At 37.5% G+C, this 72,089-nt stretch overlaps 1 protein-coding gene and 1 long non-coding RNA gene across 2 annotated transcripts; both read left to right on the forward strand.

The window, feature by feature from the left end:
- The first annotated feature begins 12,336 nt into the window (after positions 1–12,336).
- Positions 12,337–24,244, forward strand: nt5dc2 (5'-nucleotidase domain containing 2). Its single transcript, XM_038282683.1, has 14 exons — positions 12,337–12,793; positions 15,322–15,506; positions 15,659–15,733; positions 16,168–16,223; positions 16,365–16,458; positions 17,162–17,290; positions 18,218–18,278; positions 18,370–18,472; positions 18,581–18,682; positions 18,985–19,066; positions 19,168–19,254; positions 20,936–21,076; positions 22,528–22,592; positions 23,147–24,244. Exons 1-14 carry the CDS (start codon positions 12,421–12,423, stop codon positions 23,406–23,408), a joined length of 1,815 nt encoding a protein of 604 aa, XP_038138611.1. The 5' UTR covers positions 12,337–12,420; the 3' UTR covers positions 23,409–24,244.
- Positions 24,245–43,402: 19,158 nt separating this feature from the next.
- On the forward strand, positions 43,403–63,185 carry LOC119782049. The gene is made up of 2 exons (XR_005280627.1): positions 43,403–43,577; positions 63,149–63,185. It is a non-coding gene; the product is annotated as an uncharacterized LOC119782049 (long non-coding RNA).
- The last annotated feature ends 8,904 nt before the right edge of the window (positions 63,186–72,089 follow it).

Below are 72,089 nucleotides of genomic sequence, written 5' to 3' on the forward strand. Positions count from 1 at the left end.
TTTTACGTCTCCGTCTTTACGGCAAACGTTTTGGAAAATATCAGCGTTTCGTGTTCGTTTTGACTTCGTGTGGACGGGGCCTTACTTTACCAACTATGCAGACCAAGCTAGAACAGTGCCTGATTGCTGCTGCTGTTAACATGGAGGTGGATCCATCCAATCGGGACTTTTGGTTTAACACTGGCTGGCTGCAGTTTCGCTCTGAAAACCATTCACCACGATAAACCATTAGAGGAGGGAGAGACTTCTTTAAGAATCAAACTTCAGACAGAAATGTCCCAATAAATCGTAATATCACCAAAAAGTGATGATGATTGTTGCTTAAGGCTAATAGAAAGCTTCGACAAATTCAGGATTGTTTTCCTGGTGACATAGTGAAGGTTAATGTTACCTGAGGCGGTCAATGAGGAGCTTCGACTGATCAGCAAACCATAAGGCTAAAATAAAAGAAATAAATTTTGACATCTTTTATTAGGACATTTAAACTTCACAAAGAGAAACAAAGAATATATACACACATAGTTTTAAATGGAATAGGCAGAAGTGAAAGCTTATTTTGCCTTATTTTCTACATCAAGTCAGTGAATTTGTTTCAAAGCAATGAAGACAAATCAACGTTAAAGCCCAACTTTCCACAGACGCAGGAAGAAGGAGGGACAGGTAACACGACATTTAAATCTGCTTCATCTCTTTCTGCTCTTTATCATAGCTAATCAACGTTCGTTTTATGCATTTCAAGTTATTTATGAGTTTTAGTTGTAATCCCTCACAACAAAAAGATGGAATTCAATTCAGTTTATTTATATAGCGCCCATTCATAACAAATGTCATCACAAGGCACTTTAAAATTCAGCCAGATCGTACAGTCAAATTGATTCAGAGTTTTCTTTTCTAAGGAAAATCATTTGATTGCATCAACTTGAAGGCAATCCTTCACACTAAGCATGCTTGTAGCGACAGTGGAGAGGAAAAACTCCCTTTTAACAGGAAGAAACCTCCGGCTGAACCAGGCTCAGAGTGAGCGACCATCTGCCGATTTTTCTTGCTGCTGTTCTCCCTCAGTGTTCGTAAAGCTGGTGCTCATAAAAAGATTCCCCTAAGATACCAAAAACCTTTGAATCTTTTAATATGTTATAAAACGGCTAAGTTAGCTCTTCTGAGGGCTCTAAAGGTTGAACAAAAATAAACATACATGATTCTATTCTAAAGGAAGTTTATTTATTAGGGTGTACCTGATGTCCTGATTCATTAGCAGCATCTGAAATGGAAAATTAAAGCCCTGTGCATGTAGAATATTTAGACGCAGTAATTTGGATATCTAATGTAGAAAACATTTTTCTCTAACATCATCTTACTTTTCATTTGCTTTTCTTGCAAGCCACACCCTGCAGTTTCTTTTTCTCCTTCTGGTGCCTTGGTTTTGGTCTTCTCCAAGATTTTTTCAAATGGCAGTAATTGTTTAGACACTGTAGTTTTTATTTCATTTTTTTTAAGCAAGCTCTTAACTTGGATTTAAGCACTGGTATCCAATTTTGGTCAAATCTTTTCACCTTTTAGTCTATTTGCCTTGTATAACTTTATGGAAATGAACTAGACCTGCACCCCAGCATGCCCTGAAATGTTATCTGCTGTAATTAACTTTGATTATTACTACTGTATGAAAATCATGAGAAATGAAGAAGTTTAACTGTACGCTGCTGTAAAGTTTTGACCTGCCAGAGGGCCTTGATTGAGATATTTTGGTTACTAAAAAGTGAAAATGCTTTAACATAATGTGACGTGGCATTGAAGGCTGTAAAATTGATCTCCTAATCTATTTAATTGACACTGTGTATAAATTATTGACCATTGCTGTATAATATTTTAACTGTATTTAAGTGGTTTGCATTTTCTGTAAATCTCGATGTCGATAATTTTTGTCCGGCGGTCCTCAACCTTTTATGTGTTTTATGCAAGTTGACCTTTTTTGACCTCCTGAAGAATAAAAAAAACCTACACTGTTAAACTTTGTGGAGTTTGGTTATCATGCAAAATGACTTAAATTGTCATATTCTTAAAAAAAAAAAAACTGATACAGGAGTGTAGAATAACTTCAGACAAGGACAGAGCAGACTCTTTGAAAAACTACAGTAGATCTAAGCTAGTTTAAAATCACTACCTATTAAAAGTTTGATAACGAGGCGTTTTCTTCATGCACAGAACTTTCTAAGAGGCCAATAGTTGGTCACAGCCTGCAGATGGCCTTCAATTTAGTATCTGATCACATCAATCTCACTGTAGTCATTAAAGATGGACAAACCTGTAAGGAAGTGATAATTTTTCAATGAAAAAACAGAAGCATTCTTATACAATTAAACAAAATTCATAGCTGACCAGAGTTTCCAACCACCCAGTACTTAAGGACTTTGTGTTTTTCGGGAGTATAAGTATGATGCAACACAGAATACTTTGTCTCTTTACCCAAGGCAGGACTAGGGGCCATCTTCATCTTTCCACCATGGACAGAAACGAGTAAGTTAAAGAAGAGTACTAGAAGAGAAAAAAAAGTGTCATCATGGGTTAAATTATATAAGGTAACTATTAGACACATTATCATTCCTGGAAAAAGTGTGTTATCTGAATGGATGAGCGGGTAGTGAGGAGTTCTTTAAGGTGTTGCTTTGTCAACACTAGAGGGTGTGGAAGTCCATAGAGATGAGGAGGAATGTGTTCTGTTCTGCAAACTTCAATTAGCACAGTTCTAGATATATTTGCAGAACTCATGGTGAAAAGGGTTTAAAGGAGACAAAGATATGGATTAATTGTTTAGAATTTGGAGAGTTTGGAGATATGCTGAGTGTCCAGCCTCCTGTTGTTGAGGAGGAGATGACTTGACCAGAGCATACAGTAGCTGCCTGTTAAAATATGACTAAGGGGGTTTGTAAGAAATTACAGCAGGAAAACCAACAGTCGTGCTGCACGTATTTCTGCTGAAAGACACATCCCACAATTAGAATTTTCCCCATTTAATAAATCTACTCACAATAGATTATTCTGTATATTGCAGAATCTCCATTAATTAGATTCTGATATTGTTAAAAAGTATTAAGGATTTTTTTTTTTTTAGAAGGGTTTTTTCTTTTTGCAGAGGTACTTATAAATGTGTCATATATAAACAAAAGCCAAAGCCTCTCCATAGATCCAGTGTTTGGTGTGTCCTTTCTGGGATACTGTAGAAACATAACTGTGAAACGAGATCTTTCTTTACGAAGAGCAGCTTTACTCTGCGGTTATCCCTCTCATACCTAATTCAGTAACTCACAAATGGATTTTCCATCCACCAACCTGTAAACGGAGTAGTTACCATCTACACCATCTAAAAAAAACCTGTATGTTTTGAGTTGCATATACCTGAAGTCTTTCGAAATCAAATATTTGATAAAACGTTATACCTTAATCTAAGAAGTTTGTATGTTTTTGCTATATATATGAATCATCCCATGTTATTAAGTTTAAATAACAAATTTGACCAAAAGTGATACAAAGATCTAGCCAAATACGATGAATAAACATGAGCAAACATATTATGTAAAAATTATGCAATAAAAACTAACACTGACAAAAAATACTGACAAACACTGAGGTCCCACTCAACATCTTATCCTGACCAGAGGGCCGGGGGGTGTTTTAAAGAAGAAAAAAAAAAAAAAAAGAAGAAGTAAAGAACGAGAGTCAGTCTAACATGCGTTTTGCACATCTGATTACAATTCCTCCTTATCACATTCCTGTGAGGGCAACACACAACAAATGGGTGCCGCAGAACAGAATGTAAAGAATGAATCAGACAAAAAAATGTAAAAGCTCTATATTTGTAAAATATGTTCTCACTTGTTTTTAGCAGTAAACCAGACTAAGTTCAACTTTTTTTATCATCCCATCCCTTTTAATCATGTAAAGCACTTTGCATTGTCTTTGTACTGAATTGTGCTATACAAATAAATTTGCCTTGCCTTGCCTAGTTTTAAGAGAGAAGTGTAGCTAATTTCACCATGAAGCATATTCCAGTCTTCAAGGAAACAGTTTAATTTGTAAATTTTTGTTTATAGACAGAACTGCATATATTTTACCTCTGTACTTAGATGAAAATCAACTTTCAAGGTAGGATTAATGTTTACATCTAATATGTAATTACAGTTTTTTAATGTAGGATGAAGAAGGAAAAATCAGCTAAAGCTGTGCTACTGTTGCTGCAAGGTTTAAACAGCTTGAATATATGTATAATTGTGCTATTTGTTAGCCAACAGCATATAAAGGTAAATAAAAAAGAAATCAAAATCAGCAACAATTACTTAGGAAGAATGGGAGAGGCTAAAAGGGGAGCCTTGTGGTACTCCCCAGGGGAGGGCAGCAAAGCTGTAGACAGAAAGCACGGATGCTAAGAGAAGCCCTTCTATCAGGAGTTACAAAGAAAACAAAATAGAGTTCAGGAATTGAACCTTGTTGTACATCTGAGAGGAAGGCCGCAGATAAAATCACTGATGTTGAAACAAAAACTGTAATCCGAGATGGACGCAAACCATTTAACAGCTGTTCAACATGTGTCACAGTTTTGCATTTAAAACTCCTTTTATTTAAAGGTACCTGTGTCTTGTTTTAGACCAGAAAGAGATATCACAGTTTGTTTGAGAATCTTAAAAACCACTGTTATGTCATGTATGTTACACCATTGTTTAATATGTTTTTTTTTTTTTCGGCATTTCAGAGTTCTAATAATTCCTTAGGGGGGAAAAAAGCCTATGTACATGGTTAGAAATCATATTTTGTAAACTTTTACAAGTCTGGAAAAAATGTTAAAATAAACCAAATGTTCTGTCATTCTGCTTCAGTATTTACAGAAGTAAAAATGAAAATTAAACAAGATGTTAGATTTTTCCGCTAGTTCTATGCCAACTTTTTGCTCAGCTGCTTTGCTACTATTACTACATCTGTGACATCTGCATCAAGCAGAAGATTTGCATAATATCCTGATGTAAAACATTCCATGTACAAATATTTTCTGTTGCCTGCAGCTATAGAAGTTATGTAATTGCTCATATATATATTTGCTCAAGTATAACTGATAACCTTTTTTAATGCAAATTTATAACATCGGTGAAAACAAAAGCAGAAGGGGCATAAAAAAACACCAAGGTCAAATATTTCTGAAGAAATAATCTCTGTTCTAAAAAGCCAAAAGTTCGAAACAAAAAAATTAAATTCCAGACACATACTTAAAGCTAAAGCTGCTTAATCTGATGTGGATTATTTATCTAAAATGTGAAGAGTTATCATTTCAGCAGAAATTCCAAGATTAGTTTTTGTTTGAGCTTGTTTCAAGCAGAGCAAGTCTGAGCAAATTCATATCAAAACAGGGAAATTTAAAATGGAACGGCAGCAATCTGAAGCAAACTATTTGGGATGTATTTTTGCTCATAGGCAAAAAAAAAAGAAAAAAGCTTGATATCATCATCATCTTGGAGATGAGAAAATAAATCTTGTAAAAGAGATAAAAAAATCCTGTGGATTTCTTTCAAGGTAAATTAATTTAAATAAATAGAATTAGATCTTTAATGGGGCTCTCTCTTAGCATTAATGTTCATTAGTTTGTTGCTTAACCTGCTGGCTGTTTAATGAATATTAGTTGGTAACTTAACCTGTAGGTTGAATAAACTAAAAGTTCTGACAGCCAGTTGATTTTAAAATGGGTGACAACAATCTTCTTTATAATTTAGTTTAACACTGAAAAACTACTTTATAAAATTTTCTGAAATAATTTTATTCTGAAATTGATTCAGAAGTCAGAGTTTTTTTCAGTGTTATTCTGTCTAGATAAGATGTGAATAACTTATTGTTAATGTTTTTTTTTACACAACGAGCCGCAATATAAGCTACAGAATGAGAAAAGTAAATCTATCAATGTAATGCTGTTAGCTGCCCCTAAACCCATTATTCAGCTGTTTCTTTAAAAAGACATCTAAATCAGATCACTTAGAAAGAGTTTCAAATGATGCATTTTGGAAACTCTGATGTATTTTTATTACTTTTAAAGGTTAGGATTATGGGTTTTACAAATGAAAACATACTTTCTGAAGGAATAAAAAAAGGGATCCTCTCTCTATTCATGAGCATGCTTTAAATGTTGGGCTTAATTTCGTGTAAATTAATTAGAAAAAGTTCCACATAAACAATCATCTTCACTCGTAACTGCAGCTCAACTGTTTTCATGATGTCTTGTTTTGCAACATTTTTAGAGATTTTTTTTCAGGTTAGATGAACCATAATGGGTTCATAGGAGTAAAATTTAACAAATCTAACAACAGTTTGTTAAATATTTAATTATATAAATAGAAAATTGATCTCGGATGTTATCTAAATGCATCTCTGTTTAGTGCAGCACTATTAATTTAATTTTTTACTGGTGTCCTTAAAAGCAATGAAAAAGCTCTTAATGTGAACAGCAATGGAAGCTTCCAATTTGGCACCAAACTAAGGGATATTTATCAAAAAGCATTTACAGATTTAGACTTAGACAACTTTTATTGTGATTTTATATACACAGAGCGTATACAAAATGAAATATTATTTTGTACAGCTTTATAACATTTCCATTTCTTAAAGTGCAACAGTGATCAAATGTAAACAGTGTGGGAGAAAAACATGGTGCAAAAAACACATTGATGTGGAAGTTCAGAAATGTAAATATATATAGTACAATTATGGTGTGTTTTGGTTTGGTGTTATCAGTGTGATGCAGAGTCTGTGACATGATTCAGAGTTTTCTCAACAGTTCTACTGTCTGATGGCGGTGGGGAAGAAGCTGTTTCGGAACACTGAAAAACCTTTTCCCAGGTGGCAGCAGGGAGAACAGTCCATGGTGTGAATGTAAGGGGACATTGATCATATTAAGGGCTTGGGAAATCCAGCGCCGGGATGAAATGTCTTTTATGGTGGGAAGAGGAGCCCTGATGATCTTCTCTGTTGTTCTACAGGCGAATTTTCTCATAGGTCCTCTGTTGTGCCATGGTGTGCCCACTCCACATTGAAAACAAAGCAGCTTTTTTGCCCCTGTGATTGCCTGTGTTGGGTTGGGAGCCACATCACTAACATCAGAAAATACTACTTGCTCTAGGTTGAGTATCTTGATTAAAAATAATTAAAAAATAAATAAAAGTTCCTTTTTGAAGTGCTGATTACTTGTTCCAAGTTAAACATGTTTTTTGTAAAGCATGTCTGATTTTATTTTACCCACTAATCAGAACAACTGTGAGTCCTTTGTGGTATAATATACACAGTATGAGACATGTGACTTGGCTGTTTCCTACAGCATATTGCGCTCTTTGTCTTATAAACCAACGGGGGTTAAAACAACATTAAAAAAAACACAGTTCATATAGAGTCGATGCACGTGATGATTTTCTTTTATCTGTTTTCATCCTTCCAGCTTGAACTCATTCTCTATTATATGTCTCTAACTTCACTCTCAAGCATGAGCCAGGGCTGAGTTCATAGTCTTTGGTTAGAACTAATGATCTGTTGCTCCCGTTTATTGTAACAAAAAACCACCACAGCTGTTTACAGCTTTGAGACCTGACACCAAGAGCCTTAATAGACTGCAGAAGTTTTATAAAGTTTATTTGCCTGAAGGGAGTGGTTAAAGGCAATCTGTTTTGTTTGGCTTGACTGGGCCCCTGAAGGCGTGGGGCTAGCGTTGCGACGGCAGGCTGCAGCCAATCAAACAGACTGTAGGCTGTTGCTGTGTGCAGGGACATTTAGGGAAAAGAAGAGAGAAAGGGTAAGCTTTCATGTGGGGGTGGGGATGAAAGTTTTAAAGTTTGTGCTAAAGTCCACAAAACAGAATTTCTATGTTGGTCAGAGAAAAAAAAACTTGTGCTGGTTGGCTTTTTTTTTTTTTTTTTTTTTTTTGACCTGTGAGCTTTGTTGTAAAACTGCAGGTCAGATTGGTCAGATTTTGAAGTCATGTGGTTCTTGAAGGAATGGGGGAAGGGGTGATAGAAGCGGCTTTGTTGCATGTGGCGTTTCTCCTATGAGTTTTTCAGAGGCCACAGGCCAGCTCAGAGAGAAGGCAGAGACAGAATGTCTGCTCCCGCTGCTTCTGTCTCTTGTCCTTCTCAACTATGGAGAAAGTTCTGGTGAAGGGGGATCAAGGTGAGATACAATTAAGTCCAGCAGCTCAGGAAAGAAAGGCAGGGGTCTTGGGAGGACTCATTGTTATTCACTCAACCCATTCATGTTGTTTGTCCTGGGTAAATTGTTAATGACAAGCTGATTTTGAAGGTTTTTAAGCAAGTGTTGCGTTTTAGAGCCTTCGGAACAGAAGCTCAGATTAATTTGCAGTGGTTGACACATCTTTCACTGCTTTGCTGAACCTGTAATTTCCTCCCCACTAATGAATACCTGAACACAGCCGTGTCACAGTTTACCTCCTTTCTCATGGATATTAGAAGATAGTCCTGGACTGAAGAGTTGGAAATGACAGCATCTGCACACATGTCAGCACAGTTAAGTCACACAAAGTGACCAAGCCCCATTGATATAATCAGGAGCAACAACGGCCAGTCGTTTTTCAAAGTAATTATTAAAAGTTGATTTTAAAAAAAGCATCTTGGTTCATCATGGTAATAAATAGTTCAAAGATAATAGCAGAATAAGTTGTGAATTTTACAAATAACATGTTTTTTTTTTTTTTAAGGCAAGAACAAAAACAACATCCAAAAATATTGGTTACAATTATCAGCTAAAAGGAAGATTATAATCAGATGGCTAAAATCTCTTTGCCTTATGGACCTCAGATATGAATGCCTCTTGCAAACAAATCTGCATCCCTCACTTGCTTTTACATTTCCTTATAAAACTTTTTATGTATATTTATGTTATAGGCCAATGCAAAGTAGCTCATACTTGTGAAATGGGAGCAACACATTATGTACTTTTCTAATCGTTTTTACTCATTCAAGATTAAGAACATTTTAACTCCAGTCCCTTTACTCTATTTACTCCTAAATAAAATCAAGGGCTACTGCTTTTAATGGCAAGATTATGGCACATGTTTAGACGCAGGTTTACCTTGTTCATTTATCTAAGCCGTCAGTTCAGGCAAGGAAAACATTAATCAAAGAAGCAGTCAGCAGCTGCATTGATTCACAGCACAGGCAGGAGAATCAGTCAACAGGAGAACTGTTAGTCGTACAATGACCAGATCTGTTGTTTATGGAAGGGAGAAAAACAAGTCTGCATTTACCGTAGTTGAAAGCAGTTCAGGAGACAGAATATTAATGGGAAGAGGTGCTTTGGTCAGATGACAGCCTGCATGCAAAACACACAAAAAAAAACAAAGATTCCAATTCACCCTGAATGCACCATCAGTGTAGAATTAAAATGCAACTACATTGTGCTTCTAAAGGGACGGGTCAGAATATTGAGAGAGGGAATCTAAACACAATTCTTGTTTAACCACCAGCCCCCCACCCCTAATATGGTAGGATGGCCTGTTTAAAAATCTAAATAACAATAAAAAATATCTTCGATACCTCCCATGTCAGATTGGGCCAAAGAATGGTGTTCAAAGTTTTTCTTATGTTAGGAAGAAAACATGGTGTCTTTTACTTTTTTTTTTGGAAAGGGCCCGTCTTATTTTCCATTCCCAACACTGCATTCGCAGGCTGTGTGACAAGTCTGCATTTAGCAGGAACAAGAGCTTTGCAGATTATATCTTTGTTTTAATAGGATGCTTTGGTTGTTTTAGTGAAACAAAACCAAAGTACATTTGGTACGCTCCCACGGAACTGCATGAGTGCAGAAAAGAAAAGTTGATGTGCAGAACTGGCCCTCCTACAGCACTGACCTGTCACCCACTAACACTGAGTGAATTAGAAAACAGAGATTGTTGCACATCTGAAATCCATGTGTTAAACAGGAAATGGAAAACTATTTGTTCGTCCCAAAGCCATTGTTCAAGGATCCCAGTCAGCTGCAGATGAGTGGGTGATGAAACAAACTGATAAACATGGCACTATCTTAACTTGTCACGTGAGGAACTGTCAACAGCTTCCTCAATGGACATATCTTTCATTGAGGAATGTAATCAGTTATCTCATCTATAGTTTCCAGTTCAACATAGGGCTTAAACCAGATAAGAACAGTGCATAATATCTCTAAATGGGTGCAGAATCTCTGACATTTTATGCTGCATGCTCTTTTCTGTAGCAGTTTCTTTACTCCACAGTAATCTGTGAGTCTCTCTCCTGACTTGCTTTGTTTCATTTCTGCACCCAGCCTTCAGCTTAGAGGAACACAGTGACCCTGTGCTTTGCTTTACTGGTGGCTCAGGAATCTGCTGTTTGGTGCCAATTTTCCACGTGTCTTACAGTTTTTGTGAAGAAATTATTTTGTAATTTTTGGATATCTTGAGTGCACTGTGAAAAAAGATTTAACAGAAAACAAATGCTTTGAAAAAGGTATTTACACCTTCTAAATTTAATCAGATTCTTCCACATTATGGCCACAAATGTTTTAACATACTTTATTTTTGGGGCGATATAAAGCTTTTATGTATATTTTCCATAACTGTGCAATGAAAAGCCTCTTGATACAAATTTAAATGATTTAGCATCCATTTGCATTCATGTAAATCTTTAGTGTTATTATATCCCAACTTTGCACACTAGAGATTTAAGTTTTTATTCCCTTCTTTTTTACAGAAAAAACAGCAAAAAAAAGAAAAAACTTAGATTGGATGGAGGGCATATGAAAAGGTTAGTTTTTGAGTCTTGTCAAAGATCCCTGAACAGATTTATTTCTGTGTTGCCTTGGACTAAAAATCGCCATTTTAAGAGACCAATTTACTTTGAACATAACACTTTTGATTATGGCTCTCTATGCTGTTGGTCCTTCGAAGACAAAACTCTTCTTAATCTAAACTCTTTTGTTGCCTGGTTTTGTTGCAGAACTACTCTGCATTTGTTTGGCATGTAGGCCAGAAAGTCTGAATCTGGTATCTTCTGGTCAGTTCACCTTCGTTCCTTTGTCTGCAGCCCACATATCCCCAACACTCCTGACATGGCTGGAGGCAGACTGTAAACTGGAGTGTTTGTCCTCTTCTTTTCACACTGGATTATTTTTCTTTCCCCTTTTGTGCAAAATTTGTTATTATGACTCTCACTTAAGCTGTAGGTCTCTGCAGCTTATCTGGAATTACTGTGTCCACTGTGGCTGCTTCCTTTTTTTAAGCTGTACTTCCCCAATGAGTGTCTTTATTCAGCTAATGATCACCTGCTGGCCAAATGGGAGGTTCAAACATTTAAAAAAGAATGTAAACATGTCAAAGAGATTAAAATGATATATTTATAAAAGAAAACAAACAACAAAGAAACAAAATCTAATATGACATCTAACTTAAGGCTTACTTTGTAAGTGTATACAAAATGAAATTTCGATGCATACAGCTTACAGCTGTGATCGAGAACGTAAACAGTTTAGGAGAAAAGGAAATCAGTTTAAAAGTAATGATGCAAAAGGCATTGATATGGAAAGATTCAATGCAGTGCAAAATGCAGTACAACACTGAGTTGCGTTCTATTTAAAGAGATTATAAAAAATCAGACATTGTTAGAGCAAATATGATGTAGTAAGTGTGATACAGAGTCCAGTTTAGTGTTTCAACAGTTCAATATTCAGACGGCAGCAGGGAAAAAGCTGTAGCAGAACCTGCTGGACCAGCAGCTGATGCAACAAAGCCTCTCCCCATAGGGCAGCAGGGGAAACACAACCATGAGACCTCCACATTTACCAAATGTTGATAAAGGACTATTCTATCGTGCACAATATCAATACAAAAAGTTCAGATTTATAAATACATCATTAATAGAGTCTAAAAATCGCATTCATATCTGGTTCATGTCAAATTTTTTTGTGTCTGTTTTTTTTTTTGTATAGAAATTGTTACACAGCTTGTTTAATATTAAAAAATATTATCTTTCTTCATCTCCTAATGCATTTAAGCTGTTGGTGTTTGTTGCAGTGAACAAAGGGTGTAGTGAACCTTCAGGGCCAGGCTGGGGCCCAACATTAGACTGAGGGTGAATATAAAGAAGAGCGCTAAAAGGCCTATCGAGACATTTCCTGAATATATTAAGGAACTATTAACAGGACTCTGTTTCCACATTTAAGTAAGTCAGAGATAAGAGTGGTAAACAGCAGCAAACGGTGTGTCAGTGCAGGCGATAGGAACAGCGATAGGGGGCCCTCCTCTTCCACGGGGAGGGGGTGAGTGGGCGTGGCCACAGAGAGCGAGGAGGTTTGTTTTCAAACTAGTTGGATCCTACAGTAGCAGAGGCAGCAGAAGCAGAAGTAGCTAGACGTGTTTACATATCTCCGTGCAAAAAAATGTCTATTAAGACCGTAGGCACCGTGCTGACACGGACACTGTGGGCCAGAGGTAACAGAACCCCACCTCTCGCCAAATCCCCACGCGTGAACAGGCTCTCTACATCGAGCAGAGTGCTCGGGAAGCATGTGGAGAAAAGCAAGGGGCAAAGCTGCAGCTCGGACTCGGACAGGCCGAGCGGCGCAGAGGCGCAGTCCTCCAGCGAGGCTCCGCTCAAAGGCGGCAGCGGAGACAAGAAGAGGCTGAAGGAGGCCGTGGGAGCTCCGGGAGTTAGCGGCGTGAGGAGGCGCTCCTTCACCTCCAACGCTGCGCCCATGGACCAGACGTCGTTTCTGTGGAGCCGCTACAATGACCTGAAGCGGCTGGTTCACGGTAAGCAAGAGACCCCCTTTGTCCACCCCCCCACCACCCACCCCGAAGGAAAGCAGGGCCCCCCTCAATCCACGTCATCAAGCAATAGAAAGATGTTTTTCTGCTGCCAGTGAGGACATTTTGTTCATGCTGGGCTTTTCTACTATCATCTTTTTGCATATTTCTTATTATTAATCGGGTTTGCACGCGTTTTGGGTGAAAGTTTGCTCTGCAGCAGGTTGTTTACAACGACTCAGCATTTCTGCTCCACCAGGCACCACAGCTCCACTAAAATGATCCCTTTATGTTTCATCCACATGATGATACAACATTAATACATTTATTCTGGTCCTGCATCCAAAGCATGGGCTGCAGCCTTCTATCTAAAAGCAGCTGCCAGGCTGATGCAATGGTTAAAATTGAATAAAAACTATAATAAAGGCTGGGTTGCTATGCATTTATCCATATATTTAAGATTAAAAGTGTTTGTTATACAGAAAGAAGCATGCCTGCACACAATGATACTCTTTGTTTGCTGTGCTGGGAGACACTGCCATGACTGCATGCATTGGATAATCTTGTAATCCCTAAATTTACCTCAATGATGCGGTACATGCTTTAAAGCTTTTTTTCTTCTCTTTTGTATGTTTTAAATATTTAAATAATAAAATTAGATATTAAGGTTAACATTGTTATTGCAGGAGAAGTTTAACCCTTTCCATAAATGTATGGCTGTAGATGATTGGAGTTGGAAAAGTTACAAGTCTGAGGCTGATCAAATGATTAATTGAGTGAATTTAGAGGCACAGGGAGTGTTGAGCAAGCTCTGCTATTTTTTTCTCCCCATGTGTTTGCTTAGCATTGCCAGCCAGCTGGCTGAAATCTGGCTCCTCCTTAGTCGGACACCTTTTGGAGATATTTTGGGTGACAAAAGTCATAAGTGTTTTTAAACCCTCGCCCTGAAGTCACACGTCCCTGCATGCTTGAAATGCTTACCTCTCCCAACACACCTGATGGTGATTGATGGCTGACTAACATGCTTTTTTTAATGAACTGCAACCATTTAACTCAACTGACTTTAAAGAAGACGAAGAAAAACCAGCAACAGAGGTCTTGAGTTTAACTAGGGACAGCTGCACACAGGACCAATGTCTTATTTGACATCATTTTTTTATTTTTTATTTTTATTTATTTATACAGTTTAGATATTGCACATCAAAACAGACAAAAAGGAAAACAGCTCTTTAACCTAAATTTTATATAGTCTGGCATTTATATAAAATAGATAAAAACAGATAAATCGGCAAGAAACTATTGTGCACAGGTTTTTTTTTGTTGTTGTTGATTTTGCTTTTAATACAGCTACATGTATAATTGTACCATGATGCAGCTAAGCTCCAGAATATGAGTCATTTAAAACCTTTAAAGTATACTTGCATTAAAGAGTTGTTTATGGTAGGGGTGCAGGGAGAAGTCCCATGCCACAACACTTTCAAATAAACAGAACAGCTCAATGGCTGGTTCAGAAATAAACCTTGCCTAGTTTTCCTTCATTCTGTTCAGTAACCAGATGATTAGTCTCTGTCTCTGGAAATGGTTGGAACTAATCTCAGTATGACCTGGATTATCCACTTCTGCCTAACAGAAGGAGCATGGTGGCTTTCTTTAATTTTTTTTAGTGAAAGTAAAGTCGGGCCCTCTGAAAGTTTGCACTATTGTTTATAGTGCAATATGAAAGTACAGTAGAAGTACACCACAGGGTACATTTTGTTTTTCCTGTTTCAGTACTGCACGTGTTCTCCAAAAGTTGGCACATGCAAAAAAGTTTTTTTTTTTTTTCAGTAACTAACTTCTGTTACTCGGTATGAAGGCCACACATTCATTTCCTTCAGGATCGTGGTTTGCAGATGTTTATCTTTTGAAAAGTATGTGCTTTTGCCTGTCCAGGGAGGCACTTTAAGCTGCAGGGCAGCCAGCCAGAGGGTAGCCGAATGCTCGCCTGTTGCCCAGCTTATTGAACTGTCCCAGGGTGGAAGGTCATAGCCCGATTTCTCATACAGACCATGCAGGATGACACAGCGCCAGAGTGGGTGTTGCAGTCTGACTGTGAATGTAAACAGTCGTCCCCGTGTCGCAGCTTTTTCACGTGTTAGCCAGGAAGCAGATAAAGCAGAAGTTAAGTGTATTACGATACACGCTGTACTTCCACTCAGGGGTGGCTTTCAACCGCAGATTTCAGTGCACAGAATGTACTTTTTGGGTTGAATTGGTTTGGTCAACAGCGAGTTGACATTTGAGAACTGCAAGTTACGCAATCTCCGTCAAGCTTGCCAGCCTTTCATTAGAGGAAAAAAAAAAGCTAGAGGAGAGTTAACTTCTTTCCTCTCTGCAGAATCAGCAGCCTCTGTAAAACTCTAATCCTGCCATTCCCCACACAATCACAGTGTTTTTCCTCTCTCCTTTTTACTTGAGTCATAGTTGTCTGGCCTGAAATGACCCGTCATGATTTGAACTGAGTCACAGAGTCCCATCTGTCTCTATCTGCTCAGACCTGATCCCTCCAGCTTCGTGTAAGAGCCTTAACTCCTCTGTGATCTACGCCAACAACGAGGTCAACTTGGAGGAAGTGGACATCTACGGCTTTGACTACGACTACACTTTGGCTCAGTATTCCAACGCGCTCAACGCCCTGATCTACGACACAGCAAAAGGATTCCTGGTTGAACACTTTAAGGTGTGTTGAGATTAGACTGCAGCTTGGTTGGTAGAGCCAGTTTACCCTGACCCTTCAGAGCAACTACACCCACCATGAAGGAAAAGACAAAATTAAAACCGATTATGAAGCTCATGTAGTTAACTTTTGCACTTTGTCTCCCTGCATTGCAGTACCCTGAGGGAATCGCCAAATATGAGTACATTCCCAACTTTGCCGTCCGAGGTCTGCACTATGACATCCAGAAGGTGATTTTTTTTTTTTTTTTTGTCTTTTCTAATGCAGTAAAATCTAAGAACACCACTGTTTACTTAGAATAGTTTGACTTGCAGCAAAATCAGATAATCGTTTCCCAGACAATTACATTATTACACAAGTCACATAAAAGTGACAATTATGTGGTTGCCATGTCATGGCCTATACAGTTATGGAGAGCAGCCTGATTTACGAGCTGTTTGCTCCGGATCCAGACTAGTTTACTTTCAGTCTAGTTTAAGAGCTAGCGAGTATTTACAAAGGTCATTTGGGGTTTTTATTTGCTGTAAATCATAATCCTCTCTGTGTGTGATCTGTTCATGTCATAAATAGCTGGAATATATGCTACATGTTCTTATATATTAAAAAGCACCTGTTCATATTATTTCTTGCTGTGGTCAAATAAAACTGTTCTCCCCCCCCGTAGGGACTTCTGATGAAAATTGATGCCTTCCATTACATTGAGCCAGGAACAGTGTATCGGTAGGAGCTGCTGATCTTTCCTTTATCTAAATCAGACACATTGACTATTCCTGTTTATCTTCATCCCTGCTGCTCAAGGCAAAATATTGTTTGTTTTGTCAGATAATATTATCTTCTAAACATAAATTTTGCTGCCCTCAGGGGTCTGAGTCCAGTGTCGGATGAGGAGGTCCTTTATCTCTTCGGGGGGACTTTCCATGTCCCGCTGTCGCAGGACAGCGGCTTCTACGGAAAGGTTAGAAGTTTTAACTTGCTTTTTTATTTTATCTTAATATGTTGGATTGTTTTTGTCACCATTAGTTTAGTTTTGAAACAGTCGTTGAGCAATAGCTGGCATTTTCTTCTGTGCTTCTTCCAAGTGTAATCAGTTTAGTCTGGGCCTGCATTCAGTGCTGCAAACTATACAAATTACAGTAATACTCTCAGTGCTAAACAAGTTGAGAATGTAATCTGGGAATATCCTGAGATATTCAGAGGTCAGCGGCATTGCATAAGACCAAATTGTGATTTTTGTGGATCTTGTTTATCCCAATGGCTTAACAAATCGGCCGAAATGCAACGTTCCTGTGTCAGAAAAGCTGAGCCAAAGTTATCTTTGTAAAGACTTAAAGCCTTTTATGCCTCTGATTCCCTCTGAGTTTGGCGCAGAAAGAGAGCTTAGTTAAACAGGGGAGTTGGAGCACAAGGTGAGCCAACATGAGTCCAATTTGGATCAATTAGGAGTGAAATGTTGGGTCAAGTTGACATCAGTTTTTGGTTGGACATTTTAATTGCTTTCATGAAACTCTTTCTCCTAATCCAGCCTGTAAATAAACCTCACAAGGACAGTCTCAGCGGGGCCATATTCTCATTGACTCTGTTTATAATAAGGCATCTTAGTAACTTAAGTTGTCATGGTAATCAAATTGAAAAAAAATATATTTTCTTCCTGTTTGCAGGGGCCAAAGGTGAAGCAGTTCATGGATATCTTCTCCATCCCAGAGATGACCCTCCTGGCCGTTGCTAATGACTTCTTCATCACCAACGACATCGAGTACGACCCGGTTCACCTCTTCAAGGATGTTTCTGTGAGTTTCTCTACATTTCCTCCGTCTTTGGCTCACAGTTAGCACGAGCGCAGAGCAGAGCAGGGCGTGTATGTGACTGTTTTCACATACAGTCCTGTAATCCTTCAGCTGTAGGCTCAGGAATCTGCTGAGCTGTGGCAGCATTCACCAGTGAAGCCAAGAACAATGAGTGCTTTTCCTCTTCAGCTACAAACATGTCGGTTTACTGGGAACACCCAGGGAAAATATGAACATGTTCACTGAAAGAAACCTGATAGTAATGGTCCTTAAATTATGTTCATAAAGCTACTTCTTATAACATCCAGGCCGGTTTTTGGCCTCAAACCTATGTGGAATGGACCTGATAGTTGAGTGGAAGGAAGACATTTTTCCCCCCAACAAATAATCTGAAAAGTTCAGCTTTTATTTAGATATAGCCTACACCTGACATTAAATTAATTCTGTTGAAACGGTTTCCTCCACAACTCGCCTTTGTTAAAACAGAGAAACGGCCCAGGAGGTTTGACTCTGAAGCCAAGACAACACATCAAACTTAAGCGCCACAGTTCTAGTCTTTATTAGGAAGTGTTCAGTAGAAAGATGGAGTTTCTGTTTGGAGTTTTGCTATAATCCACTCTTGTCAGACGGCAGCAATGTAAGCTTTTTTTAAAATCACTATAGGAAGTGACATAATAATGCCGCACATAATCTTGAGCACAGCATGCCCACTGAAACAGGGTGGTGGTAGTATCATGCTGTGGTTATTGTTGCTTGGATGAAGAAAAGAGTAAAAGCAGTTGGAGCGCAATTATGGAGAAAATAACATTTTTTCCTCAGTATTAATGTGTCAGTTTAAATCCCACTGAATCATGATGACATTCGCAGACATATGAGGAAAACATTAACGAATTTGTCTTTACACCTTCATAATTTGTTTTTACACCTTAGGAAGCCATAGGAATGGTTCACCTCAAAGGCTACATGTACAAGTGGATCATGCAAGACCTTGGTAAGAACAGCATCCTCTCCTGTCTGCATTTTCCTTTTTTTTTTTTTTTCAAACCTCCATGTTGTTGCATTAATTCGCTCAAACCTTGCAGACAAGTTTATCCTGAGAAAAGAAGAGACGGACGCCGTCCTTCATCGGTTGGTCAGGCAGGGGAAGAAGCTTTTCCTCATCACTAACAGTCCCTTCAGCTTTGTGTAAGTCCTGGGAGGCCTCCTGCTGCTGCAGTTCATTCTGACTCACAGTAAAGGAAATGCAAAAAAAAAAGAGCTGTGTTGCAAGTTATTGTTCTGTTCTCTGCGCAGGGATAAAGGAATGACGCACATGGTGGGGAAAAACTGGAGAGACTTCTTTGACGTTGTTATCGTCCAGGCAGACAAACCTCACTTCTTCACCGACTGTATCAAGTTAGTGACTTTACTTTTCATTAGGCCTTCGGGGAAAAAAAGGCTGTAATCTGTAGACTTGTTCACATTCTGCCACATTACTGCATCAGACATTAATGTGTTTAAGTTGGAGTTTTGTGTCCTTGCATTCAGTGTCCTTAAATACATAGAGAAATCCCAGGTTTTTCCTGTATTTAGCTCCCATCACCTCTCATCTTAAAATCAAAATTCCTGCAGCATGATGCTTCCTCCCCTACCATGTTTCACTATTGATGTGTTTAAGTTCTGGCTTTAGAAAGTGATCATACCGTACCCGCTTACAGACCTTTCAGGCGCTTGGATAATAACGGAGACCTGCGGTGGGAGAAGATCAGCAGTTTGGAAAAAGGGCAGATCTACAAACAGGTCAGAAATATCTCCTGCTGCATCTGGTTTCGCTCTCCAGGTATGTTACTACATGTTCCAACAGTATGTTAAAGTGAGCTCTCTGTGTTTTTCTTTAAAAGGGCAACTTGTTTGACTTCCTGAGGCTCACCGGCTGGCGAGGATCAAAGGTTCTCTACTTTGGAGATCATCTTTATAGCGACCTGGCTGTAAGTTTTGAAGTTTGGTCATTTTCTTGCTAAAAGGTTCACAGTATGACTAAACATTACTGCTAACATGACTCAGCTCCTGTGTTTAATTTATCCAATGGCGTCAGTGTGTGTGACTGAAGGAAAGTGGAACATTTCACAGGAACATTTATTCCAGTCTATCGTAAAATGAACATTCAAGTAAAGCACTTTGATTTGAACACTTGCAGTTAGCCAAAAATGTTATCTTTGGTTTTTTCTTTATTTTATGCGCAGTTTTTAAAAAACAGACTTTTCTTTCTTTACATTTAGAGGTTGTGCTCCATTATTGAAGAAAGACACTTCAAATATTTTAGTGTGCTACATTCCTGTAAGCTAAACATGGTAGAGAATGAAACAATGTTAGAATTCAATTGACACAATCAGCCAATATGAACAAATTAGATCTCAGTTTACTTCCACATTGGACCGGGTTACTGCAATGTCAGCTTTTCCTTCATCTACTGAGACACTTCTGAATGTTTAAGACACAGCAAACCAGAAGGACTGGCATGCGACTATAGATGGTCAGATGCTGTGCAGGTGATGGAACAGACAGGCGATGGTGAAGTTTATTTCCTGTGTGCCTTGGTTATCAATGCCCCTTTAAAAAAGTGACTGCTGTTCAAACTTTTACTTCTTTTGTTTAAAAAAACAGAAATGAAAACAAGCTTATTCTTGATGTAAGTTTTATAGACACGAATGCCATTGCCTATTTTTTTCTTGATGAGGAATTGATCTTTTGAAGATCTACAGTCAGACATTTTGGCTGTTTCTCAATTCACAGTTAGGGTTAGGGTTAACCCTAACTCGGGTCATCGAGAGAGTGTCTAACGCCTAACCAGACTTAAAGAGAAAGCGAGTCAGTACTCTCGTTCTCGTCAAGTCCGGTCTGGGCAAGAACACAGGACAGTCTGGACTTGGTGAGAAAGCGAGCACGCAGCATAGATATGGGTCAATTGGAACAGAAGCGTACTCGTGACGTCACCACACGCTCAGCTCGTCTAGAGCTGCATTTCACCTCCTGTTATTAATAGTCTTTGTGTAATAATAAATTCAGACTTTTTTTCATTTAATGGGGGAATAATAACGAACACAGTCAGATAAACACAAATCAAATTAACATTTTGCCAAAAAAAACAAAATAAATCGCCATCAGAGCCAGCGGTCCTTCACACACAGCTATGCCGAGAGAAGGCTGCTGCAGATGGGCTAAGGTTAGCCTGGGCTGCCTTAAGCTTGGGAGCTCCGCTGGTTGCCGTAGTCCTCTTAACTTCTGAATTTTTTTTTTAAATTACTCAATAAATCAGTAAATGGGCCATATAGTGGCAACAACATCCGGGGATTTGGTGCGTTCTTGGCAATTGGAACAGTGCTCGGGCTGAGGCTGATGACGTATCACGAGCACACTAGAATGCTCAAGAACGCATATTGAGAAACGGCCTTTGTTTATTGTTCAGATTGCAAATTAACTTGAAGCAATTGCACTGATAAAATGAATACATCCCTTTTACACTGTACATGACCTATTCTAAGTACTTTTATTTAAATTTATTGTTAATGAACCTCCTCTACAGTCCCCCCAAAAAATTCCCAAATATTTTAGTCTTCATAAAAGAAGAAAATTGAAAGTTAATCTAACTTGTTTGGGTTTTTGCTGTAGGATCTGATGTTACGACACGGCTGGCGTACTGCTGCCATTGTCCCGGAACTGGATCACGAAACCAAAATAGTGAGCGCTCAGCGTTACGCTGTGACCCTCACCTGGCTGCAGGCCCTAACCGGCCTGATGGAGCGCCTTCAGGTAAGCGGTTAATGTCCTGTTTGCTACTAATGTCCTGACAGTTCTCTAACTCAGAAATGTCATGTTTACAAAGACAATTCTGTTGACAAAACACAAAATCGCCAGCAGTTACTAAGCTGCTTTTCAACCCCATTTCTCATGTCCAGACCTGCAGGACGCCAGGATTTCAAAATCAAAGTTTGGATCAGGCAGCTTAGGATAAAAATTATCGAACAATCTTAACTGTAGCTTTTGGTCTTGATTAAAGGCAAAAACAAACAAAGTATATGTTGGTGAGTGACAGGTGAGAATGTGCCAAAGGCGCAGATAACGCTGCGCCAAACTGTCTCTGCTGTTAAACCTATAGTCTGCAGTAGAACAGGGTGTGGCTAGTGAACAGGTCTGCCTGCAGCCCAAACTTGTCCATAACAGGGAGAGGGCTGATAGTTGTCAAACCAAGTACCCTGAAAGACTTCCTCACCTACTTTCTGCAGTGTCTGAGCGATGTTTTGGTGCCACAGAAAAGGTGTTAACATATCTTTGCATTTGTGTGAAAAACAAACATCTTTAAAATTAAATGTCAGGTTTGACCAATGATTATCCTCTGTCTAAACTTTGTTTGGCTGCAGCCAAGTTCAGATCATAAACCAGTGTGCCAGTTTGACTTTTTAATACTCAACACTGGTAACCAGCTCATAACTAGTCTGCTCTTAAAGTGCTGTTGTGAAAAAGAATGAGATAAGATGATCTTTATCATATTTCTTTCAGTGTAAATTGTTTTATGGGTGTTTTTCTGGGTTATTAGAGAATAAATCTGGATGTAAAAAGTGTCAAAGCTTTCTTTTCTCATCTCCTGTTTAATCATAAGCGGGCTCATATTGTAACACACCTTTAAAAGTTACATTTTTCTTTTGTTTTTTTTTTGTTGTTTTTTTTTGATATTGTTGACACCTTTAGTTGAATCTGGAAACTGTAGTCCAGCCAACCTTTTTGACAGGTTTGGTTGTGCCGCCAAAGTTGCAAATTTCCATTGAAAGATTTTTCCTGAAGTTTGGCTTCAGAAGATCTCACTCAGAGTACAAGTCTTAACATATGTGGCAGCTGTAAAGGAGAAGCAGCAATGCTGGGTAAAATTAGACAGACCTTAAGTCATGAAGCACTTATTAGCAAGGCTTCACATGAAAGTGAACCCTGTGACTTTTCCAAATTGAGGGAATGCCTCTAGGGACAAAACCTTGCTTTACTCCTCTCTATTAGTGAGAGGACCAGATCATGTGAAACCTTTGGAGGCCCATATGAAGAACATGCAACAACTGTATGCACTTCTATCTTTAACTGAAAATGAGATAACTGCTCATGCATGACAGAAATAATCAATATCCTGTCTACTTGTTAACATGTTTTTGTCAACACCTTTTTTTGTTATTCTTGTACTTAAATTCATTGAATGCTTTTCTTTTTCACTATTTCAGACACACCGTGACCCAGAGTCTAAAAAAGTTTTTCAGGAATGGCAGAAAGAAAGAGAGGAGCTGCGGTGAGTCTGTTTACTGGCCTCCTAATGTTTAGCTCCACCCAGTCAACTCATTGCCCTCTGACAATCTATGCGGTCCTTCCTGTTGCTAACAGCAGCCCCTATGTTTGTCCTTCCTATAGCTCTTTGTGACGCCCTGTAGGTCTGCAGTTACTCTGGTTTACAAAATCTTAAAACTGCTTTAAACCTTTTTACATATTATCATAAGCCAATCTTATTGGTTGGTTTGCAGTTTTAACATAAATTGTTTAATGTTCTACTGATAGATTCACACTTTGAGATGTCAAAAGCTTAGAATATGTTTGAGATGTATAGGTGACTGTGTCCATGGTCCTCATAATACTACTTACTGATGTTCTTAAAAAGAAAACGCCAATGGTTGAGCCTAATTGGGTGACTTTGAAAGGCCTTTGTGGTTTTGTTTGGTGATAGCATAATAAATAGGCCTCTTCTGAATGCTAAACCCATTCCTCTTGTTTTTTTTTCTAATTTAAACTGTAGACATTGGTTCTTATATGACTTTGCATTAACTTTCCTACTAAATGTGCATGCCTTAGGGTGATGACGAAGAACCTGTTCAACCCTCAGTTCGGCAGCATCTTCAGAACATGCCACAATCCCACCTACTTCTCCAGACGCCTGAGCCGCTTCTCAGACATCTACATGGCCTCCCTGAGCTGCCTCCTGAACTACGACCCCTCATACACCTTTTACCCTCGACGCACACCCCTTCAGCACGAGGCTCCCCTGTGGATGGATCAGCTGTGCACGGGCTGCATGAAGACGCCCCATCTGGATGATATGGCCAGCATTCGATGAGAGCTGTGCTCTCCTCACTGACTCTTTGGACATATTTAGGTCAAAGTGGTGAACACTTGAGATATTTGTAACATTTAGTTCCTTTTAACAGGGTCTGTTTTTGTGTAAGAAGGTGCTGGACGATTTTTTTTCCCCCACTGGACACGACTCACTCATCAGTTTGGAGAAGACCTCCTTGCTGAGTCCACTTGAGGGAGCCGTAGAGCTACAGTGGCTGTGTTGAAGAGTTGTGATACAAGATTGACAGGGTGGATGATGATTTCTAGTGGAGAATGGGGAAGTTGTTTAATACTAAGCTGCATCGCACAATTAAAACAAATAAAGGAGTAAAATCTTTTATAATTCTGTGTTCATCTTATTAATCCTCTTGTGCTATACTCTGTTCATGTAATCACGCCAAATACCTCACTGTGTTGAATATAATCAATGAAGCATGGCGTGAAAACTAACTTTTAATGAGTTAATATTTTGATTTGCATATGGATTGTGTTTTCATTCATCTGATTGGCTGGGTGGTTGCTAGGCTGCACAGCCTCCATTCATAACTGATGTGGTCTCTGTCTGAAATTCATTTGATTCCAGTCGCCTGCCTGAAGAAAACAGCGAAGGTACAGTACTGCTGTTCTGTTACACTTTTAGGGTTGGGTGAATAAAAACATTTCTGAGCGATGGAGGTGACTCGTTTATCTGAAGAAGAAGCTGCTGCTAAATCTAACCAAAAGAACAATGCTGGTCTGGGTTCAAGTTTTTGTCTCGCTGTCCCGTCCAGGATCTCAGTGTGTACCTTCTGTTACTCTTTGTTTTAATGGGAATTATTAATAAACACGTAAAGCTTATGGAGTGGTTTATGTTTCTTTGCAGTTTATCATGGTTGTTTTGCATGTACGATGCAAGGATGGATGGACCCAGTTGTCCCCGTAAATAATGCAGTTAGGATGAATTTGAATGCTGATACTAAGTGGTCATGAACTCCCTTGCAAATTATTCATTAAGGAGAATTTTGTGGCAGGATTATGTAAAAGAACAAACATCTCCATTTGTCGATCTACAAATGTAAAGAGTATGACAAATCTGCTAAACTACTAAGATATAAGGGTTGTACCATATATTTAGAATTATTTGGTATAGCAATATTCTTTAAACAGCTGCTTGGAGTGCAAAAAGCCTTAGTTGACATATGTACCTTTCATTTTGGCTGTATTAGTTTCAAGCTGGTGATGCTTAAAGAAGCACAATTTGTGTGTTGAACAGTATTAAGATCTTTGACTAAAGCCTTTAGGAAAACAAATATAAGCCTTTGATCCTAAAGAAATCAGATGAAACATAGAGACCCTGTCATGTTATTTTGTCACGTGTCATTACATTCACCAATATTGTTGCATTTTAAGTGCTTTTTTGCAAGCCTATATGTGGTCTCCAACAAAACAAAGGTTTAAAATCTTTTATTTAGCAGCATGTGGCTCTTATGTACCCCATCTAGTGGTTTTTACTAAAGTATTTAGGGGTATTTTTTAATAACTCGAGTAAGGATAGGTCTGGATGTATATTTTTACAAAATAAATTAATATTAATTTTTGTATTATATATATTTATTAATATTAATATGTCAGTGGGAGAATGATGCAAATGCTGCAGCTAATTCTTTTTAAGGAAATTTACATGAGGTTGCAACCTTTATGTCTTGGAAAACTGTTCTGTAGGTCTTTTTTTTATTTCAAGAAATGCCAAAGGGCTTGTTTATTTTGCATAACCAATGACTTAAAAGGCCCTTTATATTGTAATGTTTATCGAACTTAACCATTCTAGAAACGGAATGCATTATTCAGAGAAGCAGCCAACAGTCACATGGTAACTCTGAAGGAGTTCCAAAGATCCACACCCCAAGCAGAATAATCTATTGCTGAGGTAAGTGTTGAGCTGCACATGCAAACGTTGTGGAAGAGTGGCAAGTCCAGTTTGCATTTCTAGTCAATAAGACATCAAACAGGAGAAAGTAACACTTTTAGCGATTTGTGAAAAGTGCTTTGTGGTGGGAAACTATCACTATGAGGACATTCCTTTTCATGAAACATGGCAGAGGTAGCATGATGCTGGGTGCTTTTCTTTTGCAGGGACAGAGAAGCTGGTCAGAGATAATGGGTATATGGACAGAGCTGATGCAGAGCAATAACGGAACAAAACAATACAACCATAGATACTGTAGCATTGTTTAGAGCCCCACAATTTTTGTGATAAAATGAGCCGATCAAACTCGAGAAATTATTAATTCCAATTCGATTTGGCCTAACTTAAGGAAAGTTGTCAAGATGCGCTCCATGATTGATCTATTTTGGAATGATTTGGGAAACCAACATTGTAGTTGTTGTGCAAAGTATAGACCAAGATACATGCAGCTATAATTAGACTTAAAAGAGGGTCAACACTTCCCTAAATGGTAATTAGAAAATTTTAACAAGTTATGTTTCTGCTTCTTTCTACTTAATAAATGTTAATGACTTTGTGTTGGTCTATTGCATAAATTCAAACAAGATATATTGAAGTTATTGGTTATAATGTGTAAAAATGAAGGGCGTGTGAAATCTTTTCAAGACTCAACAAGCAGTGTAGTATTTGTTTTAAAGCCTCTTAATAAATTGAAAATTGCAAATAAGCTCTTTGCAAGTGCAGTGAAACAAAATCTCTGCATGCTACTACCAGCACTATGCTTTACTGTCGGTACAATGCTCCTAATTGTGGGGCTTTTGGCCACAAACTTTTATACAAGAGACATTTGATGCATCCATGTGGACAGCAGCAAAGCTCACACCTTAGTAATGGACAAATTGCTTTTACAATTCAATGATGTCCTTTGTATCATTTGGATATCTGAACCTAAAAAAAGAGTTCAAAGGCTTCATAAAAATTGCTAAACCATTCTGCCTTTGTTTCAAATATACGAGCAAATTGCAGATTAGCATTGAGTTTAGTGTTATACAAAATAGAATTAAAGCATTTTTCTAACAGAGAAGGCTCAGAACATCAATGAATGACTTGACCGCTATTTCAAAGTGTGAAAACAGCATCAGGAAGCTCACATTGTATTTGCCCGTTATACTTGATAGGCTGATGATTATTTAATCTTGTTTTAATAATTAACACATAATGAAGTCAAGGAGGTTTCTATCTGAATGAGCAAACATGATTTAAGGTGGATTGGTCACTTACTGGTGTTTGCATTTCATGCTTCAATGACTCGAATGCATTTGGGCTTTTATGTCCCAATGTCAGCTGGCCACTTCGACATAATGTATTTGAAATGAGCCAACAAATCGCAAAGTTTTGCTTTGCTGAGCAACAAATGAGGAATTCATGTATTTCACAAATAGGGTTGATAAGAAACACTTAACATCCTGCAAATTATATGCGATGGGTGGAGAAATCTCTTCAGATTTGTTTGATATCTGTTTAGATTGTAGCTTCTGAGAAAATCTGGATACACCTCTAAGCTTTGCTCATTGCAGTCTTTGTCAGTCTTCTGTTACACCACAGAGCAGCTCTCGGTCCACACTTTTAAATAATCAATGTCTCGTTTTCTTTATATATTTTTGTATGACCACTTCACCATGTCTCTGTTATTCCCATGTGGAAACCCAAGTGTCTTCTCCAGTGCCTCAGTGTCTGTCCATGAACAGCTGCACGTCTAGTGTGCGAGCTCAGACAGCCACTCCCAATGCACCGCAGCCTTTTCTATTATTAAATGCAACAGGACCTTTGCTTTCACAGCAAGAAATCTCAATGTTTGAGACATTCCCAGCTATGCAGGATACTGCATCCCTTTACATGCAAAACTGAAATAACAGCAAGAGAATCTCCCCTATGTGGAGAACTCTTACCATGCCAATATTTGAAAGCACAAAACCACAACATGTTTTTTTGATTCATGTGGTTTGCTTTACTGCCAACAACCACTGTGTAAACAGAAGGGTAGGGCTCTGTTCATTGTGGAAATCTTTAGGTGCAGCTTTAGCAAACAGATATTTAGAATGTGAACTTTAGAGACAAACCTATTAAGGTTGCAACCCAGTGGGAAAAAGTCAGTTCTCTGACTTAATTAGCTGTAGTTATTTTGGAGAATAAAAAAAGAATGACCACAGAGTTGATTTGGCATTTTGAAGTTTCTCTTCTGAGTACGTTTTACTATTAATACCCTGTTCTCACAGATTACTTTAGTCCTGAGACTGTTGAGATGTCATGCTACACAAAATGTATTCAGTATCTTTCCACCTTTTTTTACTAGCTCTCATAGTAAATATATGCTTATGTAGAAACGAAGCAATGCTGCTCAAGATAACTTGTTTTTCCTAAGGGAAACACCACCCCAGTCTTCCAATCCAGGGCCACTTGGGTCAAATGTATGCAGTGTTGCTTAATGGAAGGGACTGAGCTGATTTTGTGTATAAAAGTGTAAAAATGTAAAAAAAACAACTATTTTTCATAATTTGCATGGTGGCATAATAAAAACTAATTTTACATTAGATTATTATCCTCCTTTTCCTTGAGATTTCTTTTTTGGGTCTTTGTTTATGGGTCATGTGTTATCAGGCTTTAACTTTTTAATTTTTTTTTTCAAGTGTTCTGCAAATTGTAAATCAAGCTTAAGCTAATCTCATGTGAGCCCATTACTTCAAAAAGCATCAACTATGATCCCAGACAAAGCAACAAAGTTGTCATTCAGAATTTGAATTAATCAGGGTATTGTAGCAGCCCATTCCAAATGCAGACCATAACCTGCCTGAAAAGCTTTAAAGCTTTGAATGAGCTGTGAATTAATAAGTGCTTTTCAACCTTGATTAATTAAACCAAAGCTTTATTATGAACCCTACACAGTATGACATTTGATAAGGTCAGAAAATAAGATATTTACTAAAGTTATAACCTCTAAAGAGTATTTAGCTGTTGGATTTAAGCTTCATTAATTTTTATGTATGGACTTTAGCTCCTCGGGTAAAGGTACCTGAGTTCTTCCCACATATCTGTGGAGCAGAAATCTGAGTACTCAGTAAGGTAAGGCCTGGTATGAGGATTTACCTTACCTGCCTTCACTTATTAGATGTAACAATATTAAAATCCATTCATTTTAACAGAGGGACAACCATATTGTTAATCTATGATAAGCTAAATTTAGCACCTTCTTTCAGCAGCTCACTGACATTGCAGCTACAGGTGGAGGAGTAATGCCCATTTTGTTATAATTCGATGTTTACAAAGACAAAAAATGAAAATACATCAAATAGACATTAATCGTTGAACAAAACATTTGATTTTGTTAAGTTCAAACAATAACCTTGGCCACAGCTTGGTTCAATCAAATCACTAAGGACTCACAACACTGTCAAGTTCTATAGAATTCTTTAACATCTCAATATAATATGAGTGCTATTCTAGAGAGGCTGAATACAAGGAAGAAGAAGGAGCTAAGGGATGATTGTCAGAACGTTGTGCAAGGAGAGTACAATCAACACTTGCCTACAGCAAGCCTAGGTAGTTTTCATGATAAAATAAGTCTGACGCTGAAAAAAAAGGTCTGTCGTGATCCTAGATATGAGTCTAAATGATGGATACACAAGGAATTTATAGCTTTACTTTGTTTTACGACAGGGAGCCACAGAGAAAAGTGTTTTACTTTTGGGATTATTAAAAAGAATGCAGTTTAAGCAGAAAAAACAAAGATACGAAACAAAAAAATTCATCATGCAATTTTTTAAAAATGATGGCATCATTCATTCACACTAAATTATTATCTGCAGGCTTCTTTTGGTCATCCGCTCACAGGAGGATTTGCAAAACCACAGCAAATAGCTTATTACAGTAAAAGGAGCCCCCTCTTTGATTGTCGAACTTACCCCTTGTCGTCCTCATCCTGCGTCTGTTAAACATTTATCATTGGATTTCACACAGATCGTGTCTGTGCTGGTACCTAATGAAATTAATGAGTGTTATTTAACCTTTCTAGTCTGTTTGATCGAGTCTTATTAATCATATTTTGCCTTATTCTTCCAGGAAAAGGTCCTTTGTTTGGTCTTACACTAGAGAGAAATCCTGCTACCATGAAATTAGAAACGCCAAAGGGCTTCCAAGTGCATGGTATGAGTAACAGAGATTGGATTTGACAAGTCAGTGTGTCTGGTCAGTGATATTTAAGATGATAAGTGGACTCAAATAAATGTCTGCATATTTTCTGTGATGCAGAGTGAGCAACAGTAGATTCATTTCCTGTGTTTGTATCGAACTGGAAGAATTCATATGGATCCTGATTTTCCTGCAGGCTCGATGAGTTTCTTTCTGGCAGCTCTGTCTCAAAGTGCAGTGCCACATTGAGAAGCCGAAAACCTGCTTCAGGTCAACAGTGTGTAATCCTGAATTTTAGAGTGGAAATATTTTTACCAAGCCAAACATTATATTGAATTAGTAATGAGAGGCTTTTACTGAAGCAATGTTAATTGTTGCACAGCACGAATCAAATTCAACAGATGTAAAATGCATTCCTATCCTCAGCCACCTGGTTTATAATAAACTTAGATGTTCCAAAGGATATATTCTCATTTAACTCAATATGCTGCTCTGCCTAATGATCAATTCTGCACAAGAGCTGCTCAAGCGAGAATCCGAGTGTAGAATGCTCATTATTTTAATTTATTTAACTGTTTCAGTTGGACCAAAATTTCATAAATCTTTGTTTTTATTGGTCTTCTAGTAATATTCTAATTTTCTGATATGATGAATTTGAGGATTTTCATTTGTTGTCATTTGTAATCATCAAAATTAAACAAAATAAACATCTGAAATATATGAGTTTGTATGTAATGTATGAATATAATATACAAGTTTCACTTTTTAAATGGAATTACTGAAATCAATCTACTTTTTCATGATATTCTAATTTTATGACCAGCACCTGTATCTGTGGAGCAGAAATCTGAGTACTCAGTAAGGTAAGGCCTGGTATGAGGATTTACCTTACCTGCCTTCACTTATTAGATGTAACAATATTAAAATCCATTCATTTTTAACCAGAGGAAGACAACCATATTTTACATCCTATGATGAAAGCTAAACTTTAGCACCCTTCTTTCAGCCAGCTCACTGACAGTGTGCAGCTACAGGTGGGAGCGAGTAATGCCACATTATTATATAACTCCAGAGTTTCCAAAGACAAAAAATGAAATTACATAAATAGACATTAATCTGTTGAAACAAAACATTTTATTTTAGTTAATCAACAATAACCTTCCCACAGCCTTGGTTATAATCAAATAAAGGACCACACAAACTGTCAGTTCTATAATGAATTCTTTAACATTCTCAATATAATATGAGTGCTATTTCATGTAGAGAAGGCTGGAATAACAAGGAAGAAAGAAGGGAGCTAAAGAGGATGTGTTGTTCAGAAACGGCTTGTGCAGGAGGGTAAAATAAACACTTTTGCCCTACAGCAAGCCTAGGATTAGTTTTTTCATTGATAAAATAATCTGACGCTGAAAAAAAAGTCCTGTCGTAGATCCTAGATTATTGACGTCTAAATGATGGATACACAAGGAATTTATGCTTTTACTTTGTTTTTACGACAGTGTAGAGCCACCAGAGAAAGTGTTTTACTTTTGGGATTATTAAAATAGAATGCAGTTTAAGCAGAAAAAACAAAAACAGAACAGAGAATATTCAAAATTCATTCATGCATATTTTTTAGAAAACTGATGCATCACTTTCCATCATCACTAAATTATTCATCTGCAGGCTTCATTTTTGAGTCATCCTCGCTCACAGGAGGATTTTTGCAAAACCACAGCAAATAGCTTATTACAGTAAAAGTGAGCCCCCTCTTTGATTGTCCTGAACTTACCCGCTGTCTTCCTCACTCCTGCGTCTGTTAGACATTTTTATTCATTTGGGATTTTCACCACAGATCGTGTCTGTGCTGTACCTTCTATGCATAATTAATGAGTGTTTATTTAACCTTTCTAGTCTGTTTGATCTCAGTCTTATTAGAGGTCAGTTATTTTGCCTTATTCTTCCAGGAAAGGATGTGCCTTTGTTTTGGTCTTACACCTAAGAGAAATCCTGCTACCATGAAAATAAAACGCAAAGGGCTCTTAAGTGCATGGTATGCAACGATAACAGGAGGATTGGATTTGACACAATGTCAGTGTGACTGTCAGGAATAATTAAGATTGTATATAGTGGAACTCAATAATAAATGTCTGGCATATTTTCTGTGATGCAGAGTAGAGCAACAGTAGATTCATTTCCTGCTGTGTTTGTATGAACGCTGAGACGATATCTCATTATGGATCCTGATCCTTCCTGCAGGCTCTGATGAGTCTTCTTTTCTGGGCAGCTCTGTCTCAAAGGGTGCAGTGCCACTTGGAAGCCGAAAACTGCTTCAGTTCAACGTGTGCTGTAATTCCTGAATTTTAGAGTGGAATATTTTTTTACCAAGACAGAGACATTATATTTGTATTAGTAACAGAGAAGGCTTTTACTGAGCAATGTTAATTGTTGCACAGCATGAATTCATAATTCAACATACTGTAAATTGCATTCCTTCCTCAGCCCACTTTTAAATGAATATTAATGTTTTCTCAAAAGGATATATTTTCATTTAACTCAATATGCTGCTCTGCCCTAATGATCATATTTCTGCACCACTGAGCTGTTCAAGGGAAGAATCCCGAGTGTAGAAATATATTATTTTTTTAATTTTACCTTTCTAAATGTTTCAGAGCTATGATATTCCCACAATGATAGCCTTTCAAGGTAAGCCTTTGATCTTGTGATTTGCAGATTAGCTCCGTGTCACTAGAAGGTTGTTTATTACAGGACACACAGCACATTTCCTGATTCATCAGCAACCCTTCTGTCCTGCAGGGCACCGCTGTGTACACACAGGGTGACAAATGCAGACTTTACAAAACTATTTCTGGAAATACCAGCTGTTGTCAACCAACGAGTGTCTCTGTCTTCACACATAAATGTACTTTGACACCCGTAGAGAGGAAAAAGGAGGTTAAAAGAGGCTAAAAGGAGCTTGTCTTCAGACTTAAAGCTGCTTTAATAACTCTGTTTTTGTAAATATTTCTGTAAGATAGAAGTTTAAAAATCAGTTCAAGTTATATTTTACGTGTACATTTTTTTCAAATAACTGTTTTTGAGAAGTTTATTTTTGCAAATATTGCTTAAATGTGAATACTATTCATATCCCCTGCACAATTGCTTTTATTTGAACCAAAAGTATATAAATTGATGGCATAATTGTAAAGCAAAACAGAAGCTTCACATAGTTTTGTGAGTTTAAACTGAAAAGTAGTGTTTAGGTGTATAATCAGACTCATACTGTAGTAGTAGTATTAGTGTAATGTAGTTTCATGCTTCGCACAGCCAGAGACTGAAAGTTTTTGGAAATAACGCATAAGCAAAATCTGTGTTCTAAAACAAGAGGTTCCAGAACCTTTCAGTTTCTGACCCACAAAAGGATAGAACACTGTAAAATAATGTTTATTGTCTAGTTTAATTTCTGCAGTTGATCTAAAGGCATCACACTGGTAGATCAAGGGCCTCAGGTGAAGTAAAAATCCCCAACTTTCGGAAACAACGGGCTAAACTATCGTTTCGAAGCTCTAGCTGCACCAGTTTAAATACTATTGGTGCTTCTAACAGCGTTTTTGTTTCACAATGACCCTGTTTTTTATGCCATCCATCATCTCACCAACTCTTCTCTGTCCTGCAGAAGGAATGAATTCCCACCTTATGATGCTGCCATGTTCTCATACAATGTGCAGTGTTACTTCTCTGACTCACAGAGCAACTCCTTATGTGGGACTTTTTGCAGCCTCCCTTCAACAATTCCCTCTTGGCATAAAGGCCAGATTCATGGGCCGCAAGACTAATAGTCATCCTGTCTGAGCAATGGATCACTGAGGTTTCTCTGATCTCCTTGCCTTGTTTGTCAGTTTGAAAATGATTCTGCAAACTGTGTATCATTGCTTCCTTTGCTTTTCAATTATGTTCTGCGTTGTGTAGGTTTACCACGTGGAATCCTGATCAAACATGTTGATGTTTGTGGTTCCAGTGTGACAGCAGTGTGACAAACCCATGGTGGTTTAGTAGCTGGCACTGTTGCCTCTTCGGTCCAGAAACATGCAACCTTATGCCAGCTGGATGGTCTAAAGAGTTTTGTATCTGTGACCCATTGTGTATCCTGTTGTCCTTTCACTCTAATCTGATCCTCCCTTTAGAGTAATCCTGCAAAGGATTAAGCAGAAGGTCTGTTTTTTTTTCACTGTCCAGCAGAGGGCGCTTTGACCCTGTTCCCTGAGAAGCATGCCACACTCTTTAAATAATAAATGCATGCTCATGTACTCATTATAACCCTTAGAGTTACAACCCAGAGATGGCCAGTTTTTTATCGCACTTCTAGGTGCCAGCACCACTCCTGTCCACAGACAAATGAAATGGTCCATCCTGCAGCAACATTTTTGTGGAAAATAAATCCTTTAAATTAGGTTTTCACTGATATGAGCTGAAAGCATAGGAACTATAAGTTACCCTTTGGCTGTTTTTAACCCTTGCCAAGGGATTTAAAGTGGAGTGCTTTTTAGGCTTGGTTTGTCGGTGCTCTAGCGAGTGATCTATTGATCACCTGGCAGGAGGACAAAGTCTTCCTTAGTTGCAGGGATTCATCAATCATGGAGTTGCCAGCAGAGAGATAGTATGGCACTGAAAATCTTTTAGAGGAGAAATAGATCTTTCTCTGCTCTACAGATCAATATGCAACATTGTGGCTGTTCTTTTATTCTCTTTCCGATCATAATTGTGTGAGGAAGATTGACTGCTGTGATGAGTTGATTACATGATCAATACCAAATTGATGTCATTATTAATTTATTGGTTACACCTTAGACATCTGAGGATGTCAGTTATAATTTAAGCATTAAGCTGGCCTGATAAAAACAGAATTGAGCCTGGTTTATTGACATGGGAAATGAGAGCAAATTAATCATTTAAATACCGACAGAGTCTATTTGACTTTTCCTCCCTTGGCCACTGTATTATCCTGGTCTCCGGTCTGGGAGGTTATGAAGGGCCACAGTGTTAGATGAGGCTGTCTGGGGCTTCTCCCAGGGGCCCAAGGCACAAGCAAGGAAAGCAGGAGGAAGACATCTCAGTGAGCTAGCTCAGTTCCTCCCCATCAGGCAGACAACAACCCATACTGTAACGTCTGTAATGTTCTTTTCAGCTGACTTCTAGAGTGGTGTGTTAAAGTGGGTTTAAAGAGGAAGTGAAAGTGATATATATGTTGCATGACGTGCAGAAGGTAGGAGAAGATCTGAATTACAAACCAAATATGACATATAATCCCCCCTCAAATCTCTTCCTGTGACAGTGTGGCACAAAAAGAACTCCTCTGCTGCCTTCTGAATGTGTCCTATCAGGTAATTCGAACCATCCAAAAATAACAAATGGCTTTAAATAATATGCCTCGGCACTAGTCATGCTTGCTTACACTCAGTGAGCTACTGTAGCTGGAAAAGTGCATTGAAAATGGGATCCTATTGGAGCTAAAGCTCGGATTATTTCTTCATGCTTCAAAGCACAAATGGCCTTTGAATGTTCACTCCCTTAAATATTTGCCTGGCACCCTATCCTCCATGAACTCACCCTCTTCAAATATCCAAGTGCACTTTGTGTGTGTGTACTCCTTTTTCATTCTGAATTAGAAAAATATTTGCAATGTATACAGTACAGTGGCCATAAGAAGTTAGTTCATGGCAGCATGGTGTAAATATTGTGGGTTGATTGAGCTCTTTCTTTAAAAGCCTTTTCATTTCATCAAGTCTGCAGCTTTTTAGAGGGAAGTACAAACAAAAACAGCTCCAGGTTAGAACTCTGATCCGGGAATATTTTAATTTATGATAAACAAGAATTACTATTATTGTCAGTTATAAAATTTTTTAGTGCTTGCACGTTATATTACAACTTGAAAATACATTCATTTTGGGATTTTATTTTGAAAAATAGGTTTGAATCATCAAAAATTGAAAGAATTTAGTACAGCTGCAAATCTACAGACACAGAAGTGTCTGTAGATTTGCAGACACATCTACAGACACAGAATGACCAGAGGACACAGAAGGTCCTCTGGTCATATCTGACCAACTAAGCCATATTTGTGGTAGAAACCTAACCACAGTTGAAACTCAAAAGACTGACAGAAATGAAAATATAACACTAATTATTATTCTAAAAAAAGAGAAAAATAATAGATCTCATGCATCGCTACTATTTTCTTGTCACAATCATACACTGCTTGGTGTTAGTCTAAAATAAAATCCCAGTAAAATAAAATTTCAATGACAAATATTTTTGAAGAGATCATAGGTATGCAGTACATTTCCTACTTCATAAATCACATAAATATATATTTATAGAATAAACTCCAGTTTTGCTTAAGCATACATTATTGTGAAAAATATGTTTTAATCATGCATAATTAGAGTAACTAGATGATGTATTTTAATAGTCTCATTCTACATTTTGATAGGAAATACACTATCATGCCAAACTTAGACCTATGTACAAATACCCCCTGACCAAAAATCCTAAATCATGAGTTAACTGTGATTAACAAAATTTTTTTGCTCCGTTTCACATGACACACCCAGGCCTAATTGCTGCAAAACACCTAAACAGAACCTGTACGACCCGAAAAACATGAAATAGGATACATGATTGGAAAAACTAACATATAATTTACTGACTTAAAGAAACACGTTGACAAATGAGAAACAAAGCCACTGATCTTTAGCATTTGCAAAGGGGTTACAAAAGCGTATATGAGGCTTTACATCTCAAGTGAAGCACAGTGAGAGACATTGTCCACAGAAGCTGATTAAAAGTCTTCCCTCACAGAGGTCCCTGCAAAACTATTTTTGCCTCAGTTAATGTTTGTGTTCATGGCTCAACAGTTAGAAAGAGAGGAGACTACAATTTCCTCCATGGGGGAACTCCAAGACAATGCTGGTGACTAAATATAATAGTATGTGGACCTATGACAAAACTGTGACCTATTAGATGTTGGACTTCCTCTATGATGTCAAAGTCAGGACTCTGGTTTTATTGAGAGGCTTTAACAGGTCCTTCAAACTTAAAAAGCCCTCCTGTGTGTCTGGATTAAAATATTTCTGCAGAGAAGAGGCTGACAAGTTCCTCCACAGTGAAGTAAAATACCGAAGGACTTTTATCCATCTCCAGATAACCCACCAATGGCTGGACAAACACCTCGGTCCTATGATTTAGGGAGGTTTTTCCTCTCAGGAAATAAAATCATTTTTCAAAAACCTTAACCCCTAGAACCCTACGGACCCACCGGCGGGTCCAGCTGCTACATGACCTCGTAATTTTAACAAACCCCCAGTATTGATGTAAAAAACACATTTGGTACAGTTTGGTGACATTTTTGGATAAATGTGCCAAAATGGCCTCTCCGCCTAAGAAATTTCTCACTAATACCATTCTAAAATAAATATGATTCATCTGATTGAGTCCAAATTTGGTATATTTTTACACAACATTTAGATTTAAAAGTCTGTACTACTTTTTTGTGCTATAAATAATATTTTGGTAGTGTTTTGCAATGTTTATTTCCAAGAAAATTTTGGCGAGATTCAAAAAATGCAAAATATTTTGTATTTTGTCCCTAATATTTCAGGCAGGGTAAAGCTACAATGGTGCTGACACCAGAAAACCATTCATGACATCTTACCCTTACAGAGGTACCAAAAGTTTCTTCTTAAATCTAAGGCTATAAGTGATTTACTTTTGTGTGTTTTTGTCAGGCAGAAATTTATTTATACACCCTTAGGGTGTAAGAGGATAATCTACATTTCCTCAAGATTATTTCCTTAATTTTAGTACTTATTTCAGAATCTAAGTCATTACACAAGAAGTTTAAAATGGAATAAATAGTTTCTCTGCCCTGTGTATTATACATTTTGAAATATTGAACTGCAGATGTGTTTTAATCTCCCCTCCATTACGATGATCTATTTTGCATTTATACAAACTCATAGAGGATATTAAAGAATAAAGGACATGCTGACTGACACCCATAGGATTGCTTTCAAATCTGCATGCTGCAGAACACTGTCTTTCCTTATTCTTATGGCCCAAACTACCCTTGAACCCTCACCCTAGAGGTGAGTGGATAAAAAAAAAACTCAAAGACACATAGAACTATTCACATGTGGGGGATTGTATTTGAGTCAATGAGTCAATGCAATCAACTGGTTTTCCTTAGATAGAAAACTTTGTATCAATTTGACTGTATGATCTGGTTGAACTGTAAAGTGCCTTGAGATGACATGTGTTGTGAATTTGGCGCTATATAAATAAACTGAATTGAATTGAATTGAATTTAATTGACTATTTCCTAATAACATATAACTAGCAGGGGCACACTATCTCATTGCATTGAAATTCAATTTTTGCAGAGTAAAAAAGGTTTTACCCCAGGTGAGACTTTGAATCCCACAGCCTGAGGAAAAACCTTTGCTATGTTGTTTGGTTAATCAACATCTGCTTCCTTAAAGACAGGTATGCCCTTCATGTTTTCAGCAAATTTCCCTGGGTATGAGAGCAGAACTGGGGATGAATGACTGGTTTTTACCTCAGGTCTGTCTACTCTCTCTCTTCTTTTATATTCTATGCAGCAGCAGCTATGCTTCAGTGTCTATCCTTTCTTCTACTCTTCTGTCAGCACAAACTGGAAATAAATTACTGCGTTTAAGGGCCTGTATTTTAGTCAGTCACACACAAGTATAATTAAATGTGTTATATACCTGTAGTATAAGTAGTATAAGACAATCTGGTTCAAGAAAAGCGGGTTTATTGTTTGCCAGCCCCACTGAAGCAAAGGCTATTACCAAAACTGTTTTTTTTTTCTTTTTTGTTTTTTTAACCAGCTCATAGATCTGAGTCTTAAATATTGGTCTAGGACTTCAGTTTTTTTGTCCGTTGAAGTTTTTTTTTTTGGCCATCCACTTTCTCTTCAGTACGAAAGTGGTGCCAGAACTGCTTGTAGCTCTGGGCCTTGTTCCCAAGGTGATGTGATTAAAGGCTTCTGTCTAGGCGGCATCCATTAAAATGTCTTAAAAACATCACTGCTACTTTACCTAATTAAATTATTGGGAGAGTTGACTGAAGCTACCAACAAAAATGACGTAAGATCAACAATGTGGCACCTAAATAACTCAGGCTGTGTTTGCGCTATTGGAAAAAACAGAACAGAGTGGATGTACCCTCTGTGCCTTAATTCATTCCATCTTCACAAAGACTCGATCTCTTAAATAGTCTGAAATTTGAAACATATTCCTTGCTTAGAAAACCTCAAATTGAGTGTCTTGCAAAAGATAACCTGGAACAGCTGAAGCAGATTAGTCATCTTTAGCAGTTGGAATATGATCACAATAAATGTAGTATAATGTTTGGCCAGGCATAAGTTGACATTGTTTTGTCTACAAAATGGATTTCTATTTGCACTGAGTTCCCCATTCTTATCTAAAGGCTATATTAGATTAGGCTTATTTGATAAACACACTGTGGTCAAATACAAAACCTTGATATTACATTCACAATCTCTGGGTGTTTGGGTTTTGTTTTTATGTTCCAACCATTTTCTTGTTTATTATTAAAAAGTGTTTTCATACAATGTTGTTTATTTTCATATTTGGATTTAGCCAATAGTTAATTTGTGTCCAACACCTCAACCTAAAAACCTAACAAATACAGTCCAACCTTAAGTCAACACAGAGGAGACCTTGATTTAATAGTTGTCAGCATTTCTCCTCTGCTTATTTTTACATCCAAAAAGCATCTATTTTGGTTTATTAGCTAAAACCAATATACAATGCATTTAGCTTTCAGTTAGCAACATGTCATTACCCAAAAGATGATAAGATCAGGCTAATAAAAGAAAAAGACACTGGATGCTTCTGCCCACCATTTCTCAATGCATGAGATAATGTTGTATTGGCCTCTTTGTTTCTTATATAGGCTTCAGGTTGTGTCTGCTGCAGGTGTTTTGCAGACAGTACTGCAACCCCCCCTCCAAAACATGAAATATAATGTATTTGTTCAAAGATTAGAATTTCAGGGTAAGATGTCCTAAGCAGCATTTTGTGTTGTTTTATTTTAGTAAATACATTGCCTAATATGTTGCAGAAGTTAGTCCTCGCAAACCCTTTAACTTTACAGCATGGTAAAATGCAGCATTCATATTCTAATTCAATTCAATTCAATTTATTTCTATATCGCCAATTCACAACATGTCATCTCAAGGCACTTTACAGAGATAATTTAACCAGTTCATACCATCAGATTGGTTCAAAAATTTTCTATCTAAGGAAATCCAGCTGATTGCATTTTCTCATTGACTCAAGGGTAATCCCTCATACCAAGCAAGCTTGTAGTGACAGTGGAGAGGAAAAACTCCCTTTTAACAGGAAGAAACCTCTAGCAGAATCAGGCTTAGTGTAAGCGGCCATTTGCTGAAGCCAACTGGCTTCCAGGAGACAGAAGCACACACAGAAAAAGAAGCAGAGATACAAAAGGCAACTGTCCACCATTCCCACAGGCGGCCCAATCCAGGAAACACACAGCGTGGCAGATGAGTTTCTAGCCAGCTCTCATATCAGAGGATGAAAGAGCACGTCCAGTTAGTCACAGTCAGAGAAACAGGTCTACACTGAAAAACAGCCCAAGCACCAGCATGTATAAACAAAGGTTTCGATGGCAGCATCACAGGTGATATTCCTCTTCAGGATGACTAGATGAAGCTACCATCAGAAAAAGCAGAGAAAACTGGCCGCGGGAAGTGGGGGTGCTGGGGTTGCTGCTGCACCCCTAGTGGTGAAAGGGAGATTTAAAGAAATGTATTAAAAATACTTTGCACAATTTATAAATTTGTTATGAATATTTTGGGAACGATTTAGACTTTTTAAATTTTACTCTTGCTTGTATTTGGATTTTAATTTCATTATTTTCAGACCTAATCAACACAAGTTCCCGGAAGTTACATTGTCATGGCAATGTCAAACAAGCCAGTGGTCGCTTACGAGATATCCTGCTCGTGGTGGCAGATAAATAAATTTACATAGTCTAATGACAGAAACGAGGAGGAAATATGGCACAGAAATACATTTCGGATTCGTCCGCTGATGAGAGACTTTATCTCCTCGACCTCAGAGCCACCTGAACATTTGGACACCTGTAACTAGGGCACCTGTCTGAAGCTCTAAGTAAGAGCATCGTGCCGCCGCATACTTTCATATCAATTCGTGCAGTTTAACGTAACCGTAGTATTATTAGAGTGTTATTTTGATATTGTGTTCTTTGTGTTATGGATGTGGAGAACTGTTCAAAAAGGTTTAAATAGTATAATAATATAATTATTTCCTTATAAGGATTTTGGAGCTAATAGAGTCACATGTGACATAAACACAGACTCAGGTTAATGCCAGCTGACCAAATCTACATTGTTATAGTGTTATTGTGAAGTTTAATTAATAGCTCAGGATAACCTGAGCCACTCCAACTATAAGCTCTATTAAAAAGGAACGTTTTAAGCCTACCCTTAAAAGTAGACAGGGTATCTGCCTTACAGACTGAAACTGGTAGTTGGTTCCACAGGAGAGGGGCTCCATAAGTAAAAGATCTGCCTCCCATTCTTCATTTAGAAATACTAGGAATCACTATTAAACCTGCAGATTGAGAGCAAAGTGCTTTGTTTGGAAACATAAGGAACAACCATATCTCTGATATAAGATGGAGCTTGGCCATTCAAGGCTTTATATGTGAGAGGGAGGATTTCTTTTTTGTTTTGAAAGGATTACAATGGGGGAAAAAAACTGTGTTGTGGAGGCAATAATCTCTGAAATTCCTGCTTCTCCAGACAGCTATTCATATTTTGTCAAGGCATGGTGTTTGTGTTTAAGTAGTGTAAAAATTCCTCCAACAAAGTGTCACTATATTCTTTGTTTTTAAATTATATATTTGACAATACTTAAACTCACACATTCTGTGTATTTTATTTAGCGCAGCCTCTTGAAGTGCTAGTAAAGTGTTTATGTGTGTTTTGATACCACTCCTCGATGATTCAGCTTGTAACAGATTACAACACAGTTCCAGTTAATTGTATGCTGACTAAACTTTACCTGTAAAATTTAATGAGTACTGCCATATATGTGCTTGGGTCACATGCTCTCTCTTTCACAGTGAAGTAAAATGCTTAATACTTGTACACCAACAACTAAAACACAGCGAGTTTTATTTATTTATTTTTTTAAGGAACTTTAAGCAAAAAAGACGCATCTGTATGGCTGACCAACAGTGACACCAAAACTGATCAATTGTATAAAGTCGTGCTTCTCTTTGTTAAAGCTCAATATACATGATATTATTTATTGGTATATTATTTTAACAGACTAATTATAGCATATTTTAATAAGACTGCAAATGAACTGATCTTTATTCATAAAAGTGTTAATCAGTACAAGAAATACATGCACATGTCAGCTTCATAACATAAGTGGTCACAGTGGTGACTTAGTTATTAGTGCTGTTTTCACCATCTGTTAAAACCAAAAAGTAAACACATTGTAAACTTACATTATGGCTTAAAGGTAGAGTTACTGATCATCATAATTAAAAATGTAAACCAAAGTCACACCGATCACATTGCTATAAAGTATGATAACCAATCAAATGGATTTTTGCTGAGTCCATGTTGGTCACTATCAAGCCCTGTCCAGAGTAATTACAAAATGGGAAAGAAACAAACCAAAGCAACTTAAAGAAAAAGTCAGACAAGGACTGTGCTGTGCTCTGATGTAATTATGGAGAGATGATGTAATTGTCTATCAGCATGATTGTGCTCGTTTCATAAGCCCATTGATTGATTAAGTGGTCAGTAACTAGGAGTGCTTTGCAGTTAATGTGATGCATGCCTCGTCATTGGCACTCCACCGTATTTATGTCCTAGATTGGTCTTTTTTTAAAATGAATCCATTAATAAAGCCCAGATTAAGTATCCAACTAAAAAGAGTCATATTTCTTGTCTAATATACTGTATTTGTTCCTATAAAAGGTGACCTTCCATAAAACCTGTATAAACACTATGTTAGGGGTCTTTTAGGTAGCTGGCTGATGTTTGTTCTCTCTCTCAGTTTTATTCAATAATCCAGGCCAGCATTAATGTATCGTTGTCACTGCTGATAGTTTATCAGACTCAACAGGAGAGTCTAGAGCCTCCATTTAATCAGTGCAGCCGCAGTAAAAGCACTGTTGGGATAACTCTGAGTTACGGTAATATTTCCTTTGTGTGGATGCCTGAGGCTTGCTAAAGGAGTCAGAGGCAGATGAACGGATAAGTAACTCGTTCAGAGGTCGTCACCTGCAGTACTATATGAAGAAAGTGGAGCTTTTGAACAGATTGGGACGTTACTGAGGAATGTATGTGTGATGTCAACAGCTTGTTTGACCAGCTGCCCTGGAGTATAAGAAGAGGAAGAACCAGTGTTACTAGACTTTCACAGAAAAGCAGACTCTCTCAGATATATTTAGTTTATGGAGGATCTGAAATGTTTTATTATGTAACAAAAGGCTGTATGATGTGTGCCATTTTACTATTTTTGTAATGTGAAAGGAATACAATACATTCAGCCTCATGTGTTTTATCTCTGATCTTGCTGCCTAAATGGGAGGGCAGTTTGTTTCTGTGGAAAGCTTGTAGCTGGCTCTCCTGGTTCTGGAGTGGGAGACTCGCATGGTCAGCAGCCCTTCGTATACCCCCCCTCGTCAGTGTCCTCCTTCATCCTCTTACCATTTCTTCTCTTTTGGTGGAGGAGGCGTGTAAGCGAAAGGAGGAGGAGGAGGCAGGGCATGTTAGGCTTGGGGAGTGGAGCCTGGGCGGCAGGCAGTGCATACAAACACACATGCTGACACGCACACAAACATCCTCAGTGAGCGTAAGTGAAACAAGTACTGGCTCCACTCAGCTGTGAGTTGACTGGCTCGCCGCTGTCTATTTGCCGGTATGCCGCAGAGAAAGAGGAGTTTCACCTTTGGAGCCTATGGAGGGTAAGAATGAATGAGTGTTTGACTGTGTAAATGAGTGCCTGTTATTGGCTGCTGCTTCGATGACTCTGCAGAACCTTTTATATTTTGCTGTTTGTGCATGGGAAGGAAACCATTTTTATCAGCTCACATTTCCCCATAATTTTTTTTTGTTTGATTTCACTCTTTTACTACTACTGTTTTGTTAATATTTAGCTATCAGTTATTATGCAGATTCTAAAACTAGTACAAAATGACACATTAAAAAATACAAACAAATAAATGAATTTACTGAAAAAGGATATACTCATCATATTAATTTTTGTGTTTTTTCATAGAACATTTTGTTTTCTGTGTTACATGCAGATATGTTTAAATGAGATGTTCTGTTATGCTTGCTTTTGATTCAGCACCTTAATCTTTTTTTGTAAAGAAAAGGTATGCAGGCATTTGCTCAGGCATTTGCTTTATTTTAGTGACATACTTGAATCTTTAAAGGATGTAGAGCATTACTTAGCAAATACTTTTTTAAGGCCAAAGGGTCAATTAGGTGTCTGAGTACAACTGGTGCCTGGCAGTAGAGAGGATTTGTATGTGTGGGAGTGTGTTTTAAATGGTCCAAATAACTTTTTATTTTATTTTATATATGACAGTATTAATTTTCATATTTTGCAGATAGTTACAGCTTAGCTGATTTATTTAAATTCAAAGCATGATTCCAGCTAAATTTGTTTATAAATTCAAAAACACCCAGAAGAAATTCTCTGAATCTACCCATTCAGAACAATAACTCTTGGACTGAAAAATGATCCCATGTGTGAAGAAGGCTTGTAATTCACCAGAGGAGAGGACATGCTGAGCATGAAGACAAGTTTGCACTTTTTTTCTGCCTGCCAGCATATTTAGCAGTCTATGTAGCAAACATGATCAAGCACATGTAGATCCGATGTTGAGAGAAATAATTAGCTTTAAGATGGAAACGCTCTTGATTCAAATAAAACTAAAAGCTGTACTTTTTTCTATTCTTTTCTACAAAAGATTTATTGTTTTCACCAACATTCATGTCTGAATTCAGAAGTCTTACATTTGGGATTTGGGCTTTAGTACCTAATTAGTTTTCTTAATTAAGCATTCTGGGACTTTCAACAATAAATAAACAAACAAACAAAAAAAACACATATATTTTTATTGCCCTTACGTTTTGATATTAACTTATCTATAATGCAATCATTTCATTATTCCTGATGCCATATATAATTAAATGATAAAAAGTATTGTTGGTGTAACAGTAATCTGCAGTTAAACTCAGAACAAAGAAAAATATATTTCTATTGTTGTCTATGATTTATTCTGCATCTGCTTAATTCAGACTTTTCAGAGCTTCCTATTTCCTCTCGTGATCTGGGATCACCTGGTCAGAGGAACCATGTAGGAAAAAAAAAACACCAAAAGGGAAACTAAAGGCTCCTGGTTTTAAAAACAATGTACAAACCAACAATGCTTTGATTGAAAAATGTTCTCATTACTTTTGGTTTTGTTGTTTTCAAACTCAAATGGGGACACTGGACCATGCTTTTGCCAGCTCATTCCCACCATCAGCTCATGACGTGCTGTTTTCACCCTAGAACACTGACGAACAGCTGATAAACAAGGTCAGGCATTTCTTTGTTCAAATATCAACTTTTCAAGCAAACAGCATGAAGCTTCTTCTTCTAGTGAGTTTCATTCTCACAACTGGAAATACTCGGCAGTGATGTAAAAAGTACAATCTGAAAACGGAAGTGCTTTGTTCTCAGCTTGTCCAGAAAGAAGGATGAGACTCTTCCCTTTTTGTGATAGACTTTGTTGTTAATTCATAATTGGTATGTAGTTGGATGCAGTCAAATTTAATAAAAAAGAAATAAGCAGCACCAGCTGTAGTCCTAGAACCAGGGTTTAAATTACTAATTTTATAAACACCACTCACTTTATTTATCTATCAAAGCATCTTTCATTTTCTACTGACTACTACTAGATAATATATTTAGCTTTCTTGTCTAATGTAATATATTTGGGAAATCATAGTGTTGAAAACTGAAAGCCAAAGGACACTGACAATAACGACTGTGGCTGTTAAAGTGAACAACTGTGATGCTATTTATTGCTCATTGCCCTCATGTTTGTATTATGTAGAGGCATAAAGGTGACATTTGGTAGTGTTATTATAGTGGATGTGTATTATAGCAACTCTAGTCAACACTATATAGACAAGACTTAAGCTAGGAAGATTAACTTTTGCTACACTTTCCTATTCTTGTTTTTTAAAGATAACAAATGTTTCAACAAATAGACCTGTTTCACAATGTGGCACACTTGATTTTTCCTTTATTTATGGTAATCTAATTAATAGGGTTAGAGTGCAGATTACTCTTAGATTGTGCCTTTATCCAATATAAGTCAAATGCTAGCAGAAGCAAAAGCAAAGCTCTCAGGTATTGCTATCAGACATTTGCACTTAAACAAAATCCAGAAAAAAGTTGCTAAGATGAGCTTCTTTAGGCTCAACTAAATGTTATGCTTTTGCATGGAAAATCAAGTAATTCAAGCAAAACAGTGAGTCATTAGAAGGTCTTATTGACAAGAGTGAGGATGCTGCAGACGAGGGGCAAGCAGGCAGGTCCTGGGGATGAGCAGGACTGAGTCCGACACGTCAAGCAGAGACATACTTGAACAGAGGTAGCCGACAGCACCAAGCTAGACTTCAGTTGGGATAGAGGATTAGCTGAGGTTTGAATCTGCAGTAATAATAGGACCTGGCCTGCAGCTGTGAAGAAGGTCAGACATGGCCTGCCACTGTCTAGAAGGTCAGACATGACCGGCAGCTTCCCAAAAGGTCAGATGTGGCTTGAAGCTGTCTAGAAGGTCAGACATGGCCGGCAGCTGTCCAGAAGGTCAGACAAGGCCAGTAGCTGTTCAGAAGGTTGGACTTGGCCAGCAGCTGCCCAGAAAGTCAGGCATGGCCGGCAGCCGCCCAGACGGTCAGATATGGCTGGCAGCTGTCCAGAAGGTAAGACATGGCCGGTAGCTGTCCAGAAGGTCAGACATGGCGGGCAGCTGCCCACAAGGTCTGACATGGCTGGCAGCTGTCCAGAAGGTCTGACATGGCCGGCAGCTGTCCAGATGGTCAGACATGGCTGGCAGCTGTCAAGAAGGTCAGACGTGGCTTGAAGCTGTCCAGAAGGTCAGACATGGCCGGCAGCTTCCCAAAAAGTCTGACATGGCTGGCAGCTGTCCAGAAGGTCTGACATGGCCGGCAGCTGTCCAGACGGTCAGACATGGCTGGCAGCTGTCAAGAAGGTCAGACGTGGCTTGAAGCTGTCCAGAAGGTCAGACATGGCCAGCAGCTTCCCAGAAGGTCAGAAATGGCTTAAAGCTGTCCAGAAGGTCAGACGTGGCTGGCAGCTGCCCAGAAGGTCTGACATGGCTGGCAGCTGCCCAGAAGGTCAGACGTGGCTTGCAGCTGCCCAGAAGGTCAGACATGGCCAGTAGCTGTCCAGAAGGTCAGACATGGCTGGCAGCTGTCCAGAAGGTCAGACATGGCCGGCAGCTGCCCAGAAAGTCAGACATGGCCGGCAGCTGTCCAGAAGGTCTGACATGGCTGGCAGCTGTCCAGAAGGTCAGACATGGCCGGCAGCTTCCCAAAAAGTCTGACATGGCTGGCAGCTGTCCAGAAGGTCTTACATGGCTGGCAGCTGTCCAGACGGTCAGACATGGCTGGCAGCTGTCCAGATGGTCAGACGTGGCTTGAAGCTGTCCAGAAGGTCAGACATGGCCAGCAGCTTCCCAGAAGGTCAGAAATGGCTTAAAGCTGTCCAGAAGGTCAGACGTGGCTGGCAGCTGCCCAGAAGGTCAGACGTGGCTGGCAGCTGCCCAGAAGGTCTGACGTGGCCAGCAGCTGCCCAGACGGTCAGACATGGCCGGCAGCTGTTCAGAAGGTTGGACGTGGCCAGCAGCTGCCCAGACAGTCAGACATGGCCGGCAGCTGCCCAGACGGTCAGACAAGGCCAGTAGCTGTTCAGAAGGTTGGACGTGGCCAGCAGCTGCCCAGAAGGTCAGACATGGCAGGCAGCTGCCCAGAAGGTCAGACATGGCCGGCAGCTGTCCAGCATGATTAGTTTACATTCTGGCAGCAAGTGGAAAGTGAGGCAGGTATATAAACATAGTGCATAAAGTGGGAGTAATCAGTCCATATGACACTAAGTTTGAATAAAGATATGGTAAGAGTTTATTTTCTCCTAGGAGAAGTTTTTTTGAGAAGAGCTGCTGCTCCTTCCCATTGATAGGATTTATTCAGCTAATGTGGTTCAGGTTTCTTCCTGTTAAAAGGGGTGGTTTCCTCTCCACTGTTACTTCATGAATGTTCAGTGTGATTAATTGCTTGAAGTGTCAACAACAAAATGCAAGCAAAAATTGTCACTGCAAGCTCACCCAGGAGGAGCATGTCAAATACTGGATGCAATCAACTGGTTTTCCATGACAAAAACTTTAATCCAATCTGATTGTATTGTCTCTGTAAAGTGTCTTGAGACGAAGTGTTGGGAATTGGCGCTTTATAAATGAACTGAATTGGACTAAATTCTCATCAGGATGCTGAATGCTTACAGTAAACCTAGCAGTGTAGATGGATGGATGTATAGATAGATGGATAGATGGGTGCATGGATGGATGATTTAAAGCTACTGTTTGCTGATGCTTTGCTGTGTTTGGGCTCTATTTGTTTTTTGTCTACCTTACTGCATGTAGCAGAACAATTGATTGAAGACAGTGGGGGGGAGTGAATGAGCTTTCTATTTCAAGCAAACAACACATTTTTTTTCCGACAGTGGCCTGGAAAGGGACCACACTTGACATTTTGTTATGTCAGTCTGATAGATCAACAGGGGATGTGTATTAGACCCTGCCTGCTTCATTTTATTGGCTTTCAATGAGAGAAACAAAGCTCCCAAGATAGGTTTGTCTCTGAAACACTGTGCTTCCAATCAAACATTGATTTAGCTGCTATTCATTTTTCATCTTGTACATTATGACCTTACCAGACTTGTTATTTTCTACAGAAGTGATTGCAGTTAATATTGGACAACAATGCTTCTTATGCTTCTTATTATGTCTGTCCTCTTCTTGTAGAACCTTACATATCTGTTAATAAAATAATAGACACTGTTGCTATGTGCCTTTGTTTGGTGGCTCTCCTCATAAACTCCTAATCATGACACACAGAGCAGTGAGCTGTTAAATGAGCTGAATGCTCTCCCAGCGCCCTCACTGGGGCGACCTGTAGGCCACCTGAACAATGATGCTCTATGTTGCAATGCTCCAGAGCAAAACTTGAAGAATGCTTGTCAGTCTTATTTAAAAACAGCTGAATGGAAAGATAGGCATTGTTATGAAATCTGAGCCGCTATCTGTTGTTACTGGTAAGGTCATATGACTTTTTGAAAAATGCCAATCCTGCAAGTAAACAACAGCACAAAAGGAGGGCTTAGAAATGAAAATTATTTGGTTTTAGTTTCTCTGCAGGATCTCCATTTTTTTCCAAATTAAATATTTTACTTTAAACAAAATCTCCTTCCTTTTATATTCAGTTTAATATTAATCTAATTAAATATAAAAATACCCTTTTATTTTTTAGTGAACCTGATCTCTAAACCTTACAATGTAAAGACTGAGCCTTGGATGAAAAGATGACAACAAAAGATCTAATTTTAACAAAGGAAAATGCTGCTGTGATTAAAGATGATTGTGCAGCGAAGCAGACCTACTAGAGAAGAGGGAGCATATTCAAGCACCTTTCTGAGGGCAGTGGCCAAACAAACAGCAGTTGCAGGGCAACCAGAGGGCCCTTCAGAGGCTGTGGAGTAGGTCCACCTTGCATATTTACTTTAACAGTTGCATTCACATTCATATCTCCAACAGCAAACCATCTGTGGGTTGCAATACAAAGACAAGACATTAATCAGTTGTCTGAACTGATAATGTGGCTGATCTCAAATTGATTTTTATTTCTAACCACAAAAATAAAAACATGCGCATGACTATATACTATTCCCCTGAAGAAGTCATATTTAATGGCAAGATATTTCTGGGTTTAAAAGCATATAATGCATGGCAGCTTAGAACAATAATGCAAACAACTCATGCTTAAGAGTTTTGTAAAGGGTTTCAAATGTCCCCACATCTTTAAAAGGTATTTTCAGCTAGAGGTTTACCTTTATATAGAAAAGTGTTTGAAGTATTAAAACCAAAACTTCAATGTACCGGTTTTATTGGAAAGAATATAACAATTTGTTACAATGGCCCAGTCAAATTCATGTTTTAATTTAACAACCAATTTGAAGCCAAACGTGTAAAGTATTGCCCATAGAGATTAGCTATCCAAATGAACTAAGCTTTGAATAATGTGATATTTGAATATAAAAATATTAGGCTATGGATCAGGAATTCCATCTTCTTAGTAGCATTAAAAAAACAAAAAAACAAACAAAACAAATATGACATTGACTAAAATAATTCAGTCACATAATCAAGAAACGGCTGCCGTACAAACATTGTTGCATTTTGTGGGATTTTTTCCCCATTAATGTTGCATCAAGCATAGCTGTGGAACTGATTTGTAATTGTTACAGTGTATCTTACTGTACTGTGTCACTAAATGAGAACATTCAGCTTCATTGTGCTCATTTCTGTAGGCTGAATGGGCCCATTGACAACAGGTCATTCAGCCCACACAGTGCTGTCTAGATCTGGTCACGTTTACTATTGTTAGGTTGGTGTTTCTCTTACTCTGGGTGTTACTTATGACTAACATTTGTTAGAGCTAAGGGATTTTAGAGTACCTTAGCTTGATCTATTATTTTAATTCTACTCAGAAAGTTTGAAACATGCAAATGGAATTGAAGAATTTAAGAACTGGATGGATCCCTTGGTGCTGTTGATTGTTTTCGATGAAATGTGCAAATATTTGCCATAAACTACGAAAGCATTACAAAAAAATTTTACTCATTTTGTTTTTTTTATTGCCATAGGGTTTATATACACTATATTGCCAAAAGTATTTGCTCACCCATCCAAATTATTGGAATCAGGTGTTCCAATCACTTCCATGGCCACAGGTGTATAAATTCAAGCACCTAGGCATGCAGACTGTTTTTACAAACATTTGTGAAAGAATGGGTCGCTCTCAGGAGCTCAGTGAATTCCAGCGTGGAACTGTGATAGGATGCCACCTGTGCAACAAATCCAGTCGTGAAATTTCCTCGCTCCTAAATATTCCACAGTCAACTGTCAGCTGTATTATAAGAAAATGGAAGTGTTTGGGAACGACAGCAACTCAGCCACGAAGAGGTAGGCCACGTAAACTGACGGAGCGGGGTCAGCGGATGCTGACGCGCATAGTGCGAAGAGGTCGCCAACTTTCTGCAGAGTCAATCACTACAGACCTCCAAACTTCATGTGGCCTTCATATTAGCTCAAGAACAGTGCGCAGAGAGCTTCATGGAATGGGTTTCCATGGTCGAGCAGCTGCATCCAAGCCATACATCACCAAGTGCAATGCAAAGCGTCGGATGCGGTGGTGTAAAGCACGCCGCCACTGGACTCTAGAGCAGTGGAGACGCGTTCTCTGGAGTGACGAATCGCGCTTCTCCATCTGGCAATCTGATGGACGGGTCTGGGTTTGGCGGTTGCCAGGAGAACGGTACTTGTCTGACTGCATTGTGCCAAGTGTAAAGTTTGGTGGAGGGGGGATTATGGTGTGAGGTTGTTTTTCAGGAGCTGGGCTTGGCCCCTTAGTTCCAGTGAAAGGAACTCTGAATGCTTCAGCATACCAAGACATTTTGGACAATTCCATGCTCCCAACTTTGTGGGAACAGTTTGGAGCTGGCCCCTTCCTCTTCCAACATGACTGTGCACCAGTGCACAAAGCAAGGTCCATAAAGACATGGATGACAGAGTCTGGTGTGGATGAACTTGACTGGCCTGCACAGAGTCCTGACCTCAACCCGATAGAACACCTTTGGGATGAATTAGAGCGGAGACTGAGAGCCAGGCCTTCTCGTCCAACATCAGTGTGCGACCTCACAAATGCGCTTCTGGAAGAATGGTAAAAAATTCCCATAAACACACTCCTAAACCTTGTGGACAGCCTTCCCAGAAGAGTTGAAGCTGTTCTAGCTGCAAAGGGTGGACCGACGTCATATTGAACCCTATGGATTAGGAACGGGATGTCACTTAAGCTCATATGTGAGTCAAGGCAGGTGAGCAAATACTTTTGGCAATATAGTGTATATACTGTGTGCAGAATTATTAGTTAAGCTGTATTTTTGAGGATTATTTTTATTATTGGCCCACAATTTTGTTATCAATCAACCCGAAAGACTCTTATATCAAAGTTTGACATCTTGGCAAATTATGTTTTTTTTTGTTTTATTTAGATTTGGCCATTTTATGAGGATGTCTGTGTGTGCAGGTGAATATTACTGTGCAGAATTATTTCGGTAACATAACAAATATATACCCATCTCACATGTTTATTTTCACCAGGTAAACCAATATAACACCACAAAATTTGCGACAATCAAAAACAAAAAAACAAACAAAAACAAATCAGTCACCAAAAAAACAAACCAGTGACCAATATAGCCACCTTTCTTCACCATGACACTCAAAAGCCTTCCATCCATAGATTCTGTCAGTGTCTTGATCCGTTTGCGATCCACATTGCGTGCAGCAGCCACCACAGTCTCCCAGACACTGTTCAGAGAGATGGACTGTTTTCCCTCCCTGTAGATCTCACATTTCATGAAGGACCACAGGTTCAGATCAGGTGAACAAGGGTGCCATGTCATTATTTTTTCTCCTTTTAGACTTTTTCTGTCCAGCACTGCTGTGGTGTATTTTGATGCGTGTGACAGAGCATCATATATTTCTTGAATGATGGCGACTTCTTCTTGTACCACTGTTTGAAGAAGGTGTCTTCCAGAAACTGGCAGCAGGTCTGGGAGTTGATCTTGACTCCATCATCAACCCGAAAAGGTCCCACAAGCTCATCTTTGATGAAACCAGCCCATACCAGTACCCCACCTCCACCTTACTGGCGTCTGAAGCACAAAGGAACTTGCTGCCCTTTACTGATCCAGCCTTGTGCCCATCCATCCATCTGGCCCACCCAGACTCACTCTCATTTCATCAGACCAAAAATTTTTGGAGAAATCAGTCTTCAGATATTTCTTGGCCCAATCTTGACGTTTTGTTTTGTGTGTCTTGTTCAAAGGTGGCCTTTTTTTTGGCTTTCCTTACCTTGGCCAAGTCCCTGAGTATTGAGCACCTTGTGCTTCTCGACACTCCAGACATGTTGGCAAATGGCTTCCTGGCAGCTTCATGCTTGATCCTTCTCATTTCATGGGGAGTTATTTTGCGTCTTCTTTTTCCAACACACCCCTGTTGGCTATTTGCCGTGAACCGCTTGATTGTGCGATGATCCCGCTTCTAAAGCGTGGCAATTTCCAAACTGCTGCACCCCTCTGAAAGAAATCTGTGCAAGTTTAACTAGTGCAAGTTTATTAAAGATAGAGCAGATATAGATGTGTTGAATCCGTTTCTGACATTCCATTTAATAAAAAATTGATTTGCATTTGTATTGTTTCAGAGTTTAAAAAAAATATGTAGTTTTGAACTGCTAACTTAGAAACTTAAGAGACAGGATCTAGTATTATGTGACAGAAAATATGAATACAAGTTAGTAAAGTAAATTGAAAAATGTGATATACTGAATTGGTTAGCTGCTGGAATTCTCTTCTTACAACACAATAAGAGAAAAAAAAACATACTCAGATACATTAAATACATTTTATAAGCTTATGCATTTTTCCTAATGTGACATTTTAGTCTGAAAAGCAAAAAACTGCCTTTTAATGTTTAATTATTTTGTATTCAATATTTCTATTGAAGAATAAATTAGGATAAAACATACAGGAGGTGTTAAAAAAACTCCTCCGTTTTATTGTTTACGTCACTACAGAAGAGGCTAATTTACTCAGGCATGGGAAGAAGCTGTTTTGTTGTCCTGGAGGTGTAGCAGTAATTGCAGATGCCAGATGAGATGTCTGACCTTTCTACCTCTGTTTGCTTGCAGGCTGTATGTTATATATAAACTTTCAGATGACTTTAGACATTTTCAGGTGATCCTGACTAATTATAATCATTGGAACAAGGAATTGTGTCCATGCACAACAAATTTACCCACTTTTTTGTAGTTTAGCTGCTCCACTAACTACAAATGTCCCTCATTCTAAACTAATGATGAAAATGATCATGACAGGACTTTTCTTCTTTCACTGGGAAGTGATTTGAAAAAGTAGCTACACAAGGATCAGAAGTAAGCAACTGATGGAGTGGAGAGGAAGTCTATTTGCTTAAAGTTATATCTAAAAGAAAATACTCTGTTTGCAGTGTTTCTTATATTCTTATAAAAAAGTCTTAAAAGAACATGTCACAGATATGTAGCCAGGTAACAAGTGGTGTTTTTTTTAACCTGGATTTCCTTTGGAATCTCTTCTCATCTCAGTCTGCTGACCTAATTGCTCTGAGCATCGTTACTGACTTGATCTGCACTAATGGCATAAGCTAATTTTTAAAGAGAAATTTTCTTTTTTAAAGTTTGCAGAGAGGAGGAAATCTCAAGCTGATTAAGGAGAATTACTTTCTTGTGAAGTGTCACAGCTGTTGGCACACTGGTGGGTTTCTGAGGCTCTTCTTGAGCTTTCTCATCCCTCACGGATGTTTGTTTCCATGACTACCACTTGGTAGGTTGATACCTTGCTGAGAGCAAAGAGGAAACATGAGACATGGATTTGCCAGTTTTTCATGTAATATCTTCCTGTATGACCCTGCTTTTTGAAGTGTTTTGTTTTCGAGAACAATTTTCACACACTACTCATACATTTTTAAAAAACACTTTTTAAAAATACAACACTATTACATTAGGTTTCTAAAAGGCGTATAAGGAAAATTATGCATAACTCTTAATTTAAACAAATCAGAAGTGAGTGGAGAAGGGCTGAAAGCACAATGTAAAAACACAACTGTGTAGAAAATACATAAAGTATTTTCTAAAGATGGAAGAAACTGCCTTGCAAATACAAAAAGGAGACTAACACAGAAGGAAAGATACTGGAAAAGAGAAATACTGCAATCACAGAAAATGGAGAGCAAGAAATGGCAAACAAGCTGAAAAAACATAAATGATACTAACTCACAAAACACACGCAAAAGAAAAATGCTGCAAATAACAAAAACAACTGCTAGGTAGGAAAGCTGCAAACTAGCAAAGCATAGTGGAAGTGCTCCAGACCTCTAGGGGGAGACCATTTTTGATTAATTTGGGATCAGACGATGAATTTATGGGTGCATTCTAATTTATGGGATGTGTTCTCCGAAGACCAGATTCAAAGGCTGATTAGGTCTGGTTGGATTCCAAGACTCCACATTAAATGGCCGTCAAATGCATCCTCCTTTTTTCCCGATTTGGGTCCAGTCTATCCTATCTAGCCTTGGTTATCCCAGGATTCATTGTGAATCAAACCAAGCTGGCCGCTCCGTGCTCATAGGGAAAAAAAATAAGTTCAGTTTTATATAATACAATTATGTGAATAGTTCCGTCTGAAATTAATAAAAATAGTTGTTTTAATGGTTATTGAGTCAGATATTAGGGGAATGTTTGATTTATCTATAGGTTTTTATCTGTTACTGTGTAACTGGGTTTGGCTGTCATTTTAGGACAGATTCTAATATATCTGCAGTGTGGGGACTATAAATCTGATATCTTTATTTTTTAATTGCTATTTTATGTTGTTAAATATAAGAGATTTTGCAGATATATTTTTTATACTTACATTGTTTAGATTTACTTATAGAATAAAGTAGAAAAGAAATCCCTTTATTGTCCCACAATGCAGTAATTCTGGTGTTACAGAAGCAAAAAGATTATAGAAAAAAATGGTCACACAAATGTAGACCTTAGAAAAATGTATAAGAATAACATAATAGTAAAGATTTAAAAGATAAACAATAAAATACTGTACTGTAAAGTGTTTTAACAATATAAAATAACTGCACCTGGAGAATAAATAACCAATATCCAGCTATGGACATTTTTACAGTAATGAATATTTGAAAATAGCAGCAACATCAGAGATGTGCAAAAAGACAGCAACGTGTTATTTAACTGACTAAGGTTTAGATATTTACATTTGCTTTTATTTGTTCCTGCTCCCGGTGGTTGGCACCTTTATTCCACTCTGGATTCTCATGAGTCTTTGTCCACTTTACAATAAAAAAAAAATAAATTTTTTTTAAAAAGATACAGTTTTTAAAAGTTCGTCATTCATTCTTTTCCTGCTTTGTGTGTCAACTATCACGGTTGCAAAGCGACAGAGCATACATCGAAGAAAGCCGTGGAAGGCTAGACCTATGAGAATTCACAGCCAAAACTCTCCCAGTCTCCTTATTTTCAAAGACTTCGAAGGTAGACAGCATCCTTGGAAGATGTAGCCCATAAATTCGAACGCACCCTTAGTCTAAGGATTAGAGGACATTTTGGGGGAAGAAAAATATATATTGTTTCCTTTAAATCCTTCTAAAATACTAAATCCTTCATGTTTTAACTAAGGGTTAGGTTCAAATGAGTTGGTGATCATCTTCTTCTAGTGACCTGTTAACTACTGTTAAACAGTGCTGGTTTGCAGCTTTTCATAACTTGCAGTTGTTTTTCCTCCTCACAGCATTTCTATTTGCATGTGTTTTGTGGTTTAGCATCATGTATGTGTTTGTATTGGGTTTTGTGCTTACAGCATGTTTGCAGTTTGATGAACAAAGTGTTCTTTAACAGACTGCATGAAGCACAGTTATGTTTTATTAAATCATCGTTGGCCTACCTTGTTTTGCAGTATATTGGGTGAAGCGGATGATAGAGGAGTTGGTAGAGGTAAATCCAGATGTTCTGAACATAATCAGTGGCAAAGTCAACTCTTCCAGATGTTTTGATTAATATATCATGACTGGTATATTTAATTATATTATTTTCAGTTTCATTTTAGTTTAACTTTAAGAAATGTATGATAAGTGAACTACAAATAATATTTAGTTTTATCATTGCTATTATTTTATGTCATACTACTAACTAGTATTATTATTCAGTATTGCAAATTATATGGCTTAGAATTTCATCTTTCTTTTACAGGCCACTTAAACTTCCAGTACCACATGCAATTTGCTGATCTTAATGGGGCGAAACCAAACCGATTTTTGCTTCTTATTAGTGGCACCCTTACAACAGGCCCACTTATTGCACAAGGAAAATAATATTTTTTTTCCTACACAAATTAGTCCTTCTATCCTTATTTGGAATGATTGAAGATTAGGTCCTAACTGCTTAGAAAATCAACACCACAGATCATCATGATCACACAACCCCTACTGTCAAACATATTGTTGGCAGAGGGGATGCTTTTCTTATACAGAGAACAAGGAAACTACTATACAGAGACAATGAATCAATGAATCTAAAAACAGGATAGTACTGAATGAAAACTTGTTGGTGGATACAGAAGTCTTTTTCAATATTCACCAACAAGTCTGAAAGTGAAACAAAAGCCAGAGCTATATTGGAAATGTCTACATTAAAGCATACATTCATATGTTAGAATCCTCTACATCCAATCCGAGTGAGTTTGAGCCTTTTTGCAAAGAGAAACACTGAAAAACTTTTACTCTCTAGCTTTGCAAAGCTGGTAGACATATTGCAAAAGACAAATTACATATTAGGTGGTCCTTAAAAAAACAACAACTAAATGTTGGAAACTCTAACTAATATACAGTGGTATCTTTACCTTTTATCACTACTTTACTTTAAAAAATGAAAAGGTCTTGAGAGCTGTACTGAACAAAATTTCTTTTTCTATACACACTGTGTGTACAAAATGACATTAAAGTCAAAGTCTAAGTCTATAATGTTTTATACTCTGGGGCGTTCCAATACAAATGCACAATACTCTTCCATAAAGAGCCACTAAAAAAAGGTGGCCTGGATTTTATTTAGGGGAATCAGGAATTAAAATGCACTTCAAAAAACCTAAAAACATGCATTATCTTCCCCCGACTTCACAATTAAGTAATAGCTTTCGTTGTTTTGGGACAAATATAAATAATAAATAATGTTGTGAAAACATGATACAATCTAAAAAATATTCATGTTATGAATGATTTTTCAGTTTATCTAAACATTTTACAAAAAAAAAATCTAACGTCTATATTATTTTTTTTTATTTTGTGGTTTTATGTACTCCTATTTACACAAGCTTATATTTTATTTAAAATTTCCTTTGTAAGTTTTGAAAGTGCAGTTTGGGGGCTCAACTCAGTTATGCCGGCACACCCTGGCTGATTTCATTTTATGGGAATTCTGTGAAACCTGAGAAGGGATGCGCGGCACAAGATAAGACTGAGAAAATGTTTTTCTTAATGATTCATAAGAACACAGATGTTTTCATAAGAAAAAGAAAAAAACTGATGTGCATTCCACTTTAGGTGGGGCGACGTAATATCCGCACACATAACCCTGCTGAACTCTGAAATTTTAAATGTTTGTATTTTTTGATTAGATTGTCATCACAGTTTTGATTTGAATATTATTATTGCTCACATGGAGGTTTGGAAAAAAAAATTACAGTCACAACAGAAGTTTGTACATAGATTCAGCACAAATAGACCCCATCAGCTTCCAATTCCTCTCAGTAACAGTTTTCTCAGAAGGAGGAAGTTTTTTAACTTTCATTTATCTTTTAGCAATAGTCTCTCTAGAAAAGAAGAAGTCCTAACTTTCTTTTTACTTTTGGTTCCATTGTGACCTCTTTGCTGGTGTCTTGTAATCTGTTGCAGTATTATTTGTCATTGTTGGAGGAGTGAAACAGGATGTCTCTCTATTCCGTCATATATAAGCTTGTTTTTGACGTTACCGCTGGCATTGTTCTTTGGATGCTTGTCATTCCATTCCTTTTAGTTAATGAGAAGAAATCTTCAACCTGTTTGAAATATTGAAAATGGTTTTATATTTCATACTCACTTTCATTTGATTTTGAAGAACATGTTTGCTCTGGAGATCCAACATAATTTATTCTTCTTTTGTATATCCCCTTTAAATTTTATAATAGTTGATGATTACATCTTAAATACAACAAATGTTGTCGTTCACTTATATTAACAGGGTCATTTGGTTCAACTTGCAGAGAGATGGCTTATTGATTTGCAGATCAGGCCTAATAATGTGTCTTTTGAACATCTGGTGAAGCTTCTCAGTCATCCAGGTAACAGTAATTCCAAAAAAAGAAAACTATAAACAATCCACTGGACTTTGTTTCCAAATTTTGAAGACGTTTCGATTCAGGAAGCTTTTTCAATTCAAAGTCTCAGGAATAGCGTTGTTTGATTCAATTTGCATTTTTCCAAAACAAAAAAAAGGTTTTGATGAGCTACTGTATAAAACCTCAAACTCAACGCTATTTTTTGGAGTGTCTTTTGAACATACATTAATCTTGAATTTACCTCTATCTTTAATCATCATGGGAGTTCCAGCATCAAGAGGAAAAAAAGATATAAGTCTGCACAAGAATAAGTAGTGGAAGCGGAAGGTAACTTCAGCTTTTAGGTATAAAGGTTGCTTCAGTGTTTAGCAGACAGAGAGAGTCCTATGAAGCCAGAACATTTACATTACTGTTGTTTAGCTTCTATTAAATTTGTCTTTGATTTGTCTCCGAAGTTGAAACTAAGATCTGAAAACAACTTTATTCCTGAAAGGCAAGTCAGAAAATGATATTCAGATGTATTAAATAACTAACTTATACAGTAACTACTTAGATCCTGTACTTAAGTAGCTTTTTCTGTATGTGTACTTTACTTGAGTATTATTTCCTGACAACTTTAAGACTTAGACAAACTTTATTGTCATCTTATATACACAGAGTGTATACAAAATGAGATTTCGATGCATAAAGCTTTTTAACAGTGAATGAGCAACTTACCACAATGAAATCAACATTACCATTTATAAAGTGTAGCAGTGATCGAGAATGTAAACAGTGTAGGATAAAAGGAAAACCAGTTTAAAGTAATGCTGTGAAGCCTCTTCCCAGAGGGCAGCAAGGAGAACTTTAACTCACTATATTTAAACACAAATATCTGTACTTTATACTCTTTATTTTTTCAGTACTTTCATTCATCATCATTAAGACATAGGAAAAATCAAGAAGAGAATCTGTACAGTTGGAGTTTGTTTAAAGGTACATCGTGTAAAAAATTACAAGAATGTACTGAAATCAATGTAATATATTACGTATGTTAATGTTATTCATTATTATCTATGAACTAAAATTCTCAATCTGTATGTTTGTCTTGCCTTAGAAAATGCTATCCCAGTAATTATTACACACTGCACCTTTAAAGCAAAATTGTAAAGTTAATTTTGTACTGGAGTGCAATATTGAACCTGTACTTTTAAACTTTTTTCTTTTATTTAAGTCATTCTATAATGCAGGTTTTTGTACTTTTACATAGTTAAATAGAAGGAATACTTTTAAAATCTCTGACGATACTTTGTTATTTGTTATGATGCCTTTTACGATTATTTTTTCGCAGTGTTCAATTTTTTTCACGTTAGGGAACAGGCACTGGACCATATTTATTGGGGCAGCGGTTTATTAGGAAATGGACAGTCAAGTGCAAAATACGTTGTTAAATAGATAGAAATAAATGGATGTATTTTTTTTATTAATAGTTCAAGTATATGGATTTTAAAGCTAAGGTTTTGTTCGAACTAAATAGAAAATGAAAAGAAATATATGGAGAGAAAATGTTCTTTAAATTGTTATGTGTTGTACTATAATAAATAGTAGTCAACATTACAAAATGAGTAAATCCCACCTCCAGCTTTCAGCTATAATGAAGTTAAAACCACTTTAATGTCCAGCACTGGGTAAGTACCCAATAACTGAGTATTAGCATTAACTCATATTTTTTTTTACAAAAGTAAAAATTAAACCAGTCATCCAAGAAATTACTCAAGTAATAGTAAAAAAAGTACCTGGTTCAAATGCTATTAAACTATTGGTTAGCTGTGGGATTAAAACATCTGATTTAATGTTTAGAAACGCTGCAATCAGACAGATGTTAAGCATAAATTCTGGCATTTTATTAACCAAAATAGATAAAAAAGAAAATGAAAATAAATAACATAATTGATTAAAAATAACAAATTACTGTTGATTAAACCCTCTTCCAAATGCAGTTTTTTTTCATACTTCTGTAACCGGTCCTATCATTGAGTAATGTATATAATGTTAGGATAAGGTAAAAACTTCCACTAACAATATTTACTGTTTACTGCATAGTCACTTGACCTCTGAATACCTCAAGGTACTCATAGTTGTCAGACAGTAGTATGATATTTTCACAAATATTCAAATAAAGGTACGAGGTACAGTACAGTAAAAATACACCCCAAAGTATCATTTAGTAAAAGTTATTACCCACCTCTAGTAGAGAAATACATCACAGCTTAACTCACCAAACTAAAGAAAAGGTGATCAGACTAAAAATGTTAAAGGGTGTATCATTTTGGGTGGGTGGCTAACACAGAGCCTTTGGCTCAAAGGAGAACAATAATCACTATAGAAAAAATAAATAATACTAATTACATTAATAGGGTAAAAGAAAAAAAAATCAACTGAACCTATGTGAAACTGTTCATTTTTGGTGCTTAAGCTTTGATTCATAAACAATATCCACTTTCTGCCAGTGTCTGACAGAATAATGTAACAAGAGAGTATTAGTTAAGAGCTGCAGCCAAACCATTTTTGCTTTGTGTGTTTAGCTTCTGTGATAAATGTCTTAAAAAAGGCAGGAAGGAATGCATAAGAGATTTTTGGCAAAGTTAATCCTTTCAATTTCAGGGGTTTTCTTTTTTTCTTCTGCTCTAACAGCGCCATCTATTGGTGGAGAGTAGTTTTATACTTCCAGTGATGCAGATTCTTCCACTTCATCAAAATGCTTACTTATGTTTGATATGTTGACCCTTATTCATAGAGCATTTATCGACCTGTGCGCACAAAATATTTCACATAGGCAGCTTAAAATAAATGAACGATTAATCATTTAAAGCCAACAATCTTCACATCCGAAACAAAGGAACAAAAGAAACCAACATTGTTTTATGTCTAAAATTAAATGTCACAAACATTGACAATGAAAGGAAATAATCTGCTGCACGTTTTCTGATAGAGGCTGTTTTTAAGCAGATGATGAAGGTTTTTAAAGATTATCCCCCATTTATGCATTGAAACAGATCTTCCTAACCTTCATATGATGTTTACTAAATTCAGTGCAAAATGGGAAAAAAAAGGTTGTGTTTTAGAGGCTAAAACAATTAGCAATCTAAAAATAAGCATAGGGCAGAATACAATACGCCATGATAGCAATTTCACAACATAAGCAATATTAAGGTTTGCGTGTTAAGAGATCATGATAAAAATATTTTGGTTCTGAATGTATAGAACGGCGTAAGAAAATGGTGAAAGTAACAAGATATACATCAGGACAGGCTGTCAGATAAAAATATGTGTAAAGTCTGGATTTAGAGGATGGAACTGATTCAACTGACATGATTTCTTCAGGCAGACCTTTCAAGATCTGTTGGGTCTTGAACCGCTCCACTTGCATCATTAGAGAGACTTGTGAGGGCATATATGGCTCAGAGAAGGAAAAAGAAGGATGGGACAGAGGCCATGACGGGCCATAAAAGCAAAATGAGATTTAATGGAGGATTTGGGAGATTATGTTTTTTTTTTTTTTTTCTTGACATGAGTGAATAATTAGCCATAAAGCAAGGATTCAAACCAGCATAAGACTGGCTATGTCAAAATAAGCAAAACAAAACAAAGATATAAAATAACTAAGTAGTAATCAATCTCTCATTCTTGAAAAAATGCTACTTCAACAGATGGCAGAAGGTAATCCAACACAATCCATCTTGCTTTATGGGCACTCTATCATTTAAGCAGGCTTTTCTTCAGGAAAAAGTAGAGCGTGTCATAAAAGTCATTCCCAAGTATTTTGCGGCTCAAATGGGGTTTCATTTTTCCTTTGTTTTGCCTCTTTGCCCCTGCTGTAGAATGATACTGTCAGTAAATATAACTTCTTTCCAAATTATCTGTAAACTGTTTTAAAAACCATGTATCATTCGATCTGAGAAAATCCCAATAAATCCTGACTTCCAGGCAGAAGAAAGAAAGCAACATTTTCTACATTTGGGATTCGTAATGAGCCAGTAGGTGATGCTGATATGCTTTGGTTGTCAAGAACAAGTTTTGACTGCTGAACGTGTTTTAATGCAGCTTAAAAAAATGGATTTTCTATTCCACTTCTTTTATTTAAGGGGAAACAATCTGAACCTGAAAGAGATTATAAATGCTTTAATTTAGTGTAATGTGCTTTTTCTGTCTTCTTCTTTTTAGGGTAGACAAGACCTTCTCCAAGGCAAGAAGTGTTTGGTGAGTTGTTGTCTCTTTTTTATTGAAAGTGACAGCTCTATTGACAGAATAAAAAAAGAATAATTTAGGAAAAGAAAACCCAGTTTAAAAAAAGGTTGTGTCTCTGGAGTTTAGTGTCAATGCCTCTGACTGGCCTTGTGATGTTCAAATGTGTGGATCTCTCCACCAGTTACAGTGTGAGTAAGACGAATGAATGAAAGCGAATCAGTCCATGCTGCTGTTTGAATGAGCTGCTGAGTTTGGAGTGAGCCGTCGGTGACACATACAGGCCGACAGGGATGTGAGCATGCACACGTCCTGCCATTGCAGAAACTGTCTCCTCTGCCTGACTACAGCAGACTGAGCAGAGCTTTACCACAGAAGTCATCCCACCTTCCCACTGGAATACAGATACAGGGGGATCACTCTTGACAGCAAGGCCTGAATTAGTCAGAGTGGCCCAGTTTGCTCCGACTGCAGCCTGTCCGTCAGCTGAAGCTGCCTCAAACTTAATGACTGCATCGCTTCTAAAGAAGGCAATAAAGATAAGGAGGATGATAAAAAAAAATTGAATAAAAACAACTGGAGAGATGAAAAAAATGAAGAGGAGGGAGGAGATGAAAGACCTGAGTAGATGAGTCAATGCCATTAAGAGAGATGGTCACTTCTGCTTTACATCAAAGATGACAAAATATAAAAAATAAAATATACACCTTACCTTGTATTTCTGTGGCTGAGGGGCAAAAGTATTTTGCCTACCTTCACAGACTTCAGTGAAGAATGCAGGATGAATTTGTTTGATTCTTGTCACAAATTCACTTTAAGCTTTATCCATAATGTAAACAGATTAAAAGCTAAATTTGTTGTTTGGCTACATTTCAAACCCTTGCATTGCTTTGATTTTTAATATGTTCTTTATAAAAAAAATACACATAACTGTATGGACATAGCTGTAACAAAAAAGCAATTTAACAGAAGACAAAAAAAAAGCAATATTACAGAAGACCTTAAACACAGCTTTTAATCATAAAAAATGCTAAAGAAATCTGCTAAGATATCAGGAAGAGAATTTGGACCTGAACAAGTCTTATTCATATGTCTGGAAGTCTGACAGAGCCAAAATGATCTGTTCAAAGCCACAAGTATAAACAACATTACAATATGTTGCCAGTCATTAACAGTGTTCAGAGAAGAGATCAACATGTTTTGTTTCAAAATCTGTGAATCAACCTCACGCCAAAAACAGAGGCATGATCAGATTTGTCGGGTGTTCGCTATTATCTGGAGAAAAAAGTCTCAACACCAACCTGAGTTAAAAAAGCTGGTCAATAAGGGACAAGTCATTTCTGCAAAGGATACAAAATGCAAGATTACAGTTTGTAAATGATAACATTTAAACCAAATTGTTTTACCAGAGTGGCCATAGTTACATTTTAAGAAAAGTGGAGGAACTTGTATCATTTTATGTGAATGTTTGCTTCTGGAAGGACTGATGCTCTTTATTAAATGGTATCATGGCCACTGACCCTAATCCCCCACAAAAATTCTTAAAACAAATTTGCATTGTTTGTAAGGTCATTATTGAAGCCCCGATCTTAGTCCCATAGCATAGAAAAATTTAAGATAGAACAGAAAATATAAGTTACATCAGTTCTGCCAAGGGGAATGGGACAAAAACCTGCAAAATATTATGAGAAACTTGCGTAGAGAAACTCAAAACACTTGAATAAAAGTGTACTATTCAAAATAAAATTCTACCAAATACTTTTACTTAAACTTGTAAGTAATAGACAGAAGGAAATGCTCTTAAAATATTTTTTGGGGGGATTTGGTAAATAAAAAGTGTAACTTTGATGAGCTGAAGGGGAAAATATTTTTGTTACTTTTTTCCTGAAGTGAAAAGATGTATTGTTTTTTCTTATTATGTATGTAAACATCTGACATGTAAACACAAGTTGATTTTTTCTGGATTTTGTAAGTTTAATTGAGTTATAAATGTCAGTTTTACACATAAAAATGAGAAGATCAGGAATGTCCATCAAAAAATACAGGTATGGCATCAAAACTATGAGTAATGACACAAAGATACCTATTTGCCTATGGTCCTTTCCTGCATGTCTCTCCCCCTCTCTCATACCCCCTTTCCTGGCAGCCTACTGTTGAAAAAAACAAGCCACTAGTGCCGTAAAAAAAAACCAAACTAAAATCCTCTGGATAACCAACAGTCTATCCAGAGGAGTGTCACAATAACAGTTACAGCGGAGATACTCCATAACTTGATGATGTCACCTTTCTAAAGGTCAAGACTGTTTAACTACACGGACCTCCTGGGTTCTTTGTGGTTCTGCTCTGTGCTTTAGGTTCCTTGGTTAATTTAGCTGTGTGCTACAGGGTTTATTAAGATAGTTTGTTTTCTCGTTTTTTAAAATGTTCAATAGACTTCCTGTTTTCCCTTTAAACACTTGTTCCTCAGTGTCTTTGTCACATTTAAACTTGACTTTTTCCTATTTTGCTCCATTATGGATTTAAATATTTATGTCTCACACACTGATAGGGCGTCTTGGGTTAATCATGTAGTCATTTTACTATTTGGCTTCATTTCCTGATGGTTGTTTTCTCGCCATGTTTCTGTTTGCTCTTTGTTTCACCTTGTGTTTCCTTCTACCTTTAAACTTTAGTTTTAAGTCTTAGAACTTGATTTCAAATACATCTCCACCCACCACTTTTTGGGTCCTTCACCGAAGCTCAGGCTCTCAGCGAGTCCGGTGCCTATCTCCAGCCGTCTATGGGTGAGAGGCGGGGTACACCTTGAAAAGGTTGCAAGTCTGTCGCAGGGCAACAAAGAGATGCATAAAGACCTACAACCATACACTCACACCTAAGGACAATTCAGAGAAGCCAATTCACCTAAGAGTCATGTTTCTTATGTTTTTTTTGATATGTTGGAGGAAGCTGGAGTACCCGGAGAGAACCCCAAATGAATGTGGAGAACATGCAAACTCCATGCAGAAAGACCCCAGGCCTTGAACTGAATCTAACTGCAAGGCAACAGTGGTTTAATTGATAGTAGTTATAACAGAGACACTTTTTTTATCAAATTTATATCAGTCCACTTAAGAGACATTTTGTACGTCTTTACTGAAAAATATTTTACAGTAGTCTTTTTATTTGGCCCTTTACGACAAAAACATCGCTTGATGAGCAGACACCTCAGCAGTGATGCATCTGTAAGTCTGTAGCCTATTTTTCCTCATTCACTTTGGCTCAGAAGTTCCTGCGCTGTTCGGCGATTGTGACATCAAGCACATTCATGTTAAATGGGTCCAATCTAGTAAACAATTAAAGCTTTATATTAAATCAGGATTTTAACTCAGAAGCGAATAGCATCCAGCTCTACTCATAAAACAATGGCAACTCCAGGTAAGGTGAAAATAAAATCAAAATGTTTTTTTTTAAAAACCTTTGTCTAGTACAAGCATGAGCTATGAGAAGGGCTGCAGTTCTTTGTTTTGGCCACAGTTGGTCAAAAATAGTCTTATCCTCATAGTCTTATCAAGATTATGAGGACAAATGGAAGAATTTCTGAATATATGATTTAATATAGTCTCAGACAGCATATCATTGTAGTTGTGCTCCTTCACACTGTCCAATAACATTTATATTCTCATGTTTGTCCCCTTTAAGTTTTTACTTGGTTGCTTGATGATGAACCAATGACTTTTTCAACAAGTGCTCTGTCTCTTTCTGATTATATACTGAAGATCACCACCAGCAGCTCTGCAGTTAGGCCAGTATAAAAAATTATGGGATAATGTTGCTTTATTTTTTTTATCTAAAGCTCAACATGCTGAATGTGCTCCTAGTGGGTAATTTGTCCTAATACGCCACATGTATTCAGTATCAGGAATTGTTCAGTTTTGATCCTCTGGTTCTTATAGCTGATTAAATGTTAAATGACCATCTCCCATCTGGTGGGTCATACACAATAAATAGATGATCCTCCAGCCCTGTTTTCATGCTCTCCAGGGAGGCCTGTAATTGGTTGTAATCCGGTCTTGCTAAGCTGCCTCGATGGGAGGAAACGGGAGAGGAGGGTTAGTGTGGATAATGGGTATACTGAGATGTTCTCTGAGGGCCTCTCTCCTTCCCTCTCTCTGCACATATGAACACAGATCCAGACACAAAGTGCACTCTGGCACTCTGTCCCTGAAGCATGATGGATGGATTGCAACAGCAGGTTATTCTCTGTCTAGTTTTTGAAAGAGCTCTGCTGATGATGCAGCCATTTGTATGTTTGCTTCAGCACACCTGGCTTCCCTTCAGGACGGGACTGTACTTTTGAACTACCCTGAGGTTCTACTTCGGCTGAAAAGGGAACATTTCTGGCCAGACTTCAGAGAGCAGCAATAGCTTTTGATTTAGGAAATTCAATAAGTAGGTTCTAGCATGAATCTTCACTTAGTGTAGTTGTTCATTGAATCTTAAATGAATCTGTGCATGTACTAGTTCTTTTTCAGATCCTTTTTTTAATATTGCTTAAAGCATCCTGTATGCAGTGTTGGAATATTTGTTAAAGTATTTTTTTTCTCTTATAGCATCTTGATTCATATGTCGTAGCTAATATATGCAACAATTGAAATAAGAATCTTCGCAGAGTAGTGGTGACCGTTGCAGGTGTATAGTTGGAGACCAAATTGCTGGCCGTTTCTCAATTCACAAGAACGTCAGTACGGACTCATGTCTTCGCCAGGTATGTTCTTGAGAAGAACACAGGAAAGTATGGACTTGGGGAGTACGGGAGCATGCAGCATAATTATGGGTCAATTGGAACGGAGCTGCTTTTCACCTCCTGTTATTAATAGTCTCTAGATAATAATAAATTCTGACTTTTTTCATTTAATTGGGGGAATAATAATTAACTGGGCTGCTGCAGACGGGCTAGGATAACATCTGGCTGCCGTTACCCTCGGAGGTCCGCTGTTTGCCGTGGTCCACTCAACTTTTTTTTAAATTACGCATTAAATCGGTAAACGGGCCATATAGTGACGCTCAAAAGCATAATGTTCTTGCTTCTAATTATCTTAAAACATACTTTCTTGAACAACAGCAACAGAAAAGAGAACTTACAAATTGTTTTATTCCATTGGCAAATTGTCTAACTTACCTGAGAAATTCAAGAAAAAATGCACTTATTTTAAGAAAAATTAACTTATTCAGATTTCAATTTTTGCAGCGTAGGGGCTGGCTTGGGCCTGAGTGGTACCCAAGGGGGCCTAATGTGATAGTCTGAATTTTTGAACTGGTGACCTTCGACACCCCTCTAGGAAGCAGATGTCCTACTCTCTATCCACCAGTGCACCACAGCAGAAACAAAAAAAAAAATAAATAAAAATGCAAGAGTCTATCTGTCACTCTTTCTTTCAATGGACCTACAATCAATCAATTAGTCTGTCCATTCATCCTCACACCCATCAGGGAGTCTATCCATTCACATATTTCTTAGCTCTCCTCCACCATGCTTTTGCTGATTGTTCATATTTTCTTCCCAAATTCAGCGAATTTATGTATTTACTGTATGAAATCATTAACAGAATGTTTTTGTAATTTGTAAGCTGGATCTATCATGAATTTTACCATGTTGAAACACTGCATCTTCTTTGCATTATTGATTAAGGAGAAAAATTGCAAGTTACTTTTTCCAGAGATTAATACGTGTTTAAGCTATAAACGACCTGTTTCTGTTGTTACAGTTTTCTTAAATGTTTTTGATTGCACTTCAGATAACTGCATTAGTTGTGCTTAACATGGGGTCACTGTAAACCTTTTTTATGTTTTTTTTATGTTAACTTTCCTACCCCCTCTCCTCGTATAATCTATCCGCTACCTGCTTGGCCCTTAGGAGAAGTGTTGCTGAGTGTCAGAATTCACTTCTTCACACTGATCAGCTGTCTAAAAGAGCGAAAGCCGTGGGAGAGCACATTGTCAACGCCGATGAAGACCAGGACTTTCTCCTTGCGAGTCACCTGCTGTCTGACCAAATATAGCACAGGAATAAAAACCTTCCCCCTTGTTCTGTCCATCTCAGTAATCCAAATGCAGGCATGTCATCAATCATCTGGCACCAGTGAGACATGTCTTTAAAAAAAAAAATAAACTGAAATAAGAACCAGACAATTAAGACAGGACATTTTAAATATATGTTACTGTAACTTGAAAGTTTTATCTCTTAACTTGCAGAAATTATTATTATTATTATTATTATTATTATTATTATTATTATTATTATTATTATTAACTGTAGAGATGCTTAGGTGTTTAGGAGACAGTAACTTGCTGTTCATTAATTAGTCTATCCTTGAGGAAGTGTACCTTAGGAAACTAACAGCCCATTTGGAGCCATTTTATTGACACTGAAGATAAAGTGAGAGTGGTAAGGCAAAGTATTAGAAGACAATTCATGTTTTTGACAGCAGCAAAGAAAAAGCTGTGATTCAACAACTTTTCTCTCATTTATCTTTATAAAGTTAGAGATATATACTTCAAAGGACCAGGTTATACAGACTTTAATATCAGCTGTAATATCAAACAACTAAAACAATATGATGGTGAAAATCTATTTGACTGTAAAATCCCTAGGGACTGGGGTTCCAGAGAGATCTGGATGGTGTCATTCTGATTGAGTCAAACCAATTTTAAACTGGAACCAAGGGCTTCCAAATAAGCATCCTTTATCAAGCCTGACACTGTATGTCCTTAAGAGGTAAACATAATAGAAAATAGATTCCTGTGGTAAGAGCTGTAGTGCTTTGATGACTACAGTACTTAAAATATCACATTGTTTATGTTCCCTTGCACTTGAGGTAAGACTATGCCTCTAAAAAATTAATTGATTTCTCAAACCTTGCCTCAACAATAAAAAAACAAAGCACTCCAGTAAGAAGCTGCCAAGCACTCTGAAAATTAAAGTAATTGATGACTGCAAAGTGAGTGACACCTATAGGAAGAAAGTAAAGTGTTGCAAGTAACCTGGCTTAATGCTTTCAAGAGATGGAAGAGTTGTGCTATGGAAGATTGTGAAAACTTTAAGAAGGGGGTTGCATGTTAAATTGTAAAAAAAAAAAAAAAAAAAAAAAAAAAAGATTAATTGAAATCCTAGTGATTTTTTAAAGATAATTTAGTAGATTATACCACGCATTTTTTGCCCTTTGCAACCAGACAGTAAAAAAAATGACTTGACAGATAAAAGGGCTCCCCTATACGGTTATTCTCAAAATAATAATACCCCTTTAGTTTATCATTAAACTTGTTACATCAGTGTGTTTTATTAGGATGTGATTGAACAACACAAAGAAGTGCATTGGACTAAACCAAAAGCAGGCTGATGATAAGGGATTTAAACAGTTTGCGGAATATTCATACACTATTGGTCATTCCAATCAATACGATTGCACAATTTTTTACTTTGATCCACTGTCATACTGTCTCAAACCATTTTCCTTGTTCCGATTAAAAAAAAAGTGTCCCAACAGCAGGATGCGTCCCATCACCATGTTTACACACTGAAATCAATTATTTTGATTTGTTGCTGCTGTTAAGCCTGGTTTATACTTAATGCATTTAACAGGGCATGAGCATGTGGCCAAAGGGTGTGTGCAAAGGTATAGGTGGAAAATACATGTAGGTAAGAAAGTTAGACTGTACATTAGAATTCACAGATTGTATCTAGGTTTGGTTTTATATACTTTAAATAGAGGTATGGAGGAAGTCTTTATTGCAGAAAGGATCTTTAAATAAGTAACATTTTCCAATGGAGTCAGTATTTTTACTCTTAAAATAAGATAATTAGATAATATCCACTTAATATAAGACAGTGTAATTGCTTTTTTCTTAATTGAATTGCAAATTGTCCTAATCTCAAATTGTCACTTACCTCCTCAATTCAAGAACAAATGCACTTATTTTAAGAAAAAAATGACTGATGTAGATTTTTTTTTGCATTGTTAGTATTCCCTAGAATACAAATCTGAAAGATAATGCAGGGGAATAGGGCTTGACTGGGTTGCCTTCCGAGATCTGTTGACATAGGATGCAAGATTGTTTGCAGAATCTTGCATAGGCAAACAGCTAAAGATGGACCTAAATCTGCTTTAAACATCCCGGCAACTTTTTATCTAACTTGACCTTGTTAGCCTTATTATGCTGTTTCTTCACTAATATTCTGGTCGTTAATGTTTCTTGGTATTGTGTAGTTTAAGCACTATTCCAGATGTTACTACGCCTGATTTTTTTTAGCATGATTATCAAAACAATCAAAATCAAAATCAAGGTAAGGCTTAGAATCACTGCAGAGAAATCCTGAGGGGAATACAGAGTAAACTCACTGAAGCTTGGATGTGACTGGCACTCCTTTTTTGCCTTGCAAATATCCTGATTAGACCAGGACAATTTGTTTGAGAGTGAAATACATTCAAATTTAGCAGGAAAAGTCCTTAACGTCATGCTGACGACTGATTGAGATCACAGCATACTTACAGTAGAACATCCACATCAGAGTCCAGATACAAATCTAACTGAGAATCAGTGTTTTAAAATTGTTGTCCACAGATTTTCTCAAAGCTGTCTGCTCTTTAGCTATTTGACAAAAGCACAGTGAACAAATGCTTCCATCTCTAGTTTTGTGAAGGTAATAGAGAGAAACCCCATAAAGCATCAACTTTACTTTAGGAGGTAGCTCGTCAACTCTCTTCAATGAGCTTCATCCTCTGGACAAGAGTCTGCTGTCTATCTACACCTTAAAGACTCTATGGGCCAATATCGCGTCTTGCAGGCCAATAACTACCTCCACGACTTCCAATTACTAAGGGGTGGACCTGTTTTTTTTTCGGTGTAAATTGCATGTTTTCTAAGTCATAACAAGGCTTTCATT

This window comes from Cyprinodon tularosa, unplaced genomic scaffold (genome assembly GCF_016077235.1).
Source record: "Cyprinodon tularosa strain WSP-4 unplaced genomic scaffold, ASM1607723v1 ctg187, whole genome shotgun sequence".
Classification (NCBI taxonomy): Eukaryota; Metazoa; Chordata; class Actinopteri; order Cyprinodontiformes; family Cyprinodontidae; genus Cyprinodon; species Cyprinodon tularosa.

Excerpts from the sequence above, each read along its gene's own strand:
- nt5dc2 (XM_038282683.1), top strand. The coding sequence starts at position 12,421 with ATGTCTATTAAGACCGTAGGCACCGTGCTGACACGGACACTGTGGGCC. Across the intron at positions 16,459-17,161 it reads ACAGCGGCTTCTACGGAAAG|GGGCCAAAGGTGAAGCAGTT; the intron begins GTTAGAAGTTTT and ends TCCTGTTTGCAG. Across the intron at positions 18,473-18,580 it reads AACAGTCCCTTCAGCTTTGT|GGATAAAGGAATGACGCACA; the intron begins GTAAGTCCTGGG and ends TTCTCTGCGCAG.